Source organism: Diadema setosum, chromosome 6 (assembly GCF_964275005.1).
Source record: "Diadema setosum chromosome 6, eeDiaSeto1, whole genome shotgun sequence".
Classification (NCBI taxonomy): Eukaryota; Metazoa; Echinodermata; class Echinoidea; order Diadematoida; family Diadematidae; genus Diadema; species Diadema setosum.
The window spans coordinates 3,935,816-4,007,904 of record NC_092690.1 but is presented as its reverse complement, the minus strand read 5'-3'; the positions used below and the strand labels follow the sequence as shown (position 1 = coordinate 4,007,904).

Below are 72,089 nucleotides of genomic sequence, written 5' to 3'. Positions count from 1 at the left end.
TGACCGACATTCTATTTTTTTTTTTTTTGCAACATGGCAGTGCATAAAGTAAACGCAATATCCTTCCGATTATTTTCTTTTTGTTTCTTACTGTAATTCAGATGTTTTTCATTCTTCGGGGAAATTTGTAATTCATGTCTCCTCTTATGAAAAAAAAAGATTCGAACCCGATCGTTGTAAATTGCACGTTCATAATTATATTAATTTGTTCCACCTTACCAAGCATAGTTGTTGCTAAGAAAGTGCAAAATCCTTTCTGCAAATGTGAATGCACGTGATTTCTCTGTTCATGTTCTTAAATACTTCACTTTTATCATGAATTGAAAAGAAACAACACGTAGCTTGATCCCTTTTTTAATTGATAAATGATGACTATAATAAATATAATGATAAGAGGTTATCACAATTATATATATTGCTTTGTGATACTTAAGTACTTACATTAAATCATCTGTAATAACTTTAATATAGACGGTCTGACAATTTACCTAAAGAGACCGCGATAATTTTAGGTAGCGTTGTCTAATCTGTTTGTTGTTATTTTGTTTGTTTGTAATAATCGACTCTTCATGTGCTGTGTTGAGAATCTTGTTATTGCTAGTATATAGCATTAGTTCTCTCCGACCCGGTATTTTTGGAGTCCCTTATCATCGAAAGGAAACTAATCCCTAGATGGATTGTACTGTCATCTAAAAACAAGTGTTAATGATATTTAATATACAAAATTTGACAGGGCCCCTCTCTCCCTCTCTCATCTATATCTCTAATTTGTATACTTTCCATTTCTGGCTGTAATTCTTAGCACTGAATATATCATGATAGTTATTATTTTCATTAATATTTTGCGGGAGACAGCTGAGTAGTGGTATATTAAGTGTATGTTGAGTAATGAAGTTATCATAAGTAGGTACAATTTTGTAGAATTTGTCAGTATGGTCATTTCCCATTTTATTTATTTTTTGTTCTTTGTATCACTTTTGTCTGGTAAAGAAGAGCAGATATATATCATTTGTATTTTGTTAGTTCTTATCATTTAGTCTTAATGTTTTTGTATAATTTATGGATATAACGAGAAAGCATTAAATCATACAAACTGCAAACATACAATATTTTTATATTGACCTGCACAATTATAGCTCGTTGCGATTAACAGCGATCTCCTTCTGTTGTAATATTTATTATTTTCTGAACGCTTTTCAGTTTTAGTTGTCATTTGATTGGTCGTCAGGCATGATTATGATTAAATTTTTCTTTTGCATTACTGTTTTCTGGTTTCTGTGTTTAAATTACATTTGCAGGTCTGTGGTGTATATGATTTAAGTCTTGCGTTATTGAAATTTTAAAGCTGTGAAAAGAAAAATGATACGTAGAACCGAAATGAAGAATTCCAGCTAATATGACACTCTTCAAAAGGGGGCTCTCCCACCCCATCCACCCCCAACCCAGAAAAAAAATGGAAAAAAGTACGCAATGTAGTTGGATGCGGTATGACTTCCGATAACAGGAATCTGGGAACAATGTTTGGCAGACATGATAATGATCTATTTGGCAATGTAGACACTATGGTTGGATGTTAACTTTCACAGAAATTATGTTGCGTTCAAGGACAAAGTAATCACGCGTATAATAGGCCCTATCGACAACCAAAATTTTTCGTTTCTCAGATTAATATACTTAAAAACTTGCTCCCCTGCGCAAACGTGCACACACATACACACACGTACACACAAACTCATATACACACTGTAACACAAACAAATCCTCATAACGAACCTGTTTGTTGCTCAATTTAATGTTCTGAAATCACAAACTGACAATATTTATTTTTTTTTTCAGGTACGTGTTCTCTGTTTTGATAATAATTATGATAAAAGCATGAATCTGTTTCTTTTGCTTGAATTAGCTCATTACGTATGGAGACAGTTTGGGGCATGTGGTTGCGTTTTGAGACGTATCCGGGCAATTACCGGGACAGTTAGCCCCGGCTAAATACTGTTAGGGATAAGGTTAGAGTAAAAATCAAGGTTAGTATCAGGTTTATGGTAAAAAGTTCGTGTTTGGGTTAGTATTAGGTTCAGGATAGCATTACAATTAAGGCCGGGGGAAGGGTCTCGGGTAATAGTCCTTTGTACATACATTATACTGCAGAGAGCGCATTACAAAACAACGGATGATTCATACGCCATTCGCCCATTACATGTTGCCTGGCAATACAGTTGTTTACTTCAAAGTAAGTGCATTACGAACAGACGAATGGGAAAAAAAACAGGATCTAAACCAATGTAGCAACGACAATTAAGAGATAAACAGATTATTAAGTTGACATTGATCACGCTCTATCAACGCATTCCGTCCATGATTAATTTCAACTTCAAAGCAGTAGCATTATCCTTCGAGAGTTATTAGAGTTGAAAGTAATCGGTGTGCAAAGGAACTCTGACACATATAAATGATCACACTATACTATATCAAAGGGTTGCAGAAAAACTGCTGAAAACCTACTTCCCCATTCATTTTATAATTCCAAACACAAGGATGATGTAGAAGAAGAATAGCTCTTTCAAAAAATACGGAAGAACAATAAAAATGTCTTGCTTGACCCATTTCACCTTTTTTTGAGTTGTCACGTAAAATCCAAGGTTCTGACTTTTTCGTTGGTTTTGTGATGCACTGTCACATATACAATTCACCCATGTGATATCAAATACACGATGTTTAGCTATATAACCAATTACTACTTTATCAACATACCTTGGAAGAGAGCTTAAAGTTATACCAAACATAATCATTTGCTCCTCTGCGCCAGTGGAGACAGTTAATTTCTGTGTGACAGGCTTTGTGCAGCTGGAGTACATGAACATTAAACACGTCATCAGGGTTATATCAATATAGTCATCTGTTTTAGTGGATGTACTGGTTTACATTATACCGATTTTCTTTTATTACTCCATAAGTGAATTCTACTGGGAAATCATATATCAGCATTCCGGAGTAATGAAGACATTTTAGGGAATACTTTTATTTTTGCTGCATAATGATGATCACCAGTTTAAGATGACATTGTCACATTTGTAAGTATCGTGATATGCAGGCTAATACATAAATAGTAAGAAAATATGTACTCGTGCAGTTATATCAAAGCGTAATGTGACATTTAAATTGAGCTTTTATGCATCAGGAAATGTCGATAAACATGCATGCTGGGTAAAATTACAAATACACTTATGCATAGCATTCTCCTCACACTTTCAAGAGTTGTTGAATGTGACATAATGACCACGATATTATTTTGTTGATTAAAAGAGGGGAGCTGCATGATCTTGAAAAACTAGTCTTTTTTAATGATGGTGAAATATCTAACAATCTCTCATACCAAGCCAGTATAACTCCAGTTGAGGAAATGGTAATTTCAGACCTATCATGTTCAGCAATCATTGTTTATTTAACAACATTTTTTTTTTCGAAATATTTACCCATATGCCTCCATCACAACGGAAAGACTAAGGTGAATCACAAAGATTAAAATCGTTGTATGCATGCATTGAATTCAGACTACAAAATAAGGCAGAAGATTTTGAGTTTTTCCAGATCCTATCCCCGGGCCTCCACAAACCCATCAGTAATACATTAGATTCGCGAGACCGTATTCACATGTCGCTGTGTGTAACCGTTCGCATAAGGTGTTTTACGAACTTGTGGTTATTGCAAAAACACATTCACTAAGCCTCGAATGTCACAAACATTAAACAATAGCAAAAGCCGTTTTCTTTTTATTTAACATTCGCCACTAATGGAAGTGTCACATGGGCGGACTAAAACGATACTCGATCACACTCGTGCCATTCACTTTAATGTACAATTTAATAAAACAATTTGTGGAATATTTACAAAACTGAAATCAAGAAGATGTGACCAACATAAAATGCAAAATCAAGATTCTGAGTGAGATAAAGTACATTACAATAAACGTATTTTCAACGACTGTGTGAACTCGACCCTGACTTGGTCCGATTTCACCTGTAATTTCGGCGTGACACTTGTTCAGAATAGTTATGACAACTTCACTATCAATTCATTATCCCTGACAATACCACTATTTGCTATCAAGCGCAACACTATTTGGTTCACACCACCGTAGTGCTGATCCTGAGATGACCAGCCTGCACGCACGACGGTTTACCGCGGTTATAACACTTGTCTTCAACTACACTGCTTCCGTTTACATCCGGGTTCTGTGCTAACCCGCAATTATCATGGAGTAGATAAATACCAATATTCAAATTATTCACATTACATTCATCTTATTACCAATTTCACGTAACATCCATCTGTCTATTTCAGCGACACTTCCACGTCATAACCACTCATGTCTACAGGGTGTCATGCACCCGCCAGGTTCATCGCTCACCTGCGTTGTCCATAGAGTCACATTAATTGTCAAACTGTTCGCTTCCAGAACATAACTAATTCGTGGGTTGAGCGTCCTTGTATGAGAGGTTGCTGTTTCAGCTCCAAAGTGTCGCGAGGTCCCGCGTTCCGTATTCGCTGGCGTCCAAAGGTTCTCCCCAGCGAGGGGCGGACACAGTCACTCGGCTGGGAGTTGTTGTTGTTGTTGTTGTTGTTGTTTTATTTCCGTACTAAAAAATCAACACATTTCAAACATAAAGGTCAGTAAAGAAAAAAAAATATATACATACGGAGGGTAGCCCATTTACAGTATTGACAATGACAGTCACTTCTGGTCTTCCATGGGGCCCTGTACACAAAGATTTCATACAATCAGGGACTGATGATGATAGAATAAAATATACACAAACACAAATAGAACGGTACATACATTACTACATTGTTATATACCATAATATGGTAATATTATTATCACACATTGTTCAAAGGTTTGAAGCACAAAAAAGATCAAATAGAAAGGATTTGGGTTTTAACTAAATTGAACTTAAAAACGGGTAAAGAGGAAATTTGACGCAAATCATTGGGTAAGTTGTTATACGCTGATGCGCCTCTGTATGAAAAAGATCTCTTACAATAATTAGTTTTTGGCCGAGGTAACTGTAAATCGTTTTGATTACGGAGAGAGTATGGTGATGTCTTGTACTAAAAATATCTTTCATGTATTCGGGGGCCATGTTATTCATAATCTTATACATAAATGAAAGCAGATGAATTTTTTTGTCTATTGATTACTGTATTCCACCCTAAGCTATAATGAACATCACTGGTACTAATATGGGAATAAGGGTTAACTTATAAAATCAATCTCCCGGCTCTATTTTGCATCTTCTGAAGTTGGGAAAGAGAGTTACCGTAGGCGGATTGCCACACTACATCACCATAATCAAAATGAGGTAACACAATAGAATTATATATCAGTTTCAATTCAGTCATATTAACAAACTGTCTCAAACGACCCATATAACTAATCATTTTACTTAACTTGTTGCATAGTTGTTCAATGTGAACATCCCATAATAACGTGTTATCTATAAAGATTCCCAGATATTTAAAACTTTTCACCTGAAGTAATTGTTTACCCCTAAGTTTAACATGCAAATACTCTTGCTTTTTTAACATATTATTTGTACCAAGTAACATACAAACAGTTTTATCAAAATTGATTTTTAAGTTGTTATCAGCCATCCATGATTCCATACATACAAACTCTTTTTGCAAAACATTTTCTACAAATTTCGGGTTTTTATGTGAGTAATAAATAACCGTGTCATCGGCATATAAATGGGCCCTGCAGTCAGAAAAAACCGAATTGATATCATTGATAAATATACTAAACAACAAAGGTCCTAACAAGGATCCTTGTGGCACTCCGCTAGTTAATAATCTTTCATCCGAAAGGGTATTATTGATTGACGTTCTTATTCTTCGGTTCGAGAGATAACTCTCGAACCACTCAAGTTCAATGCCATTAACCCCCGTGTTTTCCAGTTTAGATAGAAGGATCATGTGATCAACCATATCAAAAACTTTTTGCAAATCAACAAAGATGGCGCCAACGTATTCACCCTTATCAATAGAGCGGTGCCAGTCGTCCGTGACGGTAACAAGTGCAGTAATAGTAGAGTGCTTGGGACGGAATCCTGACTGGTTTCTGCTAAGCAAAGAGTGCAAGTTTAGATAATCAAGTAACTGTTTTTGAACAACTCTCTACATGACTTTAGAAGCACAGGACAATAATGAAATGGGTCTGTAATTACTACAATCCAGCTTATCCCCTGTTTTATATATCGGTACAATTGTAGCTATTTTCCATTTATCAGGCACTATCCTTTCAACCAAGGATTTATTTATAATGTAAGTGAACGGCTCTACTATTTCTGAAATTGACTCTTTCAATATATACATAGAAATTTCATCTAATCCAAACGACTTCTTTGCTTCCATTAACCTCACATACTTCAAAACATCTAACTGAGATACAAAACAAAAATTAAATTGTTTATCAGACCTTTCCCGATTATGAGACTTTTGAAAAAAACAATTCTTTTTTCTTTGCTTATCTCCACCACTTACCACATTTGCAAAATAATCGTAAAATGTATTTGCTAAAACCTGTGAATTTTCTTGAGGGAATGCACAATCAGTAACTTTACTCTTGCCCATTAATGATCGCAGTGTTTTCCAGGATTCATTTCTACTTGTTGCATTTGAAAATTGTTGACATATATATTTACGTTTTGCTTTTCTTATTTCATTTGTTACTCTATTTTTCAGACGTTTATAACTTTGCCATAAATCATTGTCCCTTCTAATTTTTGCCTTTGATTTAACTTTATCTCTCTGTTTCATTAATGACATAATTATGCTATTCATCCATTCATATGCTTATTAACAACCTTTATCAACATACTTTCCCATATATCAACTGAATCATTTATATCACTGAATTCTTCTACCTTCTTCCAATTTTGTTTACGTAAGTCAGACTTGAAAGCTTCCATGTCAACGTTTCGTGATTTTCTGAAAGTTACATACGTCTCACTTTGTGATGTATGTTTCCTTTTTTATACCATATAACTGATATAGTGATCACTCATGCCGTTCTGAATTACACCGTATGATTTCACTTTGTCTGAAAAATTCGTGAGCATGTGATCAACAAGTGTTCTTGATCTTTCAGTCACTCTTGTATACATTTCGTTATTAACCTGTTGCAAACAATATACACTATTAATTTGATTATAAACCTTAATATTTCTTTCGGGTGTTTTCTTCTTAATATCACAATTTATATCGCCCATAATAACCAGTTGGCTATCAAAACTACTCGCAAAATTTAAAAAATCCTCATAATGATTAAAGAGATCAATATTTGAGTTTGGAGGTCTGTACCAATTCCAAAACATTATTGGTTTGTAGTTTTTCAGACAGATCTTGATGCACAGTGCTTCCAGGTTGACAAGTGAATCATGGGTAACCAAGGTGAAAGGAATAGATTCATGAACATAAACTGCGACACCACCTCCATTTCTGTCTCTGTCTCTCCGAATTAAAGAATAATGGGGAACACCGATTTCATTGTCTGAGATAAAAGAGTCAAGTCTAGTTTCATTTAGGGCAAATACATGTATTTCATTCTCAATCATAATTTGTTTAATTTCCTCATGATATTTCACAAGGCTAACTATATTCAAATGAACAAACTTAATTCCCTTCTCAGAAAGTTGTTCATACCTAAGGGATGGATCTCTCTTTTCACCAGAGTCAACAGACTTATCTAATAAATTGCTGTCTGGAAGAGTTTCCGAGTTGAGTTCAATGAAAATCGGAAGATGTTGAAAAGTACATCTATTACACTCCCAGTTCAAAAATAATTCATTGGGATCATTGTATCTACTCACGGGGATTCCTGAACATGATATGTGCGCCCATTTCTGACATGAGGTACATTGGAGTGCTTTCTGGTTATTTCTAACACATCTTGTACAAAGAACACATGGAAATAGTTGTACCATTTGAAAATGTATACGAAAAAAAATGTATTGAATGCAGTACCAACACAAGATCTAAAGAAAGATCTAAAGAAAAATTAAAATTCAAATGTAAAGAAATAAAAGAAAAAAAAAGCTACTTCAGTCAAAAGGGTATAGGAATGATATATAATTGCAATCACAGCACTATTCTAGGATAACTAAATACAAATACAATGTAACCGAAGGCGGCAGTAAAACAGCGTTATTTTCATGTGTATGACACAACATAGATCCCTATCTCCTCATTAATAATAAAACTATTGTGCCCTTGTGACGAACCAGCAGGAAAGAAACAATAAGATTTAACAAAAAACAGGGAAGGGAAGCGAAAAGATGCTCATAGAACAAAGATTTCTGGTGTAGGGTAGTCACGACACAACATGAATTTTGATAGGCCTGCTCAAATTTGTACGGGAATGCCACATGGCTATTTCACATCAGTGGAGAGGGCACAAGCTCTAAACAAAAAGGGGGGAGAAAAAAGTTGTGTTCAGAACTTTGTAACACTGTAGTGACAATATATTAACGTAGTTCAATTATGCACCGGTCGACACTCCCTGTCCATTCATAATAGACATGCGTTACATAAAGATGAGAAGAGAGTAGAAGGATGACAAGGTACACATCGGCAAACAAGCTCACAGTGTTTGCAGCTCAGCAGTTTGAAGGTTCTGCTGACTGAAGGAAGACAAATTGACTATTATCTTCATTCCATTGGTCTTGACACAAAACAAACCAAGTATGTGAGATAACAGGTGAACTCGCTGGCACTCGTTGGATTATAGCGGTAAGTATAGCAACCCAGAACGGGATGAAAGAAGCCAATTCCCGCAATAATGCCTATCTCACACCTCGCGACACTGAATTCAATTGACTTAATCCGAAGATTGTAATTTGACAATGTGGGACTTTTTCGTCAACGTGAGGCGATGTCCACCGTTGGTTAGCACACGAATGCGGCCATCTTGGGTCCAGATGCTTTTACATTTACTTCTGAACTTTGACTTGATTTCTCTGAACAGGTCCGATCTCGGCTTGGTCAGGCTTTCCTGAACGTAGATGGGATCCCCTTGTAGATCTCTCAGGAGCCTTCGGGCTTGATACACACGGTCCCTGACGTCATAGCTGGTGAACTTCACGATGATTCAACGTGACCTGCCCTTCTTGGCGCCGAGACGATGCGATCTGTCGATGTCGCCATTTTGAAGCTTCACTTTCAATTTTTCCTCGCAAATTTGTTTCACGATTTCGTTTGTGTGTTCACCCTCATGCTCACTGACACCATGAAATACAAGGCAATTTCTCCGAGACTACTGTTCTGCCTCCTCTTGCTGCTCTTTCATTTGCTCAATCTCTCTCTCCAATCTTGCTATCTTATCACTTTTCGACTTCATTTCAAAGTCAAAGCTCTCTTTCAAGTTTTCACCAACTTTCTCTGTGATAATTGACGTGAGTTCTTCAACAAGCAATGATTTGATTTTACTCACAAGAATGCCAATGACATCGCTGTCCTCAAGAGCTTTCTGAACTTCTTTGCGAACATTCAGGCTGTCTCTCACAGGCTCATCGGCACCACGTTTACCTTTCGTCATGGTGGGTGTCTGTTTGGCAGCTGCACAATCTCACAAAAATCAGGCAAACTCTCTCGAAATATACACAGTTCTGTCGAGTAACATGTCAAGAGTTGCGCACAAGCCCACAAGGTTACTTGTAGTTTAAGAAACGGAGATGAAGGAAGAACATTTTTGGCTGTTTTACACACACAAGCCATTGGTGAACGGAGCTAAAATAAGACACGTCCGTTCATGGCGACGGTCAAGCAGTCATGTTGGAGTACGTCTGCCTGGAAGTAAACTCGACCTCGGCGCCATCTACAAAATTATCTAAATGCAACATATACCAATGGGGTGTGTTCTAATCACACACACAAAAAGATTATCAGCTTAAATTCCTGACATCACAGTGAAAATTTGGGAACTGCATTATTATCCAATTAACATACAAAATTCACATAATGAAATGTTTCAAACATTGGAAATATAACAGTGCATAGCTTGTTAAACATCACCGCATCATTTTCAAAAACTGTACACCATTATGATATACTTTATCACTTATTCACGGGGTTCTCCGGGGCTATATGTGGTGCCCTGAAACACATTCACATCTTTATACATGACAAGGCAGAAATCAAATCGCAATTTAACTTACCAATGACCGGTGTAATATAACCAAACATGCCTCTTCTTCTTGTCTACTGGAGGGCTGCAAAGGCTGTTGGAATACGCCTTCTGGCAGCAAACGAAATCTTAACTCTAATTAGCTAGTATACAGGCTGACGGTAAGGTGGACGGCTCCTGGCCGCAAAAGAAATTGGGCTCAGAAACAAAATTGTCTTGTCAACTGGCGCCTGGGTGTGGCAGGTTGGTTTTCTGCCATCATGGAGCTAACTCAATGTTCTCTCGGTGAAATCAAAATGTTGTCTGCCACGAAAGGATCCAACTCTACTGTTAAATTGTGACTCGACTACGACACTCCTTTTCGAGGCATTTTGAATATTTGATACAACTAAAACGACTTGAACGAAACACCTATACAGCACTCTCCCGGAACTGGAGCTATTTCCTGTCTTTTCTTTCTACATTATTGACATGCAAAATTAAATGAACTTGTCTCGGTCATTGATGGCGCGACTTGTAAAACATTTACACCTGTCTTAGCACTTTCTCTCTCTCACTCAGAATCTTGATTTTGCATTTTACGTTGGTCACATCTTCTTGATTTCAGTTTTAAATATATTCCACATTTTTTTTTTTTAATTGTACATTAAAGTGAATGGCACGAGTGTGATTGAGTATCATTTTAGTCCACCCATGTGACAGGAAGTATGCGATCTGTTACATTTGTGAGTTTGATATTGACATTTAAAAACAGGGAAAGAATGAAATCAAAAAGGACGAAAATTCAGTGGTTCGCAAAGCCGACGATGATGTATTTTAGAATGAGTTTTTCTGCAATATATTGCTGTCTCTGTTTCTTTGTATGATTTTTTGTTTGTTTGTTTTTAAGCAGTAGCAAAGCTACATAAAAGAAATATTTCTATCCCTTGTGTTCTTGCTTGAAAGAGGCAAATTTAATCTATTGACATTTTGATGCGTGTTCATCAGGAAAACTTTACATTCTGCTGCAACATCCACTTTTATCACTATTCGCAAAAGTGATGTTAGCTATTGCTTCGGAATAGTTCTTTAGGTTTGTTTGTTTGTTTGTTTGTTTGTTTGTTTTAACGACGATTCAATGCAGTCAATCGTTTTTTGCTGGTGGATTTAAATGGAAAACAAACAAATAGGAAAACAGTGAAAAGGAATTCGTTTTTCTTTAATTCCTTTGCATTACTTATTGGGAAATAATGATTGTTATTTTCTTATTCTAAATAGTTCCTTCAGCGCGGGAATCATGCAAGAAAAAAAAATGATTACCAAAGATTTGATCATTCATATGCAAATAAGGACATTTGTGGTTGGCTTAACTAGAAGAGAGAGAGAGAGAGAGAGAGAATATATCGTCACTGTGACCTTTTTTTTTCCCACTAGCATTCGAAAAGGATCTAATAGAGTGAATGTTCTAATTCCTTCCGACTAGCTTTTTTATTGAAAATAATGAAATCATGCTTCCACACAAGAACAAAAAAGAAATACAGACGGAATAACATTTTTGTTCGTCATATTTCAGATAAGGCTCTGCTTATTTCTTTGTATTCCTTTTTTGTAATTTCCAGGTTATACCTGTGCTGCAATTTATAATTGCCCTTCCAAACGTTCATTACGTTTCACGGAATTCGATTCGATAACCCCAGGCGTACAAGGCTACTCTGGGAACCCAAACTGTTTGTATTGCTTTTTTCGTTTGACACAAGTTATTTGTTGGGGTTCTCACCTTCTGATGGAGTCCAAGTAGAACGCTTCGGTTGTAGAGATTCAAACGAAGGGCGTGATGGTTGTTGGGTCAGATCTGCCGAGTCATTATTTATTCCACGGTCAGCTTGGTCAGTTTCATTGTTCTTATGGACAAAATGTGCTTTCAGACGAAGACGACGTGCGAAGCTCTTGAAGTCACGTCGAACCTCGAAATCATTCACTGATTTCCGTCTTGGAACAAAGGTTAAGCCTCTCGAAAGAAGAGCGCGTTCACCTTCATCAAGCGGTAGATCGTTAGGATAGTTTCAACTAGACGATGAGACGAAGGTTTGCTTTCATCAGAAATAACATGATCTTCCGTCCCATTAGCACTCTCTTTGATACTGTGATGTTCGGCATTAGTGTCAGGCACTCGATTTGCCCCGGGGTAGAACAATGAAGAAAGTTTCTTATTTTTGTGGAACTGAAGGCAAGTGTAGTACCCACGATTGCAGTCATGTATGAAACTCCAGATGTATGAAAGCTGGTCTAGATGGCATAGTTGTCGGAGTTGATTATTCTCCCTGTTCATCTGGAGGCTATGATGTTGTATCTCACGTGGGAATGATTAAATTGCAGGTCTCATCAGACGGCGAGAGCATTGCGGCAGGTTGAAGTTGATGGTACACTTGTAGCGTCGCTTATCCTGCCGAGACATGGACGAGTGGTGATGCGAAAACCAGTGGGTAGGATATCTTGACGTAGACAGGTAGTAACAAAATTGCGACGACTGCAGAACCTGGACTTAGCAAGGTTGACTTCGCAAGAGAGAAGGCACAGGTGTGGATATGTACATCGAAGACATCGAGATAGTTGTTCAAGCTTCTTCGAATTCTTTGTAGCAAAACAGATGGTTGACGCATAGTGATGGAAAGGTGCAGAGATTATCATAGAAAAATAACAGCAATACGTTTCTGCTCGGAGTCCTAAGAAAGTATGGATTCACAACAGTAGGTCAATATAAAAGCTCCGTTAGAGACGTAAATTTGACGAATTTTCGCCCATAGAGCTTTTTCAAGTCAATACATTTGACATTTCATTTTGAAGTAGATATAAATCAAAATAAACAATGCGTCGTTAGTAGTAGCGCGTGCGATACAACATCATAGTTTGTTTCGAACTGTACAAAGAAAGCCTACATATGAGTTACTAATTCCAACTCAGGACGTCTCCAGAGTTCTTTTCCCAAATTATTTTTTCACCTCCGACAAAAAAAAGAAAAGAAAAGATGTTTTCATACCTTTTCTCACATAAAAAATACGACTTCTACAAAATGTTACGTTATAAAAAATGTATTTAGGACACACTTTATTAGATGTTTTATACATTTATATTAAATGTGCATGCCTTCTTTCTTCTGAAATTTCTCATGAGAAACGATTATAAACTTTTAAAGTCTAGTATCTTGGTTTAAACAAGCCGAAAGTTTTTCAAGGCCTCTTTTTTAATACATAGCAGCTTCTCAGAATGTTTTCCCTATTAAAGATTTCACATATGCCACTATAATAATCAAATTTATGTTGAATACTGGATCTATACAATGCAACAGAATTCTAAAGATAATAAAATATCTGCTGTCCCAAATCGAGATGTTGGTCAAAATAAACCAAAAATAAACCAATAGCTATTACAGCCAGAGAAAACCTCAGAAAAATTTAGATTTACCAGTGGTAATCTACGTCTTTCTCCTCATCCTATTCATAGCGGCTTTGAACACTTTTATATTCAGAGGAAATGAGTTAATTGTCAGCCAATTTTGACAAACGGTTTAAGTTGTCATTGACACCGTTTCAACATCTGTATCTCGATCCATGAGCGTTGATGTGGTTTTGCGTTGTATATTCTTGCAACTTTTGGTATTCATTGTGATATGTGTATTATGATTCTCGGGGTGTATATAAAAAGAAATCAAAAACCTCTAGTTCACTGCTGGATTTATAACTGCGCCATGGTGACATATCTTGAAGGGTATAGCTGTACACACTTTCAAATGGGTATATGTGACCCTGCACCACAAAACAAACAAAAAGTCGCCAGACATGAATTTTTAGTTAAGACCATATTCTAAAAGAGCAGATTTTAAGCTTCAAAATGATGTATAACTCAAATCAAATGGACTTTCCTAACCTATCCACATATTGGAAAGAAAGCGCAGACTCAGGAAAGGGGGGAACTGAGAAAAGAGGATCTGAAGTGCAGTCACTCACGAGTGTCTATTCAAGCGCTTAATCTTTTAAACCGTGCTGCCTGTGCGATGAACGGGACAAAAAACAGGAAGTAAACCACCAAAGTAACGATAACGAAGAGATTATCAAATTAAACTGTAATTAGGCATGCCTCATTAACACATTCTGTCCATTATTAATGCCAACTTCCAAAGCAGTAGCGCTATCCTTCCAAAAGTTATTAGAGTTGAAAGTGAAGAGTGTGTAGAATGTTTTTCAGAAGTTAAAAAGGGACTCTAAAGACAAACCTCACCACACTATTCTACCAATTATGTTCGAGATAAACAGCTAACAAACACACTTTCCACACACTTAAAACACACTTAAAACACACGTTTTATGATCCCAAATTTAAGCAGAATGTAAAAAAAAGACTTGCTTTTTCAGAAAATATCAAAAAGTCAAGATCGGCTAGGTTGACCCATTTTACTTATTTTCAGTCTTCACGCAAAATCAGTGTATGCAACTTTTTGTTCGTTTTTTTATGCACGGTCACATGATATATGTAATTGGATGTTTTGTGATACTTTAATCACTTGTCCCCAAAAACAGGAAAAATAATTTCATCACAACGATAACAATGATAATATGAGACTATGATTACGAATCAGACTACAGTGTACATGTAGACAGATTGCTACGCTTTGTCCTTTTTGTCGTGACCCATCTGACACTTACAAATTCAATTCATCTAAATCGAATATCTAGTGTCTCAACAATAATCGCTTGTAGTGAAACAGAAACAAACATGACATCATACTCTGGCTGATTGTTGGAAATGAAGAGGAGAGATGGGCTAGAATAGATTTTCTAAGACTGTGAAAGCCGGGATAAAGCATGAGTCGCACTGCAGGACTGTTTCGATATACGAGAAATGGCTGCATTCTATTATGTTCTACTTCATACAGATACTAGAGTCTGCATTGCTGCACTCATGTTTGTGGTCTACGCTGCGGCTGCTTCCGGAACGTGTGTTCGTGTCTCATGATGTTGGTTATGCCATAATTTCATGATTGCCAAACGATAAACGTGCAAGATTCACACAATGCCAGGCATTAAATACGTGATATTCTGTATCCTACTTTTAAGTAAGTATACATCATTTCTCTCAGATATTTGCAAAAGCCGTTAACGATGTATTTCTCTTGTACGAATTTACGTATACAACTTCAATTCACAATTCAAAATATTTTTCTTCTGGAACATACAACCTTTATGTTATCTCATATCATACTTAATAACGTCTTTTATGTATTGCAATTCTGATCATTATTGTTGAAAAGGTTCAGTAAAGAAGAGTTCGAAGGAATTGCTTTTTTTAAGACAGCAACAATCGTTTCATTTTCAACTTCAATAGAGCAGAACACTTTATTTTGTGTGATGTAATAACAAATATATTATTTCATTTCTGCAGTTAATGATTTATCAAAATATAGTTATACTTTGCTGGAAATTAATGAAAGGGAATGTAATGGAATTAAAAGCCACTAAATTTGTATTATATAAAAAAGAAAGAAAAGGTGAAGGTGCCGGGGTGCAATTGGCAGACGCTTAGTGTTTGAAGTGATGTTTATATTTGTCACAGCTTGTAACCTGTAAGGATCGGCATGCACGTTAAGATATTTCTACACCAAAATGATGTTACACGAAGACATACGAGATTTGCAATCTTACAATGTTCCATGACAGTATGAAGAAGAGAGCAGATAACACGAGAGAGCTAAAAAGATTCGCATATGAAAGCACATGTATTTTTCTTTTTTTTTTTCCTTACATAGTAAGGTGCATGTAAGAAGACACCCTGTAACTTAAGATACTGTGGTCCTATTAATTTTCAGTGATATTCGGTGTACGAGCACAGCAACTCTTCTGTGGCTTAACATCTATTTCACGATTCGTCTTATCATATTAATATGTTTTGCATGTTTTCACTGGCCAGCGACCGTTGGTAATACCTGTCCTGGCAGGGAAGACGATACCTGTGTTGTCAGCGGCACTGATGCTGTTCTGCCCTTCTGGTTCTCTCCTTTCGGGCCGCCTAACTTCCAGCCTAATCTGTTACAAGTGGTGATGATACAAAGCGAGGAGTTCACAAGTGACCCTGTGCTTTCTTGGATTTGCAGTGTCGACGACGCGCCTTGCCAAATGTCTCATCGGGAAGGTAAATACCAGCTGGATATTGATCCCACGGCTGGCGCAAATTTGACCATCTACGGAGTCCAACTCGGTGACGAGCTGTCCTACCGATGTCTATTTTCATTTACTAATAGGCCTGGTGATTCATTGTGTCGTCGTCTTCATGTGCAAGGTATCATTTACTTTTCTTTACTTTACCTTCTCCAACCCACTAAACCATCCCCTCTATCAAAATGAAAGGGAAGAATAGTCGATTCGGTTAGTACCCTTGAGGATAAGACGCGACGATCAATAAATATCGGCTATTATAGTAATTCCAGTCATAATTCGGCTAGTCCGATCAAGTGATCTTCTTGTCTAGGACAATGTATAAAAAAGAAAAGCACACAACCTCAGCTAACGCGTCAAACCATACATTTACTGTGCCTATATGAACAATTTGAATACACACGCAAAAGTGTAGCTTTATCTGAAATATTTTGCCTAAAAAATAAAAAAAAAAGATTATGCCAATTGACTGGGCCCCTAAACAAGCCAATAGTTGATGTAGTTTCATACATCATTCTTTTGCTAGATTTAGATCATGACATTATAGTAACTTTTTCGAGAAGTCCGACAAAGGGACACTCTCAAGAGTGTAGATCTATGCTGCTGTGAAAAAAAAAAGTGATTAATGTCCTAGATGTCAGGTAACAAAAATACCTGTGCCAGTGATGCATCAATTCATGTCCGTACACGTTATTGAATGCAGAAGCTTCGGAAGTCTGTATTATACATTTGCCATATTACCCATTGCTATTGGCAAGTTAATAGGTCTGATGAGTGTGCACATGTACATTATGTATGTTCGTGAACAAAACACACACACACACACACACGCACACACACATATTCATACACACACATGTTGTGGTTGTAATAAGGTATACATTATGTACAACTTTATGTAATTGTAACTTGTTTCTGTTCGCTTCTTTATCAGTACCTGAAATATGTCATTGTAGTGTCAGCAACTTACATTCAGTCGACAGCACATTGACTGTTACACACGCAGTCGTTCTCCCGGTAGCGCGTGGCGCCGACGAGCCTTTGTATCACTTTGCCGTAAGGGTTCTCGCCACGATTTTACAATTTCCTCAGATCGGGGAGGATTGGGTAAAATATGAGCCGATCTGGCGACGGTACAATGTCAGAACGCTCTAAGAATGTTTTATTTACGAATAACACGTGTTTGCAACGCTCTTACTACGATGATCGGGAATGAGACATTAGCATCATAGTCTGCCGCTGCAGTTACGCTTAATACCCCGTTCCCACTGCCGATCAGATCAACTCGATCAAGCGAGATCAATCCCGATCACCTATTTTTACCAGAGCAATCCCGACCAAATGCTCGATCGTCCTTCAACACGATCCCTTCCCGACCGCTATTCGATCTTGTACGATCCACACCCGACCATTCTCGACATCTCCAGAATCTCTCCTCGACAACCATATAGATCTCTACTCGAACATCCCGATCTACACACAATCAATACACGATCGCTACACGGTCAATACTCGATTTCTACTAGACTTCTTAGACCAGCTCGACATGACATCGACCGGGTCGGCAGGTTCGTAGAGTGATCGAGTGAAAGAAGAATTAGTTACAGTTATTCGTTTGGTTATATGAGACAATTATTCAGTATTTATACTTGAATACAGCATGGCCCAAAAGAGTGCTATAAAACTGACCATTAATTGCAAGAGCATGAATGAACGAAAGAAATGATTATCTTTGGTATAGGTTTTCCAGGCAAATTTCGCACTTTTGTTAGTCCATTTGATAAAAGGTTCATTCAATTTAGCGAAATCCTCGTCACTGCATATTCTTTCATTCAAAATTGCAAGTTGTTCGTTCAATTAGCATTCCGATCCATGAGATTTGCACATGTGCCTTTCGAATTCGTAAAACGGGCATTCAAATTGGCACGTGCTCTTCAGTCATTCAAATTCGCCAGCACTGGCGAAAGGGGTACTTCAATCATTTAATTTCGCGTATGGGCAGTCAAATTCCTAACATGTTCATTCAAATTAATGCCATGTTATTTCTTTTTTGAAAAGTTGATAATATTTAGACGCGTATTTCTATGTGACTTATTGTTTAATCCACGCACTGTTAAACGGTAAAAGTATCGTATTTTTGACCATTACTCGAGTCGGCTGTTCTGTAACGCCCCTTTTCTTTCATACATGCCATTTTAGGTCTACATGTACCAATACTATTATATAGTTTAACTTCATCTTCTTCCAGTCATGACGGCACAAGTATAATAGAAACAGACGTATTACAATTTTCTCAAGGGGACAGAAAAAGAATTATAGGAATATTTGATGATCATAACCTTGACTTCCTACAACTGGCCGACACACGGAATAAAGCGCTCAACGGCGAGATAAGTTGTGGCCATGCACATATTGCATTATCTTCGGACTTGAAGAGTCACTAAGCACATTAAAGAAAATAAAATGTTTCCAAAATGTCTAAAATGAGTACGAAAATATGAAACGTAATGACGCTTGGAGAACAATAACTAAGTTATAAAAAATAAGAACCAAACCATAAACATGCGTGCTAAATTGACTGCAAAACATGTTAAATTGATTGCCAAAATGAATTTGAATGAACGAGAGCAGCATGTCCGTGATCACGTGACTATAAAATTCTAAACTGAATGAACGAATAACGAAATGGTGCTTGTTTTACGAATTTCAATTGAAAAAGTGTTAATTAGAATGAGGCTAAAGGTAATTTGAATGCTCCAAAATGAATTTGAATGAAGATATCATAAAATTGAACTTCCGAACATGTCATCTATGCTCTATTTTGCTAAATTGAATGCAGCATTTAGGAATTGGACTGACAAAAGTGCGAAATTGGCCGGGAAAACCTACAGTTGATAGAAGAACACTTCTTATTTTGAAACCACAATTATCAATTCTCGCGCAGGCGTTTCGATTATATAGTCATTTTTCCTGAATAAAAAAAACCCCGATGATAAAGACTGATCACTCCGTTTGTGAGCCACTCAAAAAGGTACCCCCTCCCCCCCCCCCCAAAAAAAAAAAAAAAAATGCATTCACTTGTATTCATTCAGTTTATCCGTTTTTAGTAGTTACTTTTTGACGCATTCGTTATCAGTTTTCACGGCTGCACTATCGCTCAGTCAAGTAGGATATCAGTGCCCAAAGTTACAGATTTTGTAAATCACAAATTTTCATGGAGATCAAAGCGCCTGCATGAAGATTGATTATCATTGTGTCAAATAGAATTTGAGGTGTTTTTTCCTATTGAACAATGTAACGATTTCATTCAGTCGCTCATGTATTTTTAAATAAGAGACAGTTTTGTAGCACTCTGTCTGCCGGGACACCATGTATAATATAATAGGTTCGTTCATATGCATTCAATATTTGCATTGGATGTGAAGAATAGCAAATCAAAGTTTGATCTCTCGTGAAAAAAAAAAAAAAATACACCGCCACGCTTCGTAAGTGCATTACATATAGGCGGGCTGAAATTAACTTGGTCTAAAATGAAACATAGGCCTATATGCCCATGAATGCACCATTATATAAAGTTAAAAAAAAAATGACTGTTCTACAACCCTATTGAGTCGTGTTATCTTTGTCATTATTGTTCTCATTATTTAAGAATGAAAAAGAGAATGAAAAATATGTATGTATGCATTGATAAAGTATAAGCCAAAGAGTGTGTAAAAGAAAATACATGTATCACATTAATTTCTAAATTCATGAAGTGTGCTGATATGTGGAACAGAGTACATTATTATGAAAATTAAAACAATATAACATTTCACATTAGCAAAAATGGTGAAAATCTTGGTTGTTTATTTTTTTGTCAACTCATCCAGCCAATCGATATCAAGGTTGACTTCAAGCAATGTACATACAACTCTCAATGAAAAAAAAGAAACATTATTAAGCGAAGCAAAAGTGTAACATCTACGTAAATAAAAGTAAAGTAAGTCACTGAGCATTTATGAATCTAAGTTACAACTACCGTTTTAACACGTCAGCGTAAGAAATAGATTTTATATCAACGTAATCAACTTCAACTTTGAAACAGACAAGCTAGCAATAGAATTCAAGAAACATTTCTCAGTATATAACTAAAGTAAATAATCTAGAAAATTTCCTTTCACGTTACAGTCATATTGCCAGAATACCGAATTTTCCTCAGTTTCAATCGTGTTTCCTTTCTTTCTTCTGAAATTTTTGTCTGGAAAGTCTAATTCTACCATGTCTGCTGTTTAGGATTTGTTTTCTTTTCTCTCTTCGTGGCCCTTTTCTTTTCTTCAGTGGGCCAGGAGTGGCTAAAGATACTGACGACATTTAACTTTTTAACGTGATCAAGGACTGCATATATTTTCATGAACAATAAATGAGTGCTAAGAAAGTACGTCTGCACCTGCTGCAACCACTATCAAAAAGTTCTCGGTATTATTTTGATCGAGTGCCGGTCGAAGCATGATCGAGTTTAGTCGAGTATCAATCGACAGCAGTCCTGTAGCTGTCGTGTAGCGGTCGAGTTATTCATGAAACTGATGAATCCTGGATCGAGATGATCTGAAATCAATCGTGTCGCATTCGAGTATAACTCGAGATGATCGGGAACTGAGCTCGGGGAAAAATCCGTCCCGACCACACTAGATTTCTACACGACCGATTCCCGATCAGCTCGATCTCTTCTCGATCACTACCCGAGCTGTTGGTGTTCGGGCTTCCTACTCGAATATTTTGGACATGTCCAAAATTATCGTGAAGGTAGCAGGAGCGATGCCGATCAAGGTAGATCGACCCCGAATACCAATGCCGAGCGAGCCCGACCACGCCAAAAAAGCTTGATCGGGATTGATCGAGTTGATCTGATCGGCAGTGGGAACGTACCATAAAGCCCCCGTTCCACTATCACGATTTGGGCCCCGATCTGTCCCGATCTAGCAGATCGGGAGAGAGCGGCAAAAGCGTACGGGGATCGGAAGCATCGTAGCAGTAGCGTGTGGAGGTCGGGGTTGGAGCGGACATTTTTTTCAGATCGGTTAATCGTACGGCAAGCGGGGAGAGCGTAGTGACAGCGTAAACGCAGCGGGGAGAGCGTATTGACGGCGTAAACGCAGCGGGATGAGCGTAACAAGGTCTTTCTGAGCGTAGTAACATCGGCACAAGAACGGGAAGTAATTCTACCTGTAATTTTCGAAGAAGAAGAAGAAGAAGAAGAGATGAAGAAAAAGAAGAGAGGAAAGCATGCGAAGCAGCTACCCAAAAGGCGAAGAAAGAGAGACTGCACGTGATGCTGAAAGAGGAGGAAGAGGACATAGCAGAATTTTGAAGAATATGAAATCATCTACAACTGGAGGAAGACGGACTATAAAAGCAAGAAAAAGCCTTGGAAAAATCAGCACGTTTTTTTTTTATTTTTTTTTTATTTACAATGCATTGCTGCAAAAGAACCGTGAGTTGAGGAGCCTCTTCGAGGTCCACAGTATATTTCTTCGGTTCTGCATGCTAATAAGTTGACTGACTGCAGACCGACAGTCGAATCGGGGTACATCGGGGCACATCGGGCACTTTTCAGCTCTCTGAACGGGGTAACAACGTGATAAGATCGTATAGATCGTTCAGAGCGTAGATTATATCACAGCGTGCATCGATCGGATAACATCGGCAACATCGCACTGACAGCGTAGCTACATCGTTCTAAAGCGTACCGGCAGCGGCGGAGATCGTAATGTCTCATTCCCGATCATCGTAGTAAGAGTGTAGTAAGCACTTGGTAGTCGTAACTGCAGCGTACTTAGAGCGTTCTAACATCGTACTGTGTCCAGATCGGCTCAGGTTTTACCCGATCCTTCCCGACCTGAGAAAATTGTCAAATCGTAGCGAGAACGGCATAGTGGAACGGCGGCTTTAGAACGATGCAACTACGCTGTCAGTGCGATGTTGCCGATGCCATCCGATTTATGCGCGCTATGTACGCTCTGAACGATCTATACTATCTCATCACGCTGTTCCTCCGTCCAGAGAGCTGAAAAGTTACCAATGTACCCCAATCTAATACCCTTTTCCCGATGAAGGAAATCTTCCCCGGGTGCACCCGTATGCACCCGGGTAACACCGCAGTATGAAACGAAAGTCGCTTGAAACCTTAGTATCGATCATCAGTCAGTCAACTTATTAGCATGAAAAAAAGAACAAGAAGTAATATTCAGTATTATCATACTGTAAACGTAGGAAACTATACATACAGGCTTCTCAACTCACAGTTTTTTTTTATTTTTTTTTCAGTGCTGCCGCAATTTATAAATAATCAAAGACGTGCTGATTTTCCAAGACTTTTCCCTGATGTTCTGTTTTTACAGTCCATAATCTTCTTCTTGTAGATGATTTCATATTCTTCATAAATATGTCATCTTCTCCCTATCGTTTGATGAGTTCCGTCTTTAAATCGCGACTTTGTAGACACATCGATCCGAGATGTATTACACAACTGGTTCGGCAGCGGAATAGATCAAGTCTGTAGTCTGAAGGAAATCTGTGAAGAAATGGCCCTATTCAGATTTGCTTCGAAATATAATTTGCTGTTACACAGGGCCTTGTCATGTTAAAAAGCAAAAGTTCATGTGCATTATCTTTTTTAACCGAACACTCTGGCTGTGGTTAACGAAGTATTCGTGATGTGATGCATGCAGTGTCGACGGAATTTGCTGCTAATTCTGACTGGATACCAACTGCGTAGAGATATGAGCCTAATCTTCAAATTGTCGTTCTTTATGATTACGAAGTTCCACCTAGAGATCTCGAGATCCAAGGCAGAGACGGGAGGTTGCTGGACGGAAAAGTCATCGTTCGAGAAGGAGACGATTTGGATGTCAGGTGCATCGCTCGTGGAGCTAAGCCTTCTGCATCCATTGCGTGGTATCTCGACGATAGAATGGTGCGGGGTGACTTCATTAATGTAACCAGTAGCTCCAAGGATCCGCGTTTGAATGACACGAGGTCTCGGCTGGTCATTCCTGCCTTGGGAACACTACACAATCTTCAGAAGCTCATCTGCAAAGCCATGATCGGGCGTGAAGTAACGCAAAAAGTCAACGTAACGCTGCTTATTTCGAGTGAGTTTTCTCTCTTTATCTAAATACTATCAAACTTTAGAATTACCTCATTAATCTCATCACATACGTCTTGTGATTATTTTATTTGCTAACAAACAATAATGAAAACGTGTTTAGATAGAGAATGGCAAAATCCAGCATTCGTATTTTAGTCTCCAAAAGATCGCCAAACGAAGGTGGGGGTTCGGAAGCGTCGTCAATTGTTCGCGAATGTCGTTTTTACTTCGGCGAAAATTTCAAAAAAGTTTGAAATTTTTTGCGAACCTTTTCCGCACACTTGGTCGTGATTTGCTCGTGAATTGTTCTCGAAAGTGTCTTTAAAGATAATAAAAAGTTTTGGTACCTCAAAAGCTTCCCTGAATTTCCTTGTCTTGGTTTGTGTTTCGGGTTAAAGTACGTTGTCTGTGAGAATTACTCGCCCCAAAGTGCTCTCATGTCTAAAGCCCCTTTTACACTTTCACGGATTGCTTCACGGATGACCACGGATCGTCATCCGTGGTGTTCCGGCATGCAAAATATCAATTTTCCTCTTAGTGCCGGTGTGAATACGATCCCAACTGGGTGTCTACACGGACAAGCACGGAGGCTACACGGACAGGTACGGTGCCTACACGGACAGGCAAGGAACGAACGTGGACCAAAGCGGAAACGATACGGAGCTAACACGGATATCAAGGAAGAGCACAGATGCAACTGGGTCCCTTCGCGGTCTTTACACTGAATTCTCTGAAATGTTGACAGATGACATTTACTTTTGCTTTTGATACTTTATCATTCTCGGACAACATGCCTCCAGAGTTGATAACAAGCACACCGTGAGAAAATCTACAGCAGCCTACATACGCCTGGCTTATAGACATCAGGCAAATCTCTTCTTGCAAACTTTGATTTTGCGGTAACATCATGACATAAAACAAAGCAAAGCAAAACAAAATAAAACAAATCAAAACACACACACGCACACACAAACACACACACACACACACACACACAAAACCATCAAGGAAATGTGTGTGGGTCACTGAAGCTTCTCAGGCTACAATTATTCGAAGAGAGGGGTTGCTGGCTGTACTGATTGGGGAAGATGTGACCAAATTTTAGTGGACTCGGCTTGTATTGGCAAAACACACGAATTTCTCATCCCAGATGGAGCCGATGCTAATACGGAAGTCCCGATGTCTTCACGGATTGTCCCGAAATGAGTACGGAGGCAACACGAAATAGCCGGTGCCTACAAGGAAGGAATTCGGAGGCAAAACGGAGTAGACGGTGCCAACAAGGAAGAGTTCGTATTGATTTTCATCCGTGATGTCCGGGATGAAAAATTAAGCAAGCTTAATTTTCCCCGCGGACATGCCGGATGATCAAGGATAATGCCGGATGACTTCACGGAGTCAACACGGTCATGCCGGAAACAGTACGGATGATCCCGGATCGACGATCCGTGGTCATCCGTGATGCGATCCGTGAAAGTGTAAAAGGGGCTTTAGTAATCATGCAATAATGGTTTCGTATCAGAGCCGACGCTGACCAGCGTTGATAAATATTGTACGAAACCACTGACTGCGACCAGCAGCGTGCAGCCCATTGTACGCATAGCTAACTGCGACCAGCAGCCCCATACGCAGAGCGTAATGGGGCTTTGCATTGTAGCATTCAGGATCATGACAGATTTAGTATCGCGGGTAAATGTCAACTTAAAATCCAAAAATTTCTTCGATTTGAAGACTTACCAATTAAGTTGAAGTATTGAAAACAGGCTTCGAACAACGTTTGGTTCTGCCAATAGTCCCTTTCTGTTCGAATTGATGACTGAATGTGACTCGGTCGAGAGGACCTTGGGAGAGCTACATACACTGGATACTATGGCCAGCGTATGCGCACACAGACATCTTATCCGTTCATGGATTTGAAATTTGTGTGCGGACTGCATATGATGTGTTCGCAGGCACTGGCTGTAGTATTCAGTGTACTGTATGTAGCTCTCCTAACCCTACTTACCAGGGTGGGATTTCACGGAGCACGCGATCGATTTGCGAAGGACGCGAATGACAAAATCCAACATTTGGACAAGTTTTTCTCCGAATGTTTTCCGACAATGAAGCCGAAAACTATTCTTGCGCAATTTGTGCGAATGTCGTGTGTATCATTGCCAAAGTACAGCATGTTACGTACACGAAGAACACGCGACGGAAATGCGAACAACGAAACATTTTCAATAATTATGGGAGAAAATGTACCCAAGGAGAGGTGGAAGCTGTCTTGAGTTGCTTTTTTTTTTCTTTCCTCTATTTCTCCTTTCTTTTTCTCTCATTTCTCTATCGTGTGCTTGCCTACATTTTTTTTTTCCTAGGACGTATCTCCACTAGTAAAGCATTTGATCTTTTTTTATTTTTTTTTTTGCAGTTCCTCCCGCACATAATCTCTATACTTCGATTTTTCTTTTACATACTTTAGATTAATTTCAAGTGTATTCTGCGATTTGTTATAACAAACATTTCTTTCTCTTTGCTAGTCTGTAATTTCTTTTGTTACTATAGTTGTTAATTATTGTTTGATGTTTAGGTGTATGCTACGATTTTTATTTGTAGAAAACGTATAGGTCATACATCCCCCAAACGTGCGCTAAACGTTCGCGAGAATGTCTCAAATGGTACGCGAACAGTTTGTGATTACGTCGTAAAATGTTCGGAAAAACTTCGCAGATTTCGCGTAACATACGCTAGACATTCTCCAAAGTTTCGGAGTCTGTTTTTGCGAACATCGCGCAATTGCGAACATCGCGCGTGTCTTGCGAAGGTCTTGCGCATATGACGAGGCTTTAAAGACACTTTCGAGAACAATTCACGAGCAAATCACGACCAAGTGTGCGGAAAAGGTTCGCAGAAAATTTCAAACTTTTTTAAAATTCTCGCCGAAGTAAAAACGACATTCGCGAACAATTGACGACGCTTCCGAACCCTCACGTTCGTTTGGCGATCTTTTGCAGACCAAAATGCGAATGCTGGATTTTGCCATTCGCGTCCTTCGCAAATCGTTCGCGTGCTCCGTGAAATCCCACCCTAACGGTCTCCATCCATCCCAGGCCCACAGTCAGTCATAACGTAGCTCACAAAAATGTTCTATTAAACCGAAGGTAAACCTTGGCTGGAGGGTCTAGATGATGTGAATCCGTCTACTACCGATCGCAAATTTCGTTGTGGCTTTCAAGGGGGCTATGCTGGTCCGCAGATCACGTGGTTCCTTGGCCAACGAAACGTCACAATGAACTCGTCTACAAGCCACGCCTCCTTAGCATCTGGGCACTTCAATACCAGCAGTGAGCTAAGTTTGACGCTGACGCTTCAGGACAACGGAAAGACACTGAGATGCATCATCAATCACGTGACTCTTGATGAATCGTTGACACTGGACGGAGTCTTGCGCGTCTGTGAGTATTATTCTATTTTTCATTGTTCTTGTTTTTTTTTATTATGAATGAATCTGAAATTGAATCCAACTCCAAATTATCTATCGAACATACAAAATGCACATTAACCGTTTCTCTAACTGTCGGTATCAACTGTAAACAAATTCCAAATCGAATGTTGCTGCAGGAAGGACAGTATTGATGAAGAGTTCGGTTTCAAAATGTACTACATCCATAACTTCAAGTTCTGAGAAAAACGCGATTTTTTAATTATCATATTAAGCAAGCTCAGACTGGAATGATATTTTCCCCTATCATACTGGTAGATAATACAACACTAAAACCACTCTCTAAGAAAATCCAGGTCCATTCATTTATTTGTTATGAATTAAACATTTTTATATTTTTGTGGATGTAGTACCTTTTGCAACCGAAAGTGGATGTAGTACCTTTTGAAACCGAAATTTCACATGCCATAAATATATTTGGTGTGATGTTATGACATGTTTCGCGCATTTATTTTTTTTTTCAGCAATGGTGTCGATGGGGATGGGATACGAGGTCAAGGGGGCCTAGGTAACTGACAATGCCCTGCCCTATTTAGCATCAAGAATAATAAACCAAAGTGCATCGCTAACGCCCCACTTCTCCCTTGCTGACTAATATTTTGAATGAATGAATGTCATTGGTCATAAGCAGGGGGGGGGGGGATCCATTATACGTGAACGGTTATAGATGGGGAGGGGTCACAATATCTCACCAGGTGATTTCTCTCTTCCGTTTTCTCCTTTTGTTTTTCTCTCACGAGCTTTATCTCAAGATTTCTTATCTTTTTCCTCTTTGTATTAAATTTTTGGCTATTTTCTCCCTGTGAATTCTGTAGGCCTATTCATTATCTTTTCTTCATTTTTTTTTTCAATTTAACTTTTAAGGGAAAAGGTGGAAAATCAGCATCTGAATGTGCTGTATTTTATCAACGATGTAATTGAATTCATTACATGAATTTTATTCTTGTATGTTCTTTATCAGGTAATATAAATCTGATAATCTAAATAAAAAATAGCTGATAAAAATCAAGATCGTCGATGAGTAATACGACCACCTATACCAAACGCACATTTGGTATTACCTTTGTGACATTGTATAAGTAAAAGGTGTCATTTACAAGAATGAATATAAATCTAGTGTTCGAAGCTGTATGTCACTATGTACTTTCAAGCCCTGGGGCCTGGTACTTGACATCATGCATCATAGCACAGCATACCCACAGGTAGGGACTGTTGGTAGGGATGTCAGAATTTCATGCCATTGTATACATCTAACAAAGTAACTTTGCTTTCAGACTAGTTGTCAAACACTTATTAGCTGTTAAGCTATTTATGTAAGAAATAGACCATACCTACAATTTTTTTTTTTTTTTTTTAAATTCTGGGGACAATCAGTAATGGCTCAAGCTCAACACCCTAGCAGTAACGCACGGTACCGGTAACTAACAGTAGATGCAGTATGTGGGACTACATGAGAGTCGCGTAATTTCTCCAGTTTCTCCTTTGCTCTTGTCGACTGCGTTTAATTCACAATCCTTCTCCTGGGATAGTTTTTGTTTTTTTGTCAATGAGTTCTCCTTCATTTTCCTACATTGCTTGATAGAAATGTAATGAGTTTTTCAAGATATTGGTCAGATTTGCGTGGTGATTTTAACAGAAAGCCAAAAAGCCAAAAGCCAACTTCATTTGTTTACGGATTAAGTCAGTAGACAATGGTAAAGGGTCAAGCCGATGCCGCTGTCTGATTGGTCAATTTCCCGATGATGTCATTGGAGTGGATGTAGTACCTTTTGCAACCCAACCAAAACGGATGTAGTACCTTTTGCAACCGAACTGATTTTTAAATGTAATCTTTTAACACTTTCTGGTTAGAAAATCAGTTTTTCGTTAGTATAGGTGTAAAGAGGTCCTAAAAATGAGTACATCAAGACCAAAAAATGGATTTTGATAGAAAATAGATGTAGTACCTTTTGCAACTGAGCTCTTAATTTGAAGGACATAATCTATGCTGCATAGGCTATAATTACATATGTTATATTCATTGGGTAAACGTAAAGAAGAAACGTTTGGTTGTAAGATGGCAAATATCAATGATATCGAAACAACAAGATAATGTTTCGATTACTTAAATCATACCTGAATTCGTTTCTTATGGCAGGCCTACCCTGTGTCGACCGTTTTGATTTAAGTGTGTGGTTGCGCATGTGCATAGACTTATGATACTGTGTCCGGGCATTGTCTGTATGCATTTGTATGTACTTGCCCTGTATCTATACCTTTTCTCTTTCTTTCAATTATTTTCTTTATTACTTGGTCATTTAGGTGCTATGGTTGACGTTGATGTTGCAATATCCAACATCGACACATCGTCGGTGACTTTGCAGACCGACATTAAGCCACGAGCAGCTTCGGAAGCAATACACTGCGACCTGAAAACCTGCAATGTCAACTCTAGTAAGTAGCCTTTTCACATTTTCTTTGAGTGTACTGAACAATTGTATGTCCGCGTTCGAGTGCTTTAAGGCGAAACGACGTGAACCAAACCATACTTTACCGTACCATATCGTACCACACAGTATCATACTATTCCAGATGAAGATAGCTCTTAGTAGAAATACTTTATTTCTCGAATACCTCACCTGCATGCACTTCTTTCATCATTTCACTATAAAATCCATGCACCTTAAAAAGATCCCATCTACATGACTATAACTTCTACATCCGGACAATTTAATTGACAGGAAATGTTACCGTCTTGAGCCAGTGCATCACAACTCCTGTGTACAACATTGGGCTTGACAATTATTACCAAGTGCCTGACCTGGAGCCGTCTACTAGGTACTCCGTCCGGCTATCCTGCCGTAATGACTGCGGAGAAACGTACGAAGAGATACAATTTACAACACTGCATTTGGAAAAGAGCAATGTTGAAAACAGTGAGTTCTTATTCTCTGACGCATGTGTGAAATACACATTTATGGATAAGGAGCACAATTTTTCATTGATTATTGTCAGTCTTCATTTTGACCATTGGCACAACACTCACATAAACACACACACACACACACACACACTCACACAAACACACACGCACGCACACTCTCACACGTTTTCACACAGACAGGGTCTGTAAACACACAACTTGAGATATAATCAAGCAAAGACCTGATCACATGCATAGATTTATTTAAGTATCAATCCTAGAAATGCACACACATTATCACACACGTAAATGTTACTTCATTATGACCCATTGTCCCCTACAAACGAAATATTAAACGTTCTTAATGGATTTCTTTTCCTTTTTTTGTCCCCGCCGAACGAGTTCGAGCAGGGGACTATGAAACGGGCTCCGTACGTGTGTGTGTCCGTGTGTCCGTCCGTCCGTGTGTCCGTCCGTGTGTGCGTCCCTGTGTGATCAAAATGTTCAAAATGCTACTCCTTCGCCATTTCTAACCCGATTTTGATTCTGTTTGCTTTAAATGATAGCACTACATGGGAGCTTTGAAACTTCTATACAGAATTTCAGTTGTGACCTTTGACCTTGACCTTTGACCTATATTGTACATTTTGCTTCAAAATGCTACTCCGCCATTTCTAACCCGATTTTGATTCTGTTTGCTTTATGTGATGGCACTAGGTGAAGGCTTCAAAACTTCTACACAGAATTTTGACCTTTGACTTCTTTGACCTTTGACCTTGATTTTTGACCTATATTGTACATTTTGCTACAAAATGCTACTCCTTCGCCATTTGTAACCCGATTTCAATTCCGTTTGCTTTAAGTGATGGCACTAGGTGAGGGCTTCAAAACTTCTACACAGAATTTTGACCTTAGACTTCTTTGACCTTTGACCTTGATTTTTGAACTGTATTGTACATTTTGCTACAAAATGCTACTCCTTCGCCATTTCTAACCCGATTTCGATTCCATTTGCCTTATGTGATGGCACTAGGTGAGGGCTTCAAAACTTCTACACAGAATTTTGACCTTTGACTTCTTTGACCTTTGACCTTGATTTTTTTTACCTATATTGTACATTGGCTACAAAATGCTACTCCTTCGCCATTTCTAACCCGACTTCGAGTCCGTTTGCTTTATGTGATGGCACTAGGTGAGGGCTTCAAAACTTCTACACAGAATTTTGACCTTTGACTTCTTTGACCTTTGACCTTCATCTTTTTACCTATATTGTACATTTTGCTACTAAATGCTACTTCCGGCGGGGACATATATTACGCACCGCGTAATTTCTACTTTTCCTTGTTTTCGTTTGTTGAATTTTTTTGTTTGTTTTTGTATCCATTTTTGTTGTATTTTTGAGTAAAGAAAGACAGAGTCTCATGTTTTGCTTAGAATTATTCACACTGAAAAAAATATACATAATATGTCATATGAAGGGTAACTAAGGCTTGTTTAAATTTTGGTTTTATTTGCATACGTCAGTATGAAAATAATGACATGCGGAAGAGCTCTTTATTGGTTTCACTTGAAAGTCGTGTGTTTAGACCACGGAAATAAAGAACAGTTTTCCTGGTCCGCCTATCTCGAAAGTGAGAATGATGTTCCAGAGAAGTATCAATCTTACTCTACGGTCTCAAAGCACCATCCATCTATTTATCTTTTTGTTTGACTAAACAATAAAAGAATTAAAATCAGAAGCACTGCCCTTGACACTTCACTTGAGCCTCTGTTATATTATCAATGCAGCTGCATTGGGATGTCTGAAAAACGTACAAGTTAAACACACACACACACACACACACACACTCACTATACTTAATCTCATATTTTTAATCTAATGCCCAAACTTCGAATAAACACTGTTGATAGAAAAACATGACTGGATATCATTTATGGCATAAACTACAGTACAATTAAAAGAAACAAAAGCCCATAGAGAAATGTGGATTGAATGAAAGCAGCAACATTTGGAGAACACATGTTTGAGATTAATCGAAGAATCGATTAATGAATCATGAGTTTGCGAAGTTTTGGTGTTGGAACTGCCGGGTGAAAATTCCACAAAAATATCACTGTTCTAACATAATGAAAGAACACGTGACTAACCAATTTTAGAAAGCAGGAATATCGTTTGCTACCCTTAACATATGACAGTATCAAGTTGATGGAATGTGTAATTTCATTAAAAAAAGTTATCAAAAAGCGCCGTAGTTACGTATAGAGGCAGATGTGTACATTAGAAAAAAAATGAAATATAAGTTTAACTATCAATTATTGTCGTCAAATAAAAGGTGTCACATCTTTTGCATTTAATATTAAAGATTGGGTCAGAAAGTGCGTAATCGGCATCGTCGTCGTCGTCGTCCTTACCGTTGTCGTGATTGCTGTTGCAGTGCCTATCGTTCTTTCTACCGTTGTCAGAGGTACTTGATTTTCATTCTGTGGAATGTAGATTCCTCGTGAGGGACAATTTGATTATTAACGCTTACAAAGAAGACAGCAAATATAATTACTTGACATTGCATTATGCCAGATATTCAGGAAACTAACGAGTAGAAAGAAACAACTATTGATAGGAATGACAATGTATTAATTAGGTTCACTCAATACATAACAAAATGTACATATTTTAGTATTAACATGGTATGCGCGAAAGGAGACATGTATTAATGTACACAATGAGTGTTTTATAGCAGTATTGAACATTACATACGAGGCAACACATTATGTTGTTTTCCAAATTTAGGAAGACTTTACAATGCGAAGACTCCTTCAATAAAAGATACTAAATGTATGCCTAAATGAAATGTAATTTTGATTTTTGAGTTCAGTTTATTTGATTTATATCCAATTTCCTTAATTGTAAAAACACCATATTTCTCTCTCGGTTTGGCCAAACATTCATTTTGTTGAGATTGAAACTTTGCCTCATTTATCCCCTGTCAGCCAAATATCACTACCCCTTCCTGGTCTACGTAATATCGCTCATAACATGATTCACTGTGTTGTCCTTGATTGTTTGGTTTTTTGCTTTGTTTTTTTTTTTTGTTTTGTTTTTTTTTTTGCCAAATGATTTTGTATCTTTTAAGATTATTCAGAAGCTTCCAAAAATTGTCAATAAGTTTGGAATGTGCGCATTCTTCATAAAATCGAAAGTTTTGACGATATTTCTTAGTAGAAGTTTGTAGAGTAAATGCTCTTTCTTGATTTTTCCCCTTCCAACGTGCCCAGGAAAGCTTTTCTCATTGCATGATGGTATTGAGAGTGAATCAATTTCTCCGACGGCTGCACAACCAGACGCTAATCGTAGATGGAGCAACTTCCCCGTGGTAACATAATTACTATACAACATAAATGTTTACGTGTGAAATATGTGAGAGTGATATAGGGAACATACTCACTTAAATATGTTTTTTTTTTCTGTTTTTTTTTCGTCCTTCATATTTCGCTTGCAACCCAAAACAAGTACAAAAGGTCGAACAAAAACAGTGCAAGATTGTATGCAATTTGAGTGTACTATTTACATTAACATTGATATCATCAACGCCTTTATTAATGCGTATAATATTCTGGCCTTTACGTTTGTTGTTTTATTTCCTTTTCATTTCTTTCTAATTTTTGATAGTTTTGATGGCATCCAGTACAATCTTTTTTATCTTCATATTATATCGTGCAATACATACTTATCATCATTCATAAATGTTCATCATACGTTTTTAAATGCATTATACCAATTGTATACCCTGCCATGTAGATTTATGTTTTTACCATATTATGTGTTTATGTGTATATGTCAACCCCTCCCTCTAAGAAATACCGCTACAAGCCTACCAATTCATCCCATACACTGTGCATTGACATAACATGATCGTTGTGTTTAATATTTTAAAGCTTTTCCCTTTTACCTTTCTCTGATATTTCCTACATGTATGCAATGCAAGCGAACAGTGTTGAACTTATGTATCGAGGAGGTGATTATGTTAACTCAATTGAAACTCTATTTTAATACAGTTTCCAAGAGATGACAAAGAAAGCCAATGTCTTGAATTGGGACGATATTTTGCTCAACACCATAACCAACACGAAATACAACACCAAATATGCTGTTGAGAGTAACACAAGACACGGTATGACTGTTACTACCGAGCTTTGCCCTTCTCCATTACAATTAATCAAAGTGCTGAGCTCGGAATGGTTGTCTTGTTATTTAGCTTAAACTTCAATGCAAATGCTGGGGTTGGGGAGGGGAGTGTTATCTGTGTGTTGAAATAGATTGTCGACAATGAAAGATAACATTCTACAACGTGCACATTTAGGCTTTTCCGGGACCATTCGTTGCATTTCACAACCTCCTGTATTAATCTACGAATCTTTTATTTGCTTTCTAGCTTGTTTTAATTCTTGAATATGTGTGCCTTTAGGTGTTTGTGTTTTCGGTTATTACCTATTTTCTATTTTAGGGGTGCGGGTGCTTCAAGACATTAACAATTTTTTTTTTTTTTTTTTTTTAGTTCTGCTCTATTTTTCTTTCTTCTCTTATACGTCATATTGAAATCAATTTTGTTATATGGGAAGATCATGCGAGATAGAGAGAAAACAAATTATAATTCTTCTTGTTGTTCAATAGAGTGAAAACCGGGCAGAGGATGTGGTCGTCTACGAAGAGATCAATGATTCGACCTACTCTCGTCCTACCTCTTCAGCCGAACGATGCTTAGCCCTGTAGTGTTCAAGGGAGCTAGAGCCGCAATTGCCGCGTTTCTCCAATATACACCTATAGTCAGGAATCATCTATTGTTAGTTTAGTATGCACGAAAGATAGGTAGCGGAGTCGTCCACGTTTACAGCGATATCCTTCTACATTGAAATGAGGTACATCATAAAAATGCTATTAAGGTTGTTTTGCCTGATGTAACTGGTTGTTGGGCCCAGTCATCATTGTGATCAACCCCTAATAATTTCGAAAAGTTGGTACACAAAAAATTGATCTCATTCTTGGGAAAAAAATGCAATCCTGTATCAAGGGCAATTTGGTTTCAGACAAGGATATAGCACATTTATGGCCCTTTTAGAATTTGTCAATAATGCTACTTTGGCTTTTGAAGAAAAAAAAATATTGTTATTGGATTATTCTTAGACTTATCAAAAGCCTTTGATACTATTGATCACAACATTCTGATAAGTAAAATGTATCATTATGGAATTAGAGGCAATGTGTTAATCTGGTTTGAAAGTTATTTGTTTATAAACAGAAAACAATATGTGTCTATTGACAATCATACTTCACAATTTCAATATATCAATGTTGGTGTCCCGCAAGGATCAGTGTTTGGTCCATTACTCTTTTTGCTTTATGTTAATGACCTGGCTTTTGTAAGTGATGTTTTAAAGCCCATTATATTTGCTGATGACACAAACATCTTTCTGTCAGGCAAGGATATCCATGATATGAATGTTGTATTCAATGCAGAACTTGAAAAGGTGTATATTCCTAGTTTATATCCAACAAACTCACTATTAATTTTGAAAAAAACAACAACAAATTTTATGATATTTACACCTTAGCAATTACAGCCAGATACAACTTTGTTTGATTTATCCATTAATGACCAAAAAATAAGTAATGTTAAAAAAACAAAGTTTCTTGGTGTCATTATTGACGAACATCTCGCATGGAAAGATCAAGTTCAAAATATTTCAGGTAAAATAGCAAAAGCAGGGGGTATTTTAAACAGATTGAAGAGTTTGCTTCCTCTTCGAATTATGTTAAATATTTATAATACCTTGGTTTTGCCACATCTTTCATATTGTAATGTTGTATTGGGAAACTGCTCTAAATATCTTTTGAACAGATTGATTGTTTTCCAGAAACGTGCAGTCCATTGTGTCTCAAACTCTCACTTTTTAGCTCCGACAAACCCTTTGTTTGAGAAATTGAAGGTTTTAAAGGTCTTAGATTTGTATACACTGCAGGCAGCATGCTTCATGTACAAATATTCTAATGATTTACTGCCTGATGTTTTTAAAGATTATTTTATTTGCAATAACAAAGTCAATTAACTGTAGAACTAGAAACTCTGATAATTTGTATGTACCATTTTACCGCCTTAGCCTGTCAAGAAAGTCAATAAGGTATACAGGCCCCAAAATATGAAACTCAGTTAACCCCAGTTTGAAATTATGCTCCACCATTTCATCATTCAGAAGACAGTTTAAGTTACAGTTGATTAATGCGTACCGATATTGTTCATAGAACTGTAGGCCTACTGTGTCTATACAGTGCACTGGCTGATTCTCGGCATGTGTTGTTCTGTGTTCTCCATTCGGGCGCCTGCTCGGTGACCTTCACCCCGGCGCGCTGGAGGGGTGCGCGCGCCGGGGTGGGGGTCGCCGGGCGGCGTGTTGTTTTTAGACGGCGCAGATTGGGGAAACTAAAAATGTATCGGGGACCCTATCCCTAAACCTAACCCCAATCCTAATCCTAACCCTAACCATCAAACCCTAACCCTAACCCTAACCCTAACCCTAACCCTAACCCCAACCCTAACCCTAACCCTAACCCTAACCATATCCATAACCAAAAACCCTAACCCAACGTTTTTCCCATAGGTTTAACACGCGCCATGCCCCAATCTGTGCCGTCTTAAAAAAAAAAAAAACGCCGCCGGGCGGCCGCCTCGGGTGGGGGATGTAGAGTGGTACAGGTTGGGAATAGCGCGCGTGCCTGTGGTGATTATGATCGGAGCCTTCTACATTCATTGTACAATGTATTACAATTATTCTTTTACACTGTACTCAGCACATGTATCGTAATGGAGGGCTCTGATCATGTTGGAAGTGGTGCGCCCTCAGTGGCGGGGCGCGGCTCACGATATTGCTTGGCATATGTACACACTGAAGAATCAGCTGCTCACATTATTCAATGATACTCGGTATTATAAGAAGTAATAAGAATAAAAATATTCATAAATACCCCACTCGTCAAACAGATGAATATCATTTGCCCCTTACCCGAACTCTATTTACAAAATCCACGTTCATCTACAGTGGCCCAAAATTTTGGAATTCCCTTGAGAAAAATATAAAAGATTCCATTAGTTTGAAATCATTCTCTAGTAATTTAAAGAAATATTTGATTAGCTCATATGTACCCCATGATTAGTTTGACTGTTTGGAATTGTTGTTCTTTTTTCTTCACCCCGTATCGAGATTGTTGACCTGCCCTTCGCTCTCTCTACTCCCCCTCTCCCCCTCCCGCCCTCTCTTTCCCTACTCTCTTCTGTGTGTGCACAATGTATGTGGATGCATACATGTGTGTGTACGTGCGTGTGTGTGCGTAATGTGTATGTGGGTACGTGTGTGTGCTTGTGTGTATGTGTATGTGTATGTGTATGTGTGTGTGTATGTGTATGTGTATGTGTATGTCTATGTCTATGTGTATGTGTATACATGTGAAAGCGTATACACTGTACTTCATGTAACCATCCGATTCGATTGAATGAAAACTGTATACTTTCAATGATTAGCTTGTACGGTACGGTACATGTATCGTTGTATTGTGTTATAAAGTCATATATAATTAATGTATTGTAGTAATGTAACGTAAGTGAGGGGACTGCAATCTACAAGTTCGCTTTTTAGCAGCCCCTCAATTTTCATTTCCATGAAGTTCTTTAAAGAACCAATATGTATTATTATGTTCCAATATATGTAATCATGTCAAAGTGTATTACCTGTGTTTGATTGGAAATGAAAATAAAAAAACATGCATGTGAACATGCATGTGTGAAATGAAATGAAAAATTATGATGATATGTATTTTTTTTTGTCTTTGTCGATTTTTATAGAATATTACATGCTCAAACCATATATATATTTTTTTAATTGCATTCAATGATAATTCTTGCCCATCTTTTTGTCCCACCCTTTTTATGGCTGTTTTTGGTATGTCATGGTTCCTTCCTTTTGGATGTGTTTTTTTTTTCTTCTTGTCCCTATTTATTGCAAATCCAGTTCTTTTTTATGCGACTCATGATTTATGTAACAGTGTATAACGACATACAGTTTTAATATTGTATATTTGCTCATGGGATCAGCCTCGGAAGGCCAATGGCCTACTGCTGATTTCCTCCACCATTTATTTTAATTGTTATGTTAATCATGAACACACACTTTTTAACTTTTAACTGTGATTATGTACTTATCCAAAATAATTTTTGGTTTCTATATGTATGTGTTAGAACTGATTGATTGTGTATTTATATGTTTTTTACCTGAACTTGTGGAAACTGAAATTGAATCACAAGGTATCTAACTGGAAATTATGTATCAGGTATCAAGTATGTCCTGTTGCCTGAAATCAAATTCTCTGTGAAGTGGATAACTCGCCGTAATAGCTGTTCAAATCAATCAATTCAATTTTTTTTTTCATTTATCGATGCACCAAGAAAAAAAAATGGGAGAGGAAAAGGTTACTACTGAACATTATGTTTTGTGCATTTTCATAAAAACTGAAATCAAAGTAAAGTAAACAAGGTGCGCAAGATGCACAAAAGCCAAACAACCAAACACAACCAAAACAACAAACAGAGAGAGCCCCACTGAAAACTTGACAACTACAGCGGCTCGTGGCATTTTTTTCCTTTATTTTCACTCTCTGTACATAAACAAGATCTCATATAGTGATAAATATGACGATCGTTATTTGTATGTTACCGTATAATTATATAACTTTGTGTTGGTTTGTACCTTAACCTCCGTACTTGGACTCTTGGAGTACTGTACGATCACGTAGTGCTGCGTGTCGCACGAGTCTCAGAACACGCGCACTTAAATGAACAATGATAAACAGTTAGTTTTCATACAGTGTTTAGATATCTACCAATAATCTAAACAATGGTTATTGGCGAGTAGGGGATACTAGTCAGAGGGATGATATGTATATCGTCTAATGGTTGTATGCAGTATTTAATTTTTCTGATATCCAGATTGAATAGAAGCTGACATTTTACGAACATAAGAAGGATTTTTCGTCAGCTTTCAATACCATTGTACCACATTTGTTAACTGGAAAGTTACATAATGTCATGAAGGTTAACCCATATCTGTCTCTGTGGATAGGAGATTTCATGACCGACAGGTCGCAAAGAGTACGCCTAGGGGAGGTAGTTTCCGATGATAGAACACTGAATGTTGGGGCACCACAAGGATGTGTGCTCTCACCTATTTTGTTCACTCTCTTAACAAGTGATAGCCCAGTAAGTCCATCTTGTCATATTGTGAAATACGCAGATGACACATGTATTGTAGGATTGATACGTAACAATGAAGAAATGGTTTACAGGAGAAGTGTTGACAAGTTTGTGGAATGGTGTGAACAAACATCACTGATTTTAAACACCAGGAAAACTAAAGAGATGATTTTTGATTTTGGTAAAACTGGTCAAAACAATCATGACAGGATTTCCATTGGGGGAGATACCATAGAGCAGGTGTCAGAGTACAAATACCTTGGAACAATTATAGACGATAAACTTAGGTGGGATGCAAATACTAAGAAAATTCAGTCAAAAGGAAACCAGCGATTGTATTTCCTTAGAAAACTCAGGTCATTTAATGTGAAGAGTCAAACACTTGTCTTGTTCTATCAAAGTGTAATACTGTCTGTTATGTGTTTCTCATCAGTAGCATGGTTTAGTTGTTTAACAGAGAAAAATAAGTCCAAATTGACAAGGGTTGTATCACAAGCCAGTAAAATTATAGGAATGCCTGTGCAACATCTAGAGGATATTGTACAATCTGCTCTTGTGTCTAGACTTGATATTGTAATGAAAGATGAATCACATCCGCTTCATGATGAGGTGACTGTAAACAGATCAGGTAGAATTAGACTTCCAAAAGTAAAGACGGAGAGGTTCAGACGGTCATTTCTGATCGCAGCATGTAAAGTTTTCAATAGCAGATTTAACAGATGAGGTTATTTTTTTTTGTTATTTATAGTATATGTTATATGTTTGAAATATGTGAACTGTTTTAATGATTCATGAGTTGTATTTTTAAGACAAGTGCCAGATGACTCGGCCCAAGCAGGGCTCTGACCTATCTACATGGATTGTATGTGTTGAGCTTAACTACCCTTTGTGCAATGTATTTGTGGTGTGAAAGTCCAGTATGTGTGCACTTGATGACAATTGTATTGTTCATTAGTTATGTTGAATTGTTACATATTTTTGACTCATTGCAAAATAACTGTACACAAATTTGTAAACAGCAGCAGTGTAATTGTGAATGAGCCAACAGTACACCTGGGAAGTTTTGAGCTGCATGTCTTGCCAACCCTATGACCTATGACTGAATTGAATGTTTTAGATTTTGTGATGAAACATTTTTAATTTATTATATATTGTATTTGTTACTGGAACATACGCAGAAAAGGAACGAAGGAAAAGAATTAAGAGAACTTTTCAACAAAATACAAATATGATAACATTATTGAGTATTTGCAATACGTCACACTGCCTGTTATATTTTAGTATGGTGTATGAATGTCTCTTTTTTTTTATAGCCTTTGTCACGCAGCAAATTCTCTTTGAGATAATTTACTGTCTCCTATCCTTGCCCAGGCTTTTTGTGTGCTGGAGCGCTCTTTCACGTTGATTAGGTGATAGTTTTGGTGTATGTGTGTGTGTGTATGTATAAGTTTATATGGGTGTAACTCGCGGGTGTGGGGTATGTGTGTGTGCGTGTATGTGTGTGTGTGCGTGTGTGTGTGGGTGTGTATGTGGAAGTGTACTCTTTGAGAGTCGGGGGGGGGGGGGTAGTGGTGTGTAGAACATGTGTTAAAGTCTCAACTGGAGGAGTGCTCTAGCATATGGAAGTGCCTGGATGGGGTGAATAGGGCGAAGGGGGGGGGGGGGGAAATGCATACTTTATATACGCTTATTTTCTCCTGCAATATTTCATTTTTTTTTTGTATTAAATGTATATATTTTATGTATGTATGGTATAAAACTTATGTTAACTTATTTCATGATTTATATTCTTCATTTATGCACCTCTATCTTTATGTATGTCCGAAAACAAATTTTATGTATATTTTATACATGACAATAAATTATCTTGAATCTTGAATCTTGAATCTTGAATCTTGAACAAAATCGTTGCGTAAATAAGTTGCATCGGCAATGACGAAATGTGCATGCACGTTGTACATATACTGATGCAAACGTGCAGGAGAAGGTTGAATGAATAATGGACTATACCAATGTTTGTATTTTGTACATCTGTTTATTGGTGTATACAGGAAGGGCCATGTTTTGGTAAAATAGGGGTAAAACGTATCATGAAAATGTTTTGCAGTTAGTTCACAGAGAATGTAACAAAAGACGCAGAAAAAGCATGAACTTTGAATAAAGTTATTGTTCACTTCATGTGTATTTCATGTTGACTGTATTGCTTTTCTTAAGGATAACATCTTCATACGTCGTAAAAATGGCAGTGTATAAACTGGTAGCGAAGCGTTTACCTAACCTCTTTAGCACTTTCTGTGCCCGGTAATGTGCACACAAATTAATTTGACATTCAGACATAATTATTCCACAGAAAAACCAATATGGCAATCAAAAACCGAATACACAGATATTGGGCGTGAATGTGAATTATGTGAAAGCAGCAATAGGTCCATGAAAGTTTGAGGAAATGAAGTAAACAGCAAACTGTAGCTGCAGTTACATTTTCACTGCTGACTGATTTTGAGAGAAATCTTACAATCGATTCGAAAGGTGTGCATTTTGAGGATTTCAGTGCCGTCATTTCCCACAGAGAGACTACTGCAATCTATGACGTCATTTTGGCAACAATAATCAAAACTTATGCAACCCCCACACCCCTAATCGCCTCAAAGGGGTGACCAATGTTGTACAGAGGAGGATAAATGTTGGTCTGGTCTGTTAGCTTCTCTCTGTACTGGGCGAGGGTTAGCTAATCACATAGACACCAATCATCACCAAATTTCCAAAAGTCAGAAAGAGACTAAATATGTGACAGTGCACCTCAAAACGAACATAAAGTCGCACACACTGATTTTGCGTGAGGACTGAAAATAAGTGGAATGGGTCAACCTAGCCGAACTTGACTTTTTTCATATTTTCTGAAAGAGCGAGTCTTCTTTTACATTATGCAAAAATTTGGTATCATAAAACGGGCAAGAAAGTGCGTTTTTTAAGCAGTTAATCTCGAACATTTTTGGTAGAATAGTGTGATTAGGTGTGTTTTTAGAATCCCTTTTTCATTTCTGAAAAACCTTGTCCACACTCTTCACTTTCAACTCTAATAACTTTTGAAAGAGTAGTTGTACTGCTGTGAAAGTTGGCATTAATTATGGACAGAATGTGTTAATGAGGCACGCTTAATTTCAGTTTAATCTGATAATCCCTTCATTGTTGTTACTCTGGTGGTTTACTTCCTGTTTTTTGTCCCATTCATCGCACAGCTAGCACGGTTTGGTAAAGATTAAGCGTTTGTGCTTTATTTCCAATATTTAGATAGGTTAGGAGAGTCCATTTGATTTGAGTTATACATCATTTTAAAGCTTAAAGTCTGCTCTTTCAGAATACGGTCTTAACAAAAAAATCATATCTGGCGACTTTTTGTTTGTTTTGAGGTGCAGGGTCACATATTGCTTCACAACAACAGTGAATATAAAATGCGGGAGAAGGGATAAAATTTACATGGATAATGTTTATGCTGCTCACAGCATATTCACCGACCTGCCTTCTCGTAGGTCTGAAATATAGATACTTGATTACAAACACCAATTACTTTCCTTACAACACAATTGAACACATCATTTATCACTTTACTCTTCTACACCTTTGGAGACCGTTTCATATTCTACCATCTTTATCTATGGGAAAGGGAGGGATTTAGTTAATAGGGAAAATGATGTTAGTGGGTGTGGCCACTTATCTCGACATCGGCAGGGTCACGGGATGAGGTTCTCGTCTGCATGTCGATCGAGCTCGTCCAAGGGGCTGGGGCGTCTGCTAACCGGTCTGCTTTCACTGCTTCCTTAAACGATTCGTCACCATTGCCGTCCACGTTGTGGCAACCTGACAGGACGCTTCAACATCTCTGGTGACATCAGTCGACTACTTCGAGTTCGTTACACGCCACATTGGTGTAAACCAAAGTTCTGTTTTGTCGTGATGTATACCGTTTCTCGACTTGTTGTTCACCGTTTAACTTATTGACTCTTGGGCAGTCCAACCATGATCCTCGTCTCATTCACAGCGTTGATAGAGTTTAGTTGATTAGTATGGAGGGGAGCATGATGTACAAGGAAAGGTGATCTCCTGACTCTATCTCAGATGTGGTCTCCAACTATTCATGGCCCTTCTCTATCTGCCGGTCTCTCTAATCACGCAGCTCCTATGTTGTGTCCCCTCTCTTCTATCAATACTCTAACTCTCCTCAAACAAGATCTTTTATAACAACTTTGCTATTGGTATCCTTTCCCTAAAAGTATTTCACTGGCTAAATCTTATTTTGGGGTGTGATCTTCACTGGAAATTAATTTCTTATTGGTCAGATCTTCCATTAGCTCCTCCCATTCGTTTCTGTGGAACTCCGTTTTCTATGATTCATCTCAATTTCTGATTAATTCGCCCACTGTCTTTTAGTTTCTTTATTTCCTTGTTCTCTGTAACTACTGGTCAAGACTTATTGTTTCTTGGATAATACAATCATAAAACAAATGAATGCTAGTATCCTTATGACGTCCAACGTTATCGTCATCATTTTTCTGGGTTGTTGTCCCTGAATTTGTCTTTGGAATTCCTGTCTGACCTACTCCACTAAAGTACATCAAAATAAAGGAGAAGTTATGGCTGGAGAACGACCTTCCAGCTCAGAGGGTCATTCATGTTTAGGGATCAGAGGGCAAAAACACGTCATTCCCATAATTTGGATTGGGGGCTTTGGGGATGGAGAGTGCGGGGAACTGACCACTGGCTGGAGAAAGTATAGCCAATGCCAAACTCACAAATTCCTAGCACCAATAACTTTTCTTGGGAGAGGAGAATTGACAAAACAAAAAAAAGGAAGTCTAGCTGGAAGCAAAATAAAGAGTTTCATAAACTCCAAGAAGGGGAAAAGACTGATTCATACTGACGTCACAGGGTGACTTGGAAAACAACTGTAATGCTTCTGTTTTCTTTAACTTTCTATCTTCTTCTATTCTTTTCCTTATTATATGTGTTAGTAGCCATATGGGCTACATCTACCCCACCTCCGAAAAATTTCGTCCTCGAAATTGGGTTGAACGTGTGTCGTATTTACATACTATTTACCAGCATACCAACCACCTTGCGCGACCTGGCTTTGACCGATCTTAATTCTCACTGGTTTTTTATACTCATCAAAGTAAGGATACACATACAATACTCTTAATGGTAAATATCAAAATAACATGTCACTATCATCGTTAGACATGAATAACATTATAACAATCATAGCAAAGTATCTAGCTTCCAACAAATTAATGATAAGTCTGCACCTCTCAAACCTGAGACTTCGTAAACTTCGAGAACTAATAACAAAACACTTAAAACATCAATGCGAATTTAATTGTAGGGCTTGCTTAATCTGCACTCCCGACATCAGGATAATCGTCCTCGACTTAATTGAAATACAATAATAACTCTTTCGCAAATTCTTAAACATAATGTAATGCCATTAGCATCACACTAAACAATTCAAACATAATACATCACAATACTCGTCCTGGGATAACTCTTCCCCATAGCAAAAACACATGATATACGAATTAATGATAACATCAGTGTCCATCATGATATGGTACATTGTACTACACAAGAAATACGCAAGATGGGCAGTTATTCCTCATCTGTAGAAGTATAAGGCAGGTTCGGAGAGACTAACAATCTCCTAAACTCGATAGTCCTTATTCCTCTCATAAGCCTCTTTATGCTGCTTTTTTCTTTCTTTGGCAATAGCCCTTCACCATGGCCTTGCTGCCATGAAACATACAACACAAAATAATCAGACTGTTGAATACATCCTATCCAGACTATTCAACCCTAGTAAATCAAAGCACATACACAACAATTCAAATCGAGATGGTCATGGTTAGATGACGCAAAACTGATAAAGTAACAATAACAAAATTCAACAAGTTATGGACACTCTCTTTCTAATGCCCTAATTCACAGATCGTTTGATCAATATTCATGTACGTCAACTGTACATAAACATCTCATCAACTTTTGAGATGCACATTTAAAAATCCTAACCTCCCTTTGTCAGTCACAAAAAAAAAAACACTATCTGACACATGCTACACAACTTCGAATATAACTTTGTCGAGGAAAACAAATTCACTACTATCAAGAATACTCCGGAATTCCCATGGAATCATACCATCTACGCCCTGGACATAACTTTTGATATTCATGACCCTTCTCTTGAAATTCGGCCATCCTATCTTTTGGCTTCATTTTCCAGAACGATACTGATGCCTCATACAACCGAACAGTTTTGTAAATTGCTGGTTTTGCTTTTGGAAAACATGACAGCACAACGATGGACACAAACATACCAACACACATCAAAATCTATGTCAGTGGAAACAAAAAGAGCACAACCTTTACCAAAATCAACACGATCAACCAAACTAGAAAGAAACAACCCTGTTTCACTTTCTACAACTGGCTGCACAACTTGACTTCAATAATACACAAGCCTGCCAGGTGAATGCGGACACATTTTTGACCGTCCTGGGGAGACAGTCTTCCTCATCTATTGAGGCGGTCCCAATGCAAGTTCTCACCTGAGGAAAGGGGGACACTGGGGACGGGAAACTTCTCTTTCTTACATCACTTTCAACAACACCAGGTAGAAGCGGACACCTTTTTGACCGTCCTGGGGAGACAGTCCTCCTCATTCATAGAGGTGGTCCCTAATTGCTCTCCACCTGAAAAGGGGACACTGGGTACGGGGTCGGAGCTTGTGACTCAAATCAGGAAAGTCATCTCTCTCTGGTTCCACTATCTCGATATTCCACGCACGCACAACCACACGCACGCTAATCATCATTTCGTAAACAAATTGCTGTCATGCCTTCCAAATGTTTGCACATTCAAGTAACGTGCGTACCGAAAGCAAACGGTCAAATTTCAAAGTTTTGAGTGTTAGCATCTCAAAGAAAAGAACAAAACGGTGATCTTTAAAATCACAGTTTATATCGGCATTACATCATTTTACTCGAATCTCTACAGGATCTACTCATTCATCCCTCTCCTGAACATTGATTGCCATATCATTCATTGCCAGAACGAATAAGGACAAAATCAAAACATATGGATGAAAATTAACAACGATAACCACCATCACAACAAAAACAAATATTCGCTACAAGAACTTAACCTACAGTGTACATACTACCAGTTGAGAGGTGCACATATTTAGCATATTTCTAACAAATGCTAACCAAAATCCTACACCTATCATAAAAGTACTAGAGCATCGTGCTGATAAACGGGAAAGAAGGTCGGTGAGTTCCGTGCGGGCCCGCACACCCCTAATCGTCTCAAATGGGCGACCAATGTTGTACAGAGGCGGATAAATGTTGGTCTGGTCTATTAGCTTCTCTCTGTACTGGTCGAGGGTTAGCTAATCACATAGACACCAATCATCACCAAATTTCCAAAAGTCAGAAAGAGACTAAATATTGCTTCACAACAACAGTGAATATAAAATGCGGGAGAAGGGATAAAATTTACATGGACAATGTCAATGCTGCTCACAGCATATTTATTCACCGACCTGCCTTCTCGTAGGTCTGAAATATAGATACTTGATTACAAACACCAATTACTTTCCTTACAACACAAATGAACACATCATTTATCACTTTACTCTTCTACACCTTTGGAGACCGTTTCATATTCTACCATCTTTATCTATGGGAAAGGGAGGGATTTAGTTAATAGGGAAAATGATGTCAGTGGGTGTGGCCACTTATCTCGACATCGGCAGGGTCACGGGATGAGGTTCTCGTCTGCATGTCGATCGAGCTCGTCCAAGGGGCTGGGGCGTCTGCTAACCGGTCTGCTTTCACTGCTTCCTTAAACGATTCGTCACCATTGCCGTCCACGTTGTGGCAACCTGACAGGACGCTTCAACATCTCTGGTGACATCAGTCGACTATTTCGAGTTCGTTACACGCCACATTGGTGTAAACCAAAGTTCTGTTTTGTCGTGATGTATACCGTTTCTCGACTTGTTGTTCACCGTTTAACTTATTGACTCTTGGGCAGTCCAACCATGATCCTCGTCTCATTCACAGCGTTGATAGAGTTTAGTTGATTGATATGGAGGGGAGCATGATGTACAAGGAAAGGTGATCTCCTGACTCTATCTTAGATGTGGTCTCCAACTATTCTTGACCCTTCTCTATCTGCCGGTCTCTCTAATCACGCAGCTCCTATGTTGTGTCCCCTCTCTTCTATCAATAATCTAACTCTCCTCAAACAAGGTCTTTTATAACAATTTTGCTATTGGTATCCTTTCCCTAAAAGTATTTCATTGGCTAAATCTTATTTTGGGGTGTGATCTTCACTGGAAATTAATTTCTTATTGGTCAGATCTTCCATTAGCTCCTCCAATTCGTTTCTGTGGAACTCCGTTTTCTATGATTCATCTCAATTTCTGATTAATTCGCCCACTGTCTTTTAGTTTCTTTATTTCCTTGTTCTCTGTAACTACTGGTCAAGACTTATTGTTTCTTGGATAATAAAATCATAAAACAAATGAATGCTAGTGTCCTTATGACGTCCAACGTTATCGTCATCATTTTTTGGGGTTGTTGTCCCTGAATTTGTCTTTGGAATTCCTGTCTGACCTACTCCACTAAAGTACATCAAAATAAAGGAGAAGTTATGGCTGGAGAACGACCTTCCAGCTCAGAGGGTCATTCATGTTTAGGGATCAGAGGGCAAAAACACGTCATTCCCATAATTTGGATTGGGGGCTTTGGGGATGGAGAGTGCGGGGAACTGACCACTGGCTGGAGAAAGTATAGCCAATGCCAAACTCACAAATTCCTAGCACCAATAACTTTTCTTGGGAGAGGAGAATTGACAAAACAAAAAAAGAAAGTCTAGCTGGAAGCAAAATAAAGAGTTTCATAAACTCCAAGAAGGTGAAATGACTCATACTGACGTCACAGGGTGACTTGGAAAACAACTGTAATGCTTCTGTTTTCTTTAACTTTCTATCTTCTTCTATTCTTTTCCTTATTATATGTGTTAGTAGCCATATGGGCTACACTTATATACAGAAAATTCAACATAATTATGCTCACTTTTCTAGTGTAATGAAAGAATAAGCTACATAAGCTACAATTTCCCATGTCAAACTGAATTTGGTCAAAAATTGGACTTGGGTCGTTCTTATATTCAGGTCTTCATAGATATGAATAGATGTATATCATATATATATATATATATATATATATATATATATATATATATAATGAAGTAAATACGTGATTTTGTTTTGGTGAGAGTTTTATGTGGAATGAAACTTAATGGTTATTTTGTTATTGTTGTTGAGATGGAATTGATTAAAACGAATTGTCAATGTTCTTTTAATGTCGTGAACTGTGGTTACTATGTGAAATATTTAGACAAGTACCTAAACATAATTTTGCAGAAGACTACATAATCATAACCCCGGCCCTTGTGGAAAAAAGAAATACAAACACTTTCATCAATACTGACAGAAAAAGAGTCAAACCCGTCTTTAAGAATATCCAACTAGGGTCAAGAAGAATGTTAAAAACCGCTAATATTGACTAACTAGCAATTAAATGAATATAAACGGCAGGTACTCGGGAGCAAAAAGATTAAACAATGACAGGGCACTGCTTTAAAAATACCGAGTGGGCAATGACACATAACAAATGATAATAATAATAGCGTGCCTTTCCGGGCCTTTAATTGAACGAAAATACAGACAAACAATACACGAATATGACCAAGAAAAAGGAACGACTCACCACCTCGAGAGGGCGGTGCTTCGTCTTTGTCAGAAATTTCCACGTCGATAGTTTTCGACGTGTGTGCAGCTGCTCAGTGCGCCATGTGATGTCTTTGTTCCGCGTTGTTTCATTGAGCTGCAACAGAAAAATCGTGCTCATCCGTCGAGTCCAGGATTTACATTTACAATAAACAAAATTCATCAGCGGTATGTTCAAATCTACTGCTTGTATCAATGAAGCTTAAGAAATTGCAACAAATGTCTCTATTTTCTTGGCCAATAGATCCAGTATGTGATTTCCTCGCGCATTATAATATTCTTTGTTCCATTCCGCTTGGATTTGTATTCTATGGACCATGTAATATGGTTTGTCAGTGTTGCAGAAGCTATAGATATCGTATATTTGTACTTGCTATGTTGGATTCCAACTGAATCTATTTCTTATATTGTAACCAGATCAATAACATATATCACTAAAAAAGAAATTGCAAATGATCACGTAGAACTTCTAAGCACCAAAATAAAATGGAGTGATGAATACCTGTATGCCATGTCAGCTGTAATAATGATACGGATCGAATCAGCACAATTACAGCTTTACCAATGGAGAAGTGTGCATTGATTCGAAACATCTTTTTGCAATGCAAATCTTTTTGCAGTTATGTTTTCTCCGTTATTTTTCTCTATGCTATCTTTCATTCATATTTGAAAAAACAGAATGTATCCACTAAATCAATTCATATGATATTCATATGTGACATTTGACATTCTGTATTCGTCAACGCATTGTCCATTTTGTATCTAAGAGGTAAAATATGTTTTTAAATAACGCAGCATGTTGCTTTGACGATGAAGATAAAAATATACACCATCATTTACTATGCAAATGCACTGACAAAGACATGGCGAATCTGAGATATCTATACCTACTCTCATCTATCCCCGCTCAGAACAGAATGTGTACAGCGATGGCGGCACATCAACGAATGCACTATGTTCCAGTGGCTGCAGTAATTGTGCATGGTGTAAGTATTGCAGCATGTCTCACATCAAGCAGGTAGACTTTTGTACGTGTACTTTCAAGGGACTGTAGAATACTGGTTGAGGTGAGGATTCAGCTTGTAACGTTTTGGAAGATATTTAGAAACCACCCTAATGAAATGTTAAAGAGCATGCAATTCTAAGAGAAATTAAAAGTTCATATGATTAAAATCGGTATTTGAATGAATGAGATATCTAAAGACAAGGCAGCACAAAGATATCCTTAACAGAACAAAATAAATTTATATTTTACCCATTTCAAGGTCAATTTTCATCAAATAAATGTTGAGTCCTTCATAAAAAATGCATACTCCTTTATATTTCATAAGAGTTTTCTCATTATCTCACCAAAAAATGTTACAAACCTGAATCCTCTTCTTCACAAGTACTGTATAGTTCCTTTCATTTAGCATGTAATTACCGTGATTCTGCGAATTAACAATCACCGGGGTAGAATTAACACAGGGTCATACTTCTTGTTCTCCTTCTTCTTTTTTCAGTTAATCATAGTGGCACAATGTCAGACGCTGAATGGTCCATCATCAATAGCAGTGGAAGTTGGATCTGATGCAGAGCTAAGATGTTCAGTGACTGGAGGAACATCACCAGTTTTCACCTGGAGTGATGACTCGGTAGACCCATCTATTACTATGTTCAGTGGAGGGAACAAATTAACTTCCAACGCAAAATATGCCGACTTTCGCGTTTCAGAGGATGCAATTTCATCCGCACTGACAATCATTGATACACAGATTGCAGAGGAAGGGAGTTATGTTTGCCAGGCTTCAGGGATGCCGAATCCTGCACCAGCAGCACAGGTGTCTGTTGAGGGTGAGTGTTCATCGAGATTGAAATGATACTACAAACAGAGTGATTTTAAGGTCTATCATTATGTTCTCCTTAGATAAGCCTACATAGTACATTTGATACATCATTATAATTATTTATATAAATTACTACACAATAAAAACAGAGAAGTCAGGAAAGAGGTTGTTGGCGTATGAGAACGTGACATTGCAAAAGTCATATAAAACAAACAAGGATGGAAGGAAGCAAGCAAGCAAACAAACACACAAACATGAAACATTAAGTCTTTTTAGTATGGATAATGCTATGTGATATTAGTAATAATATTGTCCGGTGGACACCTAAATTCGATGGCTGTGTTTTATCCTAAGACAATGTATTTTACTAACATTGTGCCCTCTAAGAGGGTATAAAGACATAAATAATGACAAATCCACAGTCTTTGTCATTATAAGGCCAAGTGCAATAACCTAATGCCAAATCGATAATCCTTGAAACTTGTGTAATTTCATCTTTATAAGCAGGTCTGCGAACAAGAAATTTCCCTCGCATTAAGAAGTAAAACAATATTTGTGTGGTAATCAGTACAGTGTTTCTTTTATTTGTATTATCATCAGTATTATTCTTTCATGCACAGTGAAACCAACTTTATTCATAGAGTTGAATACGACCCTCATTGCGGGAGAATCATATGAGGCAGTGTGCAGAGCTGTGGGAGGCCGACCCTCCGAGAAATTTGTGTGGTATCTGAATGGTGAACAGCAGACAGTTGACCCGCCAAATAGTACTCTGAATGCCGGTAACCCAGACCTGAGCGATACAACAAGTAGTTTTAACTTCACTCCAACAGAGGAGAATTTCGGCATGTCTCTACGATGTGAGACCATGGGACACCAGGTGGCCAGTCTTAATCAAAACCAAAGTATTCCCTTTCTCAACGTCCATTGTAAGTCGTTATAATCTTATATTATCATAATCTAAGTCGGGTACGAAACAAAACAACGCGCGTAGTCTGTTTACACTGCAAAAAGTCCGGTGTTAAATAGTGAACACCAAGCTGGTGTTAAATTTTCGGTGCTCATTTACGGTGTTAAATTAACACCTACGGGTGTCATTTCCAAATTTTAAACTGTTTTTTGAAAAGTTTCTTAGTAACTGCACTTCTTTTTGATTTTTAATTTAAACAAGACGATCAAGAATTTTACATTAAAATACTAGATTTTTGAAAAAATGTGAAAATAAATTTACACCAAAGTAACACCAGCTGGTGTGGTCTCTTATTGAAGCTGGACGGGTGTTAAACCATTGATATTAACACCAACAAATATCAAATCAACACCATGTGGTGTCATTTTTTAATTAACACCAGTACAGTGTCAAAATAACACCAGGTACAGTGTCAAATTAACACCACGAAGTGTCAGGTGAACACTTTTCAACACCATCACAGTGCATTTTTAACACCTGTGGGTGTGGTCCTTTATTGAAGTTTGATCGATGTGAGATTTAACACCCGTGGTGTTACATCTAACACCGATGTTTTTACAGTGTACCATCAACGCAGTAAATGAAATAGTATATCAAATAAGATAATAATAAATCAAATCAAACCACTAAATATTACATACTTTAGATACTCTATTACCGTTGTAATGATAAAATCAAAGTGGAAAGTGGCAGTATGTACCTGTACAGTTTATGGATGTAAAAACATGTTCCTGTCTCTTGTGATGGTGTTCTATGTAGTTGTAACAGAGAGAGGGAGAAAAAGAATATTGCATTTTTTTTTTTTTTGGGGGGGGGGTATAACTACGTTCTTTCTTTCATCTGTGGTGATTGTTGAACAGTTTGGACACTATGAGAGGATTTTAAACTATATTGCTTTATCAAAAAATACACAAATCATACCATCGTGTGTTTATTTTCACATGTGTCAATATTTCTATTCTTCATGAAAAGGATTTATTCATTCACTCAAGAATCCCAGATTATCCTCGGATGTGGGCGAACGCAATATACACTTAAGTTTACAGAAGCCATTTCTCCCAAGACAAGATACCACAAATATGTTGTTTTTTTTTTAGCGTGTAAATTAATACTGTTTTACCCTGTTATCAATACGATAAAATTGAAGAACAAAACTAAGACAATAATATCAGTATAAACAATTCTCTTTTTCTGTTGTAGTCCCACCTCATCAGAGCCCCCAAATAATCACAGTTGACTTCACTGAGGACACCTGTCTTTGGACCCTAACAGTGATTTGCTCCCTCCAACAAGCAGACCAGCCAAACCCGGCCATCGATACCTACTTCATTTACGAGAATGTTACCGACAATTATCCAGCCTCAGCCACTAATACCCTCAACACGGTAACACCCACGTTTGATACAGAATATATCTGTATTGCAGGAAACTATCTTGGTAACTCAACAACTGCAAGGATATATTTTCAAAGGAGTAAGTGCAGCCTTCATTTGTCGTTGGCTTTCTAGACGTAGCCAATTCATCTGAAATCGTAAATATTTCGTATGCTTCCATTATTTTATTTACGCAGTGACATCTATTCGTCATTTCCGTATCAGTGATAATATCAATACGGAGATGGTAGACTCTAATCAATGTATTTCTTCTTGTTAATGCATACACAATAACTGTTCTTTAGGTCCAGTTTCACAGAAAATAATATTATGACAGCCGAATCTGTTCAAGTCTAATTAAATTCAGTTTTCACGCTGGCCAAATTATAGAGACAGGCTCGATTTTTGATGTCCAAAACGTTTTATATACATGGTGTAATGGTAGTCATCCTTTCTCTTGTTTCATTAACCAATTATCATCTTATCAATCATTAAACGACTATCTCCCTAGGTTCTGACCTTTTGCCTATTTCACCAATTTGGATGTTTGATTCCCGGTAATGCATTTATAGGAAATTCAACTGGACAAATCACAGCGAAGACGTCTTCAGGAACTCGCACAGGTAGTCTAGTATGTGTCTATGATCTTGATATGTATGGCTCTAATGACAAGGCCTCATTACCTTATTGCATTTGTTTCGCACCAACACTGTATAATACTTTTAATCAATGCTACTAATTCATGTTCGTTGATATTTCCTCGTCGTCAAACGATTTCCTCATTTACTGAAAAAAAAAATCATCACAACTCCTCCGCCTGCTTCCTCTTCACAACTCATTCAAATATTAGACTGATATTGTGTTTCTTTTACTTTTACTGGTATTTTCTTTGCTGCATGATATTTTGTTTATGAATCATGATCTTAAATAGTTATCTGCAGACGTCGCTGCCGATTTCACAGTAGCCGCTACTGCTAATGAACGGTGGCATTGCTTACTCCATCAGTGTGCTGGATTTTGTACTGGGTTAATCCAACATATCCAATGAAATACGATTTCTGACATTGTCAATACAGCAAGCCCATCCAACCTATCTTTATCAATCTATTTCATGTTTATGAAATAATTTAACTGTGTGTATAAGAGGCAGTTTTGTGTACTATGCCCTTTGTATAGTCTATCAGTGTGATATTAAGTTTATTACGAGAGGGTAGCATAAATGGTGTCGTCGTGTTTTTAGTAGAATTAACACAGACTTTGGACACATAAAGCTCAAAGTCAAATCATCGTCGTGCAGATGTTCAAGAGTCCTCATAAAGACGGCTGAATATGATAAATTTTTAACTGCATTAATCCAACATGTTTAATGGAATACGATTTCTGACATTGTCGATGCAGCAAGCCACAATTGTCATCAATCCAATCTTTATGAAATATTTAACCTCTCTGCCACGTATATCATTACTAAAACAATCGCATGTCTTAGGCTGAGAAGGCCCCCTATAATGCTATGTGGTGACTTGTGCAACTGCTATAAGATTTAATCGTACCGTATTAGAGGCAGTATTGTACGTCATTTTCTTTGTATAGTCTACCAATCTGATATTAAGTTTATTACGAGAGGGTGGCATAAGATTGTATAGTTGTGTTCATGTGTAGAATTAACTCAAACCTTTGACAATTTGTTTTACATATGAAGAGTTCGGTTTCAAAAGGTACTACATCCATAATTTCAAGTTCTGAGAAAAACGTGATTTTTTAATTATCATATCTAGCAAGCTCAGACTGGAATGATATTTCCCGCTATTATAATGCTACATGATACAACACTAAAACCACTAAGAAAATCCAGGTCCATTCATTCATGTTTTAATGAATTAAACGTTTTTATATTTTTGTGGATGTAGTACCTTTTGCAACTGAAAGTGGATGTAGTACCTTTTGACAACGAAATTTCATATGCCAAAGAAATATTTAGTGTGATGTTTTTACATGTTTCGCGGATTTATTTTTTTTTTTCAGCAATGGTGTTGATGGGGATGGGATACGAGGTCAAGGGGGCCTAGTTAATTGACAATGTCCCGCCCTATTTAGCATCAAGAATAACAAACCAATGTGCATCGCTTATGCCCCACTTCTCCCTTGCTGACTAATATTTTGAATCAATGACTGTCATTGGTCATAAGCATGGGGAGGGGATCCATTATGCTATAGATGGGGAGGGGTCACAATATCTCACCAGGTGATTTCTCTCTTCCGTTTTCTCCTTTTGTTTTTCTCTGATGAGCTTTATCTCAAGATTTCTTACCTTTTTCCTCTCAATTGTAATACATTTTGGGCTATTTTTTACTCTGTGAATTCTCTCTTCATGTGTATCAAGAACACTGTATTCATTATCTTTTCTTCACTTTTTTTTTCAATGTAACTCCTAAGGGAAAAGGTGGAAAAGCAACATCTGAATGTACTGTAATTTCTCACTGATGTAATTAAATTCATTACATGATTTTCATTCATATATGTTCCTTATCGAGTAAGATAAATCTGATAATCTAATAGCTGATAGAAATCAAGACCGTCGATGAGTACACACTTTTTAATATGACCACCTATACTAAACACACATTTGGTATTACCTTTTTTACATTGCATAAATAAAAGGTGTCATTTACAATATAAATCTAGTGTTCAAAGCTGTATGTCACTAGGTACTTTCACGCCCTGGGGCCTGGTACTTGACATCATGCACGTATAGAATAGCACAGCATACCCACAGGTAAGGCACTGTATGTAGGGATGTCAGAATTTCATGCCATTATATACATCTAACAATGTAACTTTGCTTTCAGACTAGTCAAACTCTTATTAGCTGTCTATTTATGTAAGAAATAGACTATACCTACAAAGTGTCTGTACTTCATTCTGGGGACAATTAATGGCTCAAACTCAACACCCTAGCAGTAACGCACGGTAAAGGTAACTAACAGTAGATGCAGTATGTGGGACTTTTGTCAAGTTTTTCTCAAATTTCTAAAGTTTCTCCTTTGCTCTTATCGACTGCTTTTAATTCACGATCCTTCTCCTGGGATGGTTTGTTTGGTCAATGAGTTCTCCTTCATTTTCCTACATTGCTTGATAGAAATGTGATGAGTTTTTCAAATTATTGGTCAGATTTGCGTGGTGATTTAAGCAGAAAGCCAAAAAGCCAAAAGCCAACTTCTTTTGTTTACAGATTAAGTCAGTATACAATGGTAAAGGGTCAAGCCAATGCTGCTTTCTGATTGGTCAATTTCCCGATGATGTCATAAGAGTGGATGTAGTACCTTTTGCAACCCAACTAAAATGGATGTATATTACCTTTTTAAATGTAATTTTTTAACACTTTCTGGGTGGAAATTCAGCTTTTCGTTAGTATAGGTGTAAAGAGGTGCTAAAAATGAGTACATCAAGACCAAGAAGTGGATTTGGATGGGAAATGGATGTCGTACCTTTTGTAACTGAGGTCTTTATATAACGCTCCAAGTCAAATCGTTGTAGTGCAGATGTTCAATAATCCTCATTGAGTGCAAAGTGAAAACAAATTGCACTGTTTGATTAGTCGTTTACATTTCGTTACTTCTAGTTCGAGTGCCTTTACACTTGATGGTGAGCATTCACATCCATCTGACAGTGTCCGACATTTGGAAGATATTTATTATCTTATCGCTTAATGAAAGTATCGGTTTTCACTACACCCTTCCTTTTTGGAACTATTTCTAAAGACAATCAATTACTGCCTTAGGCTCACCCGCAGAAACGTGGTTAACAAAGACATAAACAGTAATCAACATAACTCGAGATTTTGACAACAATTGCAGGGAAAAAAAAATGTTTGACGAGGTTGGTTGCTGATTGAGTTAAATCCAATACTGATAAGTTGTGATGTTTGATATCAAAGCCCCTAAGACAACACAAAATGATACAAACATACTGAGTATTACTAATTATAGCTTCAAGAAAATTTCATTTGTGAAAAGTGAGACATTAAATAAAATTGATTATCAATCTTCAGTAATACTGTCGCCATCTAATTTTTAAATGTTGTAAATACGCTCATTTCGCAATAAACTGAAGAACTCGCCAGGATTATATGCATAATCCAGTTCCATAGTGAAATGTCACATGTTTTAATTTATTTCTTTGTCTTATTACCATAGCAAAATGATATTAAGAACTATATAACAAGGGATGTAGCTGTGTTAATGAAGAAGTGTCCTTCCTATCGGCTTCCTTTAATACGTTTAAAGCTAAATCCCCAACCCCAACCGAAATCCCCTCCGACGATTGTAATTTTAATTTTAATCATACTAATTTGAAATATTCCTATATGCAGGGAGAGCTCGTTGAACCATTGATTCGTTACAAAATTGACCCTCCTTAAAAGACAAAACAAAAATAAAACAAAAATAAAACAAAATAAGACAGATCCACAACAACACCAGCAACAGCATCGAACCATATCGATAGATGTTATAAGCATTAAAAGGTATGTATTTTGAATGAATTTTTGCGCTTTTATCCATGAGTGTCATGAAAACAGAATAAAGGTAAGTATATTTCGGAAAACGGACAACATTTGGTTGAAATGGTAAAGAATTTGAACGAATTATTCTCTCTCGTACGCTGTAACTCGCTATACGTCTTCAACAGATATTACAACATTCCCAAACTTCGCTGGAGAAACCACTTCTTTGACGTCATCAATACCATCGACAGGTGAGGAATCGTGCTTCTACCTCGTAGGCAGTATACAAATAATGCAAAGTAATAGATGCACGAGTTAACTTTGGAACTGTTTAGACTGTTCCAAAGTCAAACGAGAGCATCCAATTCTCACTGATCCACTGGACCAGAGAATAGGCCTGGGCATCATTTGTGTTGTAATATGGACTCGTAAATTAATTAAAAACAACCATTTCCCAGTCATGCGACCAGAACACCATACAACACTGTACAACACTTGAGCCATGCGTCCGGACGCATGGCTCAGTGTGGATCAGTAAAAATCAATGCGTAAAAAATTGACCAATCAAATTGCAGAGATTTTAAAGCCCATTTAATAATGGACAGTAAACGATCTTTTGTTTTCTTTCATACTGAATATTATCAGTTTTGTTTGTAGGCTCTGCGGTTGCTGTCGAAATCCCTTTTCTGTTCCGCCTATATTGCAGGTGTGCATTTCAACAAACAGTTAACCTGAAAAGTCAACACCCACAAAGTAAACATTATCTCAACCGTTTGTCTTCATAGCTGATTTATTTTTTTTTCTTTTGTACAGGAGTGTAAACGTGGATTCGTTATCGCCTTAAATAATAAACATATCTCATTCATTGTTATAGATCTCTAGAAGTAATAACGCTTAATAAAAGAAATAAAGTACGTCAGTGATTAAAAGTCACACGATCCAGAATATGTGGACTTATGAACTCACTTTTATTGTCACATCAATGATGCTACAGGTAGTTCTGAAAAGAGACCTCCGGATAATTTCAGACTTTAGCATTTGGCATTTGGAATTGCTTGGTACAGAGTTAGATAAGTCATATCGATAGGGGTATTAAGGAATATAACGTTTTCAAAATTCATAAAAACTGACAGCAAACAAGGATGATGGCATAGTAGTTTCACGTAAGAATGTATGATTGCGTGCTCTTGGAAGCATAACAGAAGAAGAAAACATGTAATGTATATTTTCTACTCAAGGTGAACTTGTTAAGCAAGTCATATTGTAATGACAATACATTGGTACATTATCGCAATATAATAAGCTTCCCACATCATCATCTCCACTAATTGCAATAGGTTTGAGGTTTTCAGAACATTGTTTTGTCTCCTCAGGAACCACAACACAAATGTCCATAAACAGACATACGGCTACTCTCAATGTATGTACAACATTCTATAAATCTCATGGAATGATCCTTTAGGATTACAAACAGATATACTCTGTACAAACTGCATGATAACTATAATGACGATGTTATGAGGCGGTTTCTTCGGACTTTGTCATTATCTTTACACTTGTTCAGTTGTTTTTATACATGTATTGGATGTGACCGGAGTGATGCACAACTGCCATGCCATCAGCATCCAAAGGCAAATGAATATGAGTATCATGAAATCCTAAAATGGCTTACATTTGTTAGGCTAGCAATATTTTATTCAAATTTAAATCTATATTCTGTGCTTTACCTTCCGTTGTTTTCTTCTATAAGATTGTGAATGTATCATAATACCGTCCTTTCATGTGTTTCATTATTTACAATTCAACAGTCGCCTGTCCCATATCCTTAACGCTAGTGGGCGTTGCGCTCATCTTGGGTGTAATGCTCGTTGTTTCTATAACCATCAATATCGTGCAGTTCTTCAAGAGAAGAAAGACATCTCGTAAAGGTTTGTTGCATCCCTACTAAACATTTACCTCTTCATGATACATGTTCAGTCAAGCCTATAAAAAATTATATCGTTTGCCAAATCATAGTTTTAGCAGGGTAAAGGGTATGGGGGCTTTTTTAGAAACTTAAAACCATTATATTTTACACTGGGATGAAAGATTATCATGCACTTGACTTGCATTACGTTGATGCCAATCATTATCTTAACACAACTTGAAAGGATGCCTCCAAATCATTTTCAGATGTTTACATTTGAACAACAATAAATTATTAACACTGAGTAGAGGGTTTCTGAATTTATAGTGATTTGGATGAGGAATAATAATGCTTTCAAAATGTGCAATGATCAAGGATGATGACATGGTAGCCTCCCCACAAAAAAAGCGTGAATGACCACAATGCATTCAACAATTCTTGCATGGAGCTGTCGATTTATGTGCTGCATGATGTGAAATTATGAAAATCGTTTTGAATGCCCCTTTAACCGTGCACATCTTGTTTATTAACCAATTACAAAGAGATGTAATTGCAATTGTTCATGATATAATGTAATGTAGTGTAACAATACCTTTGTTGTGGTGCGTTTATTCAAGCATCTATTTTATATAAAGGTGCATGCAATGATTATAACTGAATAAGATGAATAGGTAAGGTTCAAAGACCTTGGGGGCATATACGACGTAGGCCTATTTAGAAGCACAAGCCAATCATGCTTTGGGTGAATTGGCATGGTTTCTTGGGTTGGTGCAAGCAAGGTATAGTACTTTGGGTAACATTGGTATGGTTTCTGGGGTTGGTGCAAGCAAGGTACAGTGCTTTGGGTAACATTGGTATGGTTTTTGGGTTGGTGCAAATAAGGTATAGTACTTTGGGTAACATAGGTATGGTTTCTTGTGTTGATGCAAGCAAGGTATAGTGCTTTGGGTAACATTGGTATGGTTTCTTGGTTTGGTGCAAGCAAGGTATAGTACTTTGGGTAACATTGGTATGGTTTCTTGTGTTGGTGCAAGCAAGGTATAGTGCTTTGGGTAACATTGGCATGGTTTCTTGGGTTGGTGCAAGCAAGGTATCGTGGCCTGCGCCTATAGCGATGAGCTGGCATCATCCCCTCGTGATAGTACTAATGCAATAGATTTATGAGGCGCTTAATACGGATGTTTCTAAGCGCAGGGTTTACCGAAAAATCAATGATAGAAATACAAACATACTACGCCATTACTAAATAATTTACCACATTCATACACTGTTAATTTATAAAAATAACTTCTTCGTAGGAGTAGTCGCGCCATACTGTGGTGTTGGTCGTAATTTTTTCACAGTTTTGCTTCAAGTCTGAATAGTTCTTTCGTTGTTCCACTTATCGTTTATTGTAATACACGACAATAATCGGGACACATCACAAAGGGTACTTAGCGATATATGGGTGTAATGATGGTAAACAAACATGTTACCATAAATGGTATGAGTGCTGGATATCGTTAGAACTGAGATAATGCCTCCTCAAAAAAGCCAACAACAACAACAATCAAACGAACAACAAACAAGCAATGTAGATCACTTCTTCGAAGGTAAGATTTTCTATACCTATGAACTTTTAATACAGAGTGTGTATAAACAAGTTTGCGATGTAATTTTCAAATTGTGGCAATGTAACAAATAACTAAAGAAAAATATCGTTTAGATAACATGAAAATACGTATTTTGTCTTTTGTATTTTCTTTACCTTTAGTGGCCGAGGAAGCTGAGATTACCAAGTAAGTAAACACGACATTACGCTTGTCAACCATCGATGTAAAGAACACTTCTTATTATCATTATATTTTATGCCCATTTCATACACTTTCATTGTTTTGACATGCTTTATTCCGAACAAGCCATTGCTGATTTAATTGTAGCATTGTTTTTTCCCCCTTTTTAACACAATCATTGTAGGAGAGCGCCACGTTTTGAGAGCGAAAACAGTGCTTTTGAGATACCTGAGGAGGGGATTCAAGGTGAGATGCATAGATATCTTTCATATCATTCTTTTAATGTATGTATATTCCTGCATCACCGAAAAAAAAAGATCGCTAGAAATTAATTCTTAGTTAAGGATAAATTCTGAATCATTCTGAAAATATGGATAATTGAAAGAAGGCACACACTTTTAAAAGTGCTCACTGAGAAAAGAGGGTTTGAAATGTTCTGTGCTTTGTACAATGAAGTGGAAAAAATATATGAATAAAGCAGGGTGTAAAAGACCATGGCAACCCATTTTCAGGTTAAATCGTAATTTAACAATACCTATACAAGGATATTCCACCCATGGCTACTTTTAGAGCTGTGGCATCATTCACTTAAAAGTTTGTAGAGCCAAAAATTGGAAAGAAAGGTAATTTCAATCGAATCTAATTTTACTATTCTATGATAAAATGTTCTTCAAAAGATGCAAAAGAGCAATTGTTTTATTACTTCAGAATTTGAAATTCCACTGGAGAAGAATTATTCTTTCAAATCGTGTAAAATAAAAGTAACAAACTACCCTTAAAATTGACTACGTTGACACACACCATTATTGATACACAATTTGACATCAATTATCCCTTGTTACTAAAGACCCCCACAACGGATTATTTCAAGAATGCTTTTCATTATCAAATCTCAAATAAGGGAAAGAATTGTCCAAATTTTAATTCGAAGCACGCTGTCATTGTTTGTTAAAAAGAGGAAAAAATACAGTGTAGGCCTACTCAGCATGATTGATAGCTTTATATGAAAGCATGCATAGAGGCATATATACAACGTATATGGAAATGTATTGAAGTCAACGGATATTTGTATCTTTATGTTATTTTGTGTTCCATAGCATTAAGTTATATATAGATGTAGATACATGTTTATTTTTTGTGTGTGTGTGTTTTTTTTTTTTTAGAACTGATTTTCCAAATCATATTTCCAAGGCCGAAATATGAAGGTATTGAATGATAACAATTGTAAGGGGGGGGGGGTGGTATGTGAAGTGGCTAAACTTTTCTGATTGCGCTATCACGCTGTAATGATAATACTATGTGACTTTGTATTTTTGTTTTGGACTATTAGTGGTTGATATATAGTGTAAGCTATTTTTTTTTTATTTGCAGTTTGATATACTGCTTATGACATTTTTATCTGTAAGTACATAATGTGAGCAGGGCTCCTCGGTAGAACAATTAACAAAATGAAAGGGTCACCCTGCTAAAAGAACAGTGAAATAAATGAATAAATAAATAAATGAAGAAATGAAAAAAAAAATGCATAAATGAAAAAGACCAAACATCCATGGGTAACACGCTTTTAGCATACTACCTGGGTGAATCATAATCTATATCGATATATCCATTGGGAAAGTCAAGAAAGAAAGAAAGAAACAAAAAACATACCCCCCCCCCCATTAGAAATCATTGTATTATATTCAAGGTAATGTACTGTAACTTAATATAAGTACTTCACCTTTCCTGAATGGTAATTGTGTTATGTATTTTTCATATCAGAAGACTTTTTTACCAACTGAATACTCCAAGCTTCTGCTTTGAAAGATCGAGGTATGAATAGATCAAACACGTTCTCCATTTTATAAATCAATGGCAAGTTCTAACTTGTTTTTATCTTATTTTCCTATCTCCAGAGATAGTCTTCGATCCAAATGGGGAACTTGAAATGGTAGTGTGAGCCGTTGGACACCAACTAAAGATCGGAGGAGAGGAACTTTTTTTTTTCTCATTTTCAGTGTGATGAAGCGAATGAACTTGTTTGAAGATTTCCCCCTTTATGATGTATTTATTTAGACCGTTTGAAGCAATGATCATGATATTGAACACGAACTAATTATTAGTCGAGGCTACCGTTTGTTCGGTAAATAGAGACAATCAACAGGAAAAAAAAAATACTTAAATACTCCGTATGCTGTAAAAGTATCAGAGCAAAAGTTTTTGCTATTCTTGAAACCTTTTCCATGCACATATCTTGCATTTTATACACCTTATTATCACTGTGCAATACCAAGAAAGCTTAGTAGGCACGCACATTTTAAATTCTTTAAATTGTGAGTGTAGATAAAAACGGGGTGACTCTGCAAACTGGGCATCCAATTTAAGCTAGTCTTTGTTTATCTGCATCCAGGTTAGCCTGGCCGATTATTTATGCCTTGTTTCAAGTTCGAAGTTTAAGTTTCAAATTTATTTTCATATTTCCACTTTCTCAGTGATGGGATTACAAAATAGTTCATAGTTAAACAAGAATACAAAATATATACAACCATATCTTTTGATTGGAGAAGAAAAAAAAACATTTAACACAAATGTACATGGTCATTATCATCTAAGGATGTCACAAGTAAATGTCAGAAATATGATGGGGCCTAAATTAATTGAGCAATGAAGCTTGTAAAACTGTATGTTCCCGATTTCACAGGCGTGGAATTATACGGAGAACGGATATGTTTATCTTGACCATCTAACATTATACCAGTGGAAAATTCTATATAAAGAATGAACTTATCAACCACATGAATATCGCTCAACATGTGGATAAAAACAGATGGTAATCCATTACTTGTTTGTTTATACATGCAAATTCCGAGATTATAATAAAATAGGTCTCGAATTTTCATAATTCTGTTTTGATGAAAAAAAAAAAAAAAAACAGTTGGTATGAGCGAAATATCCGGCGTGGTGTATGATTCTTATTGCTCACTTTTTCAGTACGAAGAATGGAATCTAATAATGAATTAATTGCATTTACCCACGCCAAAATCCCATAATCAAAGCATAGAGATATATAAAAAAAAGAATATAAAGCTCTGCAAAATATAAACAGGGAACAAATGTTCAATCTTTTTTGAAATTCCAATATTTCCGGACAAAATTCTACTTACAAAATTGATATGACCTTTTCAAGGATAATTCTAGGTCAATCCAAAGCCCTTAAAACTGTGTGCTGTTAAACTGCATTAAACATATCATCTATTTTGATCGCATGTGAGACAACATTCAAAGAATAACTGAATACCATATAATGAGTTTTTTTCCCCTTTAAATTCAGGGACAAACATTTGTTCGCATAAATGCAGGATTTTTGAAGATCATTAATGCATAAAATAAATGAAATTAGGTCCAAGAGGGAGCCCTGTGAGACTCCACATAAAATAGGTTTTAACTGCTAATCATAGCCATTGATATGACCAAATTGCTCCCCGTCTGTTAAATAACTCTTAAACCATTCTAAGGCGTCCGGCGGATTCCATAATGACACAATTTAGAAAATAAAATTTCAATTTCTATCATATGGAAGCTTTAGAAAAATCAAGAAAAACTGCAATTGCATGCTCAAAATTATCTATAGCATGTCGAGCTACCTTGTATATAAAAGTAAGTGAAGGTTGTGTTGTAATATTTTCTGAAACCAAACTGAGAATCTGATAAAATGTTATGATTTGTTGTGAAGAAATTTTGATAATCGCGTGTAAACTAACCTTTCACGGATTTTAGAGAGTGAAGTCAATAAATAAATTGATCGGTAATTATTCACCAAACCTTTCCGTCCATTCTTAAAGATAGGGACAGCTTTTGCGACTTTCATCTTATTGAGGACTTTACCCTTAGATAAAGATTGATTAAGAATGTATGTAAGAGGAGAAATTATTTTATAAAACATTTTTTAAAAGACAATATGTAATTCCATGATATCCTGACCTTTATTGATCGTTCAAATTCTTGAACGATAAGAAAAAAAAAAAAAAAAACGATTTGTTTTGGTATATTTTGTTTCATGTGAATCACATTACCTGGCTAATTGGGAGCAAAACAAAAAACACAAAAGTAATGGATCCAATGATCTCCGTTAAATATATTACTCACCAGTCATAACCTTTCTTTATGTAACTATTCTAACATAGAATATGATGTCACTAAATATTGTGGAATCAATCTAAGGTATTAAAATTCCGAACAACTTTTTTTTTTTCTTTTCTTCACGAAAACTGTGAGTTAAATATGATACCCACTTCGTGACATGGGTTCGGCTTTGTTTCCTTTTACCAGTCTTGTATATTTATGACATGAACGTGATAAAATTTGACACTCTTCCCATTAGATCTGTATACCTCCTATGTGCATTGGTGTCACATGCAAACATGAAAGTACGAACTGAGATACCCATCACATGATAACTATTTCAAAACTTTTATCAACATGATCAAGGAAAAGCTTAGTAGTATTGTACCTGTTCAAATGTGTATACTGACACTAATAGCAAACAACCAATGTGATGTGCAGGTTGAGAATGTTCATATGCGTTTTAAATACATATGCGGACTTATGATCAGCGTATTTGCAGGCTGTGTGACCTATTGATGGGTTCTATCAAAGAGTATCCCGACGTGTATATATAATTCAACCTCTCCCCGATCACGTATAATACATGCTAAGACTCATTATCTGAGTTTTTTACACATTATTGTGTACACTTTTTACCTTTGATTTCGTAGATATTGTATGGACTCCCGGTGTAAAAAAGAAGGAAGGTGTGCAAGTAAATTGTGATAGTAAAGATAACGCAACATAATAGTTGAAATGATGTCGAAATAATATATTTCTTGAAATATCATTATGTAGAGAGCGTGTCTCAGAAAAAAAAAAAGGTACGAGACCGAGTTTCATTTTTTTTTTTTTTTGCGATTCAAGTATTTGCGGTCATAATCATGTGTTTGCTTTTAGAGACCGATGTATACATATTATTTTAAAGATTTAGGTCTCCTCTTTCATTTGATGCACGACTCTTTGTTCATAATTCATGCAAGACAGAATTAGAACAAAAGAGAGCAGAAAAAATTATAGCCTTCACAGTCATCCATTATTTTTTATTTCATATGACATCTCCTTCGTGAAAAAAAAAAAGAGAAAAGAATGAAGATTCCTCGAGAAAACTTAATTTGAAAATAATTCCATCCAGATAGACGGATATTGAATAAAGAACCACTTAGCTTTCCGGACGCCTGCCAGACTTGGCAGCTAGCCTTTATGCTTCAATGAAGCGACACAAACGTGAGAGGAGAGGGATAAAAGGCAATGTGACAGACGGTTTGGTTTCATTAGTAAGTTTTCTAAGTATCATAGTTTAATATCCTAAAGAGATGAAAATAAAGGCTTTTCGTCCCGTAGAATATTTCCTGTAAATACCACCGCCCCCCTTCCACAAATAATATTACTGCGCGGTAGCACTCACCCTGCTGTTTTTGTATGAATTTAATCGCGTGGATGAAGCTATAGTCTACAATAAGTCTGGTGTGCTGAATTTTAGGTATTTTTTTTTTCGACTACATGCAGAATCGGTAAAAAGGAAGCATGTTCTCATTCAAATTTTTCTTAAACATGCATTCTGCATGTGTGACGATTAAGGTTTCAAGTATTATATAAGAAAAGATCATGGAGGTCTGGGTTATGAACTTTATTTTTCGGTAATTTATCGGTTGAAAAGTCGGTTGAAAAAAAGAAATCACTAAAATTTAACAATTTTGAGTGTGCAACTGAAAATTTGGTAGCACGATTGTACATTCCTCTAAACTCAGTTATGCATCGATTATGAATCTTGATTTCAAAGTTAATGAAAAAAAAAATCACAAACACAGAAGTTTATCCTTCCATTCATGTTGTACAATATGTGACTTCGATAGTGAAATATTGCAAGGAAAGTCGGTTTCAGTATTTTGTTTTTATTTCTTTATTCTGATACACGCTGTGAAAATTTACCATTCCGAAATGATTGTGGTGTTTCAAAGTTATGATTAGATGGTACTTAGTAATTGAACATATGGCTTGAAGCAAACCTCACACTCTTCGGGTCAAATTGGTTATCATCGACTCACGATGCATGACACAAGTAAGAAGCGCGTAGCATCTTGTAGTTGGGAGTGACGTGTTGCTTCACCATTACCATTGTCAATTCGTATAGCGTGTCCTGTTGTCGCTATAGGCAGGGCTCCGCAATAACTTTTTTTTTTTTTTCGGTGGCCCGATGGGGTCACCAAAATCATCAATTTCAAATCTTTGGTGACCCGAGAGAGAAAAATGGTGGCCCGAAAAAAAAGTAAAAAAACATTAAAAGTCCTTTCATTTTTCTGATTCAAATATTTAAGTTTTATCATACTAAGAATTGCAAACTGGACATATCTACTTATGAATAAACCTCACCAAACTCGCAGCACTCACTTTCAGGCACTCATTTAGTCCTTTTCATCCATCCTTTAAACAAATCTAACTGCTGAATGGTGAAGACTATGAAAGTGGAAGGCACATGGGTTGCAACATCTAAACATAAATCAATGACATCAGATGACATGCAAATAAGCAAGAAGCTAGAAGAAATTATTTCTATTTTTCAAAACACAAAAGACAGAGTTACCACGATTGCACACGATCACTGTATGCATATGCATTTCCGGCGAAAAAAAAAAAAAAAAAAAAAAAAAAAGTTTCGAAATTATTGACATACTTTCAAAAAATTTTGGTCGCCCGAATTTAATTTTTGGTGCCCCGGGCCACCGGGCCACAGCTAGTGTAGAGATCTGCTATAGGGAAAAACAGTGCCGACCCAGAGTCAGAATGATGCAGAGTCACACAGATTAGAATACAATGATTGAGATAATACGGAGATAATGTATGTATATATGTATATATTATGTATATATATGTATATATTTATATATATATATATATATATATATATATAGTATGTATATATATGTATATATATATATATATATATATGTGACCGTGCATCACAAAACGAACAAAAAGTCGCACCGCACAAAATTATTTTGTGTGGGGAATAAAAATAGGTGAAATTGGTCAACCTAGCCGATTTTGACTTTTTCATATTTTCTGAAAGAACAAGTATTCTTCTACTTCATGTTAAAATTGGAGATCATAAACCGAGTAGGAAAGTGTGCTTTTGAGCAGTTTTTCTCTAACATTTTTTTATTATTTTTTTTCCTTTTTTTTTTTTTTTTTTGGAGGGGGGGGGGGGGCAAAATTGATGTGTGTCTTTGGAGTCCCCTTTACATTTCTTAAAACTTTGTACACACTCTTCACTTTCACCTCCTATTACTTTTGAAAGGATGATGCTACTACTTTGAAAGTTAGCACTAATCAAGAACAGAATCTGTTAATAAGGCATGTACAATTTCATTTTAATCTAATAATCCCTTCATTGTTGTTACTCCGGTGGCTTACCACCTATTTTTTGTCCCATTCATTGCGCAGTCGGCACGGCTTGTTAAAGATTAAGCGCTTGAATAAACACTGTACCTCAAATCCTCTTTTCTCAGTTCACACTTTTCCTGAGTGTATGTTTTCTTTCCAATATTTGGATAGGTTAGGAGAGCCCATTTGATTTGATTTATGTATCATTTTAAAGCTTAAAGTCTGTTCTTTCAGAATAAGCTTTTAATCTAAATTTCATGTCTGGCGACTTTTCGTTTGTTTTGAGGTGCAGGGTCATATAATGATAATTATATATTAATATATATATATATATATATATATATATATATATATATACATATATATACATATATATATATATATATATATATACTAAATCATGTTTACGCGATAAAGCATTTTAATGCCATTTTAGGTTTTAATCTCATATATATACTAAATCATGTTTACACAATACTCTCCTGTCAATTGTGTCTGAAATAACCGTCAAATGACTGTAATTAACATTTGAGAACTTAATTGTTACTCCTCAACTTAATTATCGTAGATAATGTATTCATTTTAAAGAATCACGTGCATTCTTTCTGCTATAATTCACTTTTTTTTTCACCAAATAACAATCAAAGAACTATCCCGCTGCACCCGCCATCTAAATCTAGGGAAAACATGTTATTTTGCATTCCTTCCGATAACATCCAGCCTGTTGTGATTTGTTTAAAAAAAAGATAGTGGAAACTTTGAAAATGAAATGTTGTGGGCAATAATTATAGTTGTACAAAGTTTAAAAAAGATTTAATAATTTTAGCTACCTATTATCTAGTGCTCGATGCAATGCATCCGACTGAAATTCACATACACCTACATACTAGTACATCACTTAGTCAGTCAACTATCCTACTCTTTGGTGATCTCTTGGCAACACGGACTGGATCTCCTGCGCAAGAGGTGGTTCATGCAGAGGATTTTCGGCTCGGTGTTCGTTATCGTTGTTATCGTTCCTTGTTTTTGTTTTTGGTTTTTGGTTTTTGCCTCCCACTCCCACATCATCGCAAATTCGCATATTCCGCTCAAGCGCACTAATCCGCCTAAACCGATCGATATAAATCGCCTAATCCCGTGGTACAATGAAAGCCTTTCTCGCGCCTTTCTTCCTTTTACATACAGCTTGCATTCTATGTGGTGATTGACTATCAAGTGGTGTTCTCAACTAAATTTGCGTGTTAATTTTAAGTTTTTCTCACGGTGTCATGTAATAATAATGATAATAATAAATCATTTATTAAGCGCAGAAACTATGTCTATATATTCTACTGCGCTTCAAGAGCTCTTAAATTCCTGCGTTGCACAATGCTGCATGGGAAGTACAAGAAGAAACAGGCCCATGCTAAAACAAAAAAGTTTTCACTTTGATTTAAAACTGTCTAAAGTCTGACATTTCCGAATGTCAAATGGTAATCTATTCCACAACCTAGGAGCTGCACAAGAAAATGATCGGTCACCTAAGGTAACTTTTGTTTTGATTTGGGGTATCTGCAATATCAATCGATCATTTGTACTGCGGAGATTATGGCTGTGAGTCTGAGATTTAAAGTTCAATAATTCACTGATATAACTAGGGGCCTGACCATTCAGAGCTTTATAAACCAGCAGCAATATCTTGAAATCAATTCTTTGGCGAATTGGCAGCCAGTGCAATTCCTTTAAAAGTGGTGTAACATGAGCAAATCTTGGGAGATTACAAATCAATCTTGCACATGTTTTTCAATGTGCAAAAGTCATGCCTTTACAGTATTGTAGCAACTGTTCATTGAATAAAAATGATTGGAAATAGATTTCTCATATATTTTACATCAAAGCAAAGCTTGGCATTCCTCTTCAACTTTGCTCACTATTATGTTCAACTTAACAGAAATTTGTAGAAGTTATGTAGATTGGAAAAACATAATTCTTATGACGACCTTCGTGTCTCAGAATAGCGTGGCACACATGAGGTTTCCACCATGGGAAAATAAGAGTTAAGCAAGTGTTGTATGGCGCATCGTCACCAGAGGGCGATGTCTTCGCTACTGCTATTTCGGATATTTCCAATATATATATATATATATATCATTAACATCGATATTGCGCAGCTCACTGAGCTTTAGAGAGTGTCTTGTTTCCTCGCCGGGTGTTTCAGCTAACTACATGTGAAGAAAGCTGACCGATCTATTCCGAGGGTGACTTTCCAACACCAAATAAGTCAGTAAAGGTGAGGGATATTTTCTTTTCACTGTTATTTTATAGAGATTATGCCATATATCTCTATTCTCTAGGACGGTGGTATGGTCAATTGCCTGCACACTGTACAGTTTAGTTGAAATTCTTTTTTTTTTATCAAGGATTCAACGGTTGCCCATGTGACGGTAGGGCAGGTGTTTCATCGTATAATGTCGAATAATTTTACGATCTGCGTATACCATCAGAAGTGTGGAAAAAAAAAAAGAGGGAGCAAACGAATGAAATGCAGGGATATTTTGCATTTACACCTCCAAATGAATTCAACACTTCTTGAATAAGACAGGTCCCACCACTCGAGTTTTCTAGAAAGAAAAAGGACATAACAAAATTAAGTAGGGCCTAGTGTGTCTAAGTTCTATGATCAACATACTAACATGCTGTCATAAAAGACCAAAAAATAAAGATATATATTAATGTTGCTATGTACAAGTAGTAAACAAAGAAATAAATAAACATTTTTGTATTGTTAACACAATTTGCACATTCCACAATACTATTATGATGAAAACTTTACACTTTCGAATGATCTTAGGCCTACGCTATTTTGATGCTATTGATTCCCATGATAAAGAAACTGCAAATTATACCTATTCTAATTCTTGTTTTCACATTGTTTTCCCCCCGCTTTGAACAGAATACAACAATGGCAGCCCATCACATGGCATGCGTTTCAGTTACAACAATGATTCTGCACGGCGTAAGTAACGTAATTTGGAAATTCACCTGCAGACAGCATAATATGTAATGTTTTCTGAAATAATGATTTACACGGACACTGTCCAACTATAACTAGAATGAACCATTACCAAAATACATACATGTTTGGTTTTCGATGTCTTTTTATTGTGTCGTAGCAAGGAGTAAACAATAATATATCTCTTTACTTGTAGGTAATAATGGTAACACAGTGTCAGATGCTGAATGGACCATCGTCAGTGGCGGTTCGAGCTGGATCTGACACA

The 72,089-nt window shown here is 37.0% G+C and overlaps 1 protein-coding gene across 1 annotated transcript; it reads left to right on the top strand.

The window, feature by feature from the left end:
• Positions 1-15,226: 15,226 nt before the first annotated feature.
• LOC140230157 (uncharacterized) lies at positions 15,227-63,301 on the top strand. The gene is made up of 13 exons (XM_072310346.1): positions 15,227-15,275; positions 16,112-16,489; positions 23,166-23,495; positions 26,632-26,925; positions 29,274-29,405; positions 29,693-29,887; positions 32,238-32,339; positions 33,148-33,245; positions 50,517-50,847; positions 51,482-51,769; positions 53,011-53,206; positions 61,547-61,608; positions 63,258-63,301. The coding sequence occupies exons 1-13, from the start codon at positions 15,227-15,229 to the stop codon at positions 63,299-63,301; spliced, it is 2,499 nt and encodes an 832-aa protein (XP_072166447.1).
• Positions 63,302-72,089: the final 8,788 nt, after the last annotated feature.

Bases quoted from the DNA above. Each gene is read 5' to 3' on its own strand.
- LOC140230157 (XM_072310346.1), top strand. From the start codon at position 15,227: ATGCCAGGCATTAAATACGTGATATTCTGTATCCTACTTTTAAGTAAG. The intron at 15,276-16,111 runs ATACATCATTTC...TTGCATGTTTTC, and splicing joins TATCCTACTTTTAAGTAAGT to ACTGGCCAGCGACCGTTGGT. The intron at 32,340-33,147 runs GTACTTGATTTT...CAACGTGCCCAG, and splicing joins TCTTTCTACCGTTGTCAGAG to GAAAGCTTTTCTCATTGCAT.